Source organism: Prionailurus bengalensis, chromosome D1, assembly GCF_016509475.1.
Source record: "Prionailurus bengalensis isolate Pbe53 chromosome D1, Fcat_Pben_1.1_paternal_pri, whole genome shotgun sequence".
NCBI lineage: Eukaryota > Metazoa > Chordata > Mammalia > Carnivora > Felidae > Prionailurus > Prionailurus bengalensis.
The window spans coordinates 1,355,901-1,427,092 of record NC_057346.1 but is presented as its reverse complement, the minus strand read 5'-3'; the positions used below and the strand labels follow the sequence as shown (position 1 = coordinate 1,427,092).

General features: G+C 45.0%; 2 protein-coding genes across 2 annotated transcripts; both read left to right on the top strand.

Annotated features, from left to right (window-relative positions):
• The first annotated feature begins 30,373 nt into the window (after positions 1-30,373).
• MMP12 (matrix metallopeptidase 12) lies at positions 30,374-43,037 on the top strand. Its single transcript, XM_043578797.1, has 10 exons — positions 30,374-30,506; positions 31,651-31,898; positions 32,529-32,677; positions 32,765-32,890; positions 35,169-35,330; positions 35,847-35,970; positions 39,854-39,987; positions 40,349-40,508; positions 41,469-41,572; positions 42,472-43,037. Exons 1-10 carry the CDS (start codon positions 30,402-30,404, stop codon positions 42,570-42,572), a joined length of 1,413 nt encoding a protein of 470 aa, XP_043434732.1. The 5' UTR covers positions 30,374-30,401; the 3' UTR covers positions 42,573-43,037.
• A 14,941-nt stretch (positions 43,038-57,978) lies between these two features.
• Positions 57,979-66,248, top strand: LOC122482892 (stromelysin-1-like). The gene is made up of 11 exons (XM_043579182.1): positions 57,979-58,233; positions 58,992-59,236; positions 59,329-59,477; positions 59,602-59,727; positions 61,296-61,460; positions 61,647-61,794; positions 62,686-62,819; positions 63,244-63,403; positions 64,478-64,581; positions 65,853-66,007; positions 66,064-66,248. Exons 1-10 carry the CDS (start codon positions 58,129-58,131, stop codon positions 65,951-65,953), a joined length of 1,437 nt encoding a protein of 478 aa, XP_043435117.1. The 5' UTR covers positions 57,979-58,128; the 3' UTR covers positions 65,954-66,007; positions 66,064-66,248.
• The last annotated feature ends 4,944 nt before the right edge of the window (positions 66,249-71,192 follow it).

The following is a 71,192-nucleotide window of genomic DNA, read 5'->3' as shown; positions in this document are numbered from 1 at the left end:
CACCCCACGGAGGCGGGTAGCACGCACCCCCACTCCAGGGCAGGGTTCGTTCACCAAGTCTGTTTGACCTTTCGACCTTCACAAGATTTCCCCTTTCTGGAGAACACTTAGCACACAGCGAGCTGCAAACCAGCCGAGGGTCCGTCCTAAGTCCCGCGTGTCGTCTGACTTTGGTGGTAGTTGTGTTACTAACTAAGCCCCCTTACCGCAGCTGACACAGGTTATAGGCGCGCTGGCCAAGACGGGAGGGAGGACAGGCTACCGACGGCGGCAAGGAAGCAAACGGTCGCGGAAAGGAAGTCTGAAAAGCAAAATGACCCTCAGGTGAATCCCCTCGGTGGCTGGTCCGGTGGACCCCGTGTCCATGGACTAAGGGACGTCCTGGGTTGTGAAAAACACCTGGGCTGTGCGTGGGGCCCTTCTGTAGACAGCAAGTCTCCGTGCACAGACAAGACTGGGTTATTTTGACTCTCGCACATAGAACAGACGGAAACGTTAAGTAAAAGCAACACGTTTTAGACGGATCTGGGGTTCACATGAAGATAAGGCCCTCGGGGGCTGTCTGTCCCTTTGCGGGTCGAAGGTGGTGGAGTCCCGGTCCCAGCCTCGACGCCACCTGGCCGGGCTGGAGGGACTCGGAAGCTGCCTCTCGCCGCGAGACTGTGACTCCTTCCCGGGATGTGACACTGCCGGGCTGGACGTGCCCACCTCAGGGACACCTCGCGTGTCACTCGCGTTCCTAGAAGGCGGGCCTGGGGAGGGGCCAGAGGCATCCGGGCAGAACCAGTCGGAAACGGACAGAATCCAGGTCCTTTGGGAACCCAGGCGACCCTGCCCTGTGCGCTGGCCTTCACAACTAACAGCCGTGGTGTCGCTCCTTGCTGCATCCCCGCGGGGGACAAACCTTCTAAAAATGTCACAGAGAATGGAAAAGAGCGTTATTCGAGCCACGGTAGGGACAGGTGCCTGGGTTACCCGGTTTTCACAACGAAGAGAGGCTCCCGGGAGAGGACATTTGGCACAGGGTTATGTATGGCTCTTACATAAAGACTTACAAACCATCCTCACGAGGGACATTCCAGAAAGTTCCACACTTTACGTTACGTTTTCAATACGTGCAAGTATGTTCAAGTGTAATCTTAGGGGAGCCAGGGAGGTTTTTGGTTTTTCTCACCTTTGTGTTTAGAATGCTGCTTTTTGGTTATTTATTTTTTTTAACAAATAATAATAATAATATTTTTTAAATAATAAAAAAGCAGATCTGCAGTGTGTGCTCGGGGCAGAAACAGAGCCCGTGCTGTGAGGTTTCACGGAATCATTTTGACCTTGGTAAATGTTAAATGTTAACGTAAAAAATTGGAAAATGTCAAATGTTAACGTAGGGCTTCCATGGGAGCCCAGGAGCAGGGCCACAGACATCAAAAGTAGAAAATTTCCGGGGCGCCTGGGTGGCTCAGTCACTTAAGCGTCCGGCCTCGGCTCAGGTCACAATCTCACGGTTTGTGAGTTCGAGCCCCGCATCAGGCTCTGTGCTTGGAGCCTGCTTCAGATTCTGTGTCTCCCTCTCTCCGTGCCCCTCCCCAACTTGTGCTCTGTCTCTCTATGTCTCTCAAAAACTAAATGTACAAAAAATTTTTTTTTAAAAAGTAGAAAATTTCCTTGATCAGGGTTTCCTTCGTGACAGGTTGGCCCACATCTAAAACAGGGGACGATCTGGGGCACCTGGGTGGCGCAGTCGGTTAAGCGTCCGACTTCAGCCAGGTCACGATCTCGCGGTCTGTGAGTTCGAGCCCCGCGTCGGGCTCTGGGCTGATGGCTCAGAGCCTGGAGCCTGTTTCCGATTTTGCGTCTCCCTCTCTCTCTGCCCCTCCCCCATTCATGCTCTGTCTCTCTCTGTCCCAAAAATAAATAAACGTTGAAAAAAAAATTAAAACGGGACGATCTGAGGGAAGGGAGAGGTTCCATGGAAGACCGTGGGTTCCTCCACAGTCTGACTCATCCCTCCCTCGTCCCGACCTGACCCCGCGCTCCGCTTTGACCGTGGGAAAATGAAATCTTCGCTCCTTCCTTTTCGTTTCCTTCGAAAGGCAGCGTGTGTCTCACACGGGGTCCTTACCGGGAATGCAGATTGTAGGTGACACCCCAGGGGCTCGCGTCCAGTGGACACCCACGGGCCTCGCAGCAAGAGGCAACAACTCCTGCAGTGTGAGATGGGGCTTCCTGCCCGGAGGGTGCTTTCCTGGCCGGGCTTCCTTCCTCTGTCCTTCTTTCCTCTGATGACATCGTAATCTCCGATGTCAGGACATGCTGACATCGTCCTGAAGGTAGACCTCACATGTGCACACGTATGCCGGAGGGGTCCCGATCGGCCACAAGTCGGTAGAAACTGTTCCTTCGTGCTCGTCACGTGAATGTCAGGGCTGGGTGTGAATGAGATGGAAGTACCTTCTAGGTTGAAAGAACCTTTCAGAAAAACGGAGAAGGTTTTCCAAGTTTATATAGATTATTCAAAACACACTGGGAAAAAACCCCCCATAAAACGGAATTTTAAAACCTTTTGTTTTCTCAGGCATCGTTTTGCTCAGTTAATTCTACTTAGAACATGATCTAAAGAGGTGAAACTATTGCTTCCTTCTACTTTAAAATGAGGGCCTATCAGTTGCTTTCTTTTATTAATAATTCACAGAAAAGCAAAATTTCAAATCAGCTCCAAGTTAGTCAGGAGTGCAAACACCAGAGGCCAAAGTCAGGCACTAGTCATAGCTTTTGTTCAGGGAGGAGAGGGGAGGGTCCGGGCACTTCCTCCTTCTTGAACGATGTGTCACTCCCTTGCTTAAAACCCACCGGTGGTTCCAGTCGGGACTAGAGGCACACTCACCCACGTGGCTTACAAACGGGGTCTGACCCCGTGCACCTGCCGCCGTCTCTGGCTCCGTGCGCTCCATCCCCTAACGTCCCTCCCCCTTCCCAGCGCCCTCCGTGCTTCTCTGATTCTTGCTTGAGTTTCCTGAAGACTCCACACCTGTCCCCTACTTGCCATTCTTCCTGTCCCGGCTAACTCCCTCTTCAACCTTCAGATCTCACTTTATTCTTTTTTTTGTTAAAAGTTTTTAAATGTTTATTTCTGAGAGAAAGAGAGCAAGTGAGCAAGCATGAGCAGGGGAGGGGCAGAGAGAGAGGGAGACACAGAATCCGAAGCAGGCTCCAGGCTCCGAGCTGTCAGCACAGAGCCCGACGCGGGGCTGGAACCCATGAACCATGAGATCATGACCTGAGCCGAAGTCGGACACTCAACCGACTGAGCCCCCCAGGTGCCCCCGGATCTCACTTTCAATGTCACTTAATCTGGGAAGCCTCGGCTGACCTTAGGTCTGGGTTATGGGTGTGACTCCTTTATTCATTATAATTGCCTGTTTTCTGGTGGGGTTTTTTTGCATTTTTTTAAATTTAATTTTTAAAATTTACATCCAAATTAGTTAGCATATGGTGCAACCATGATTTCAGGAGTAGATTCCTTAATGCCCCTTCCCCATTTAGCCCATCCCCCCTTCCACACCCCCTCCAGTAAGCCTCTGTTCTCCATATTTATGAGTCTCTTATGCTTTGTCCCCCTCCCTGTTTTTATATTATTTTTGTTTCCCTTCCCTTATGTTCTTCTGTGTCTCAAAGTCCTCATATGAGTGAAGTCATATGATATTTGTCTTTCTCTGACTAATTTCATTGAGCATAATACCCTCCAGTTCCATCCACGTAGTTGCAAATGGCAAGATTTCATTCTTTTTGATTGCTTGAGTAATACTCCATTGTATATATACCACACCTTCTTTATCCAGTCATCCATCGATGGACATTTGGGCTCTTTCCGTACTTGGGCTCTTGTCGATAGTGCTGCTATAAACATGGGGGTGCCTGTGCCCCTTCGAAACAGCACACCTGTATCCCTTGGATAAATGCCTAGTAGTGCAATTGCTGGGGCGTAGGTAGTTCTGTTTTAAGTTTTTTGAGGAACCTCCATACTGTTTTCCAGAGTGGCTATACCAGCTTGCATTCCCATATAATTGCCTGTTTTCTATTCCGTATTCTCGGCTAAGATCGTAAACTTGGATTATGGCAGGGAGGTGAGAGCCGTGTATATGCTTACACACACATGTGTGCACACACATATGTGCACAAATTGAACAGGAAAGAGGTAAACTGATTTGTGTCACTTCTCATGATCCGGTGCCCTGTCCTTAGGTCTCTCCGAGTGCTGGGTGCAGGAAAGCCTGGGGTACCCCAGAGAGGGAGTTAGTTCATGGGGAGGTTGCTGTGGGCTGGAGGAGACGGGCACACAGCCAGTGCCACCGTCTGGGCCCCAAACTGGGCCCCATGCTGTCGGGAGTCTTGAATATGGAAACACTGAAATAGAGAAGCTTTCTTTCTACGTGACCTCCCTAGAAGGTGTTTTGAAAGTCTCTTACCCCCTGAGTGAGCCGCATCTTGAAGAGGAACACTCACATGGACGCGGCCCCCGCGTTGGGAGAGGCACAGCTGGGGTGTGGCTGTGTGTATGCGTGTGGTGGGGAGACCCCTCGTCTCTGATGCGTGCATCTCTGCAGGTGGCCCCCAGATAGCTTCTCTCCTTTGCTCCTCTGTTGGTGTCACGTAGTCTGGAAATCTTGAGTCAGTAAAGTGAGGCACTGGGGGGGTGGGGCCCGAAGTGCTCAGCCGCGTGAGCCCCCATCGCAGGTCTGGACAGGGCCCGCGGCTCCCAGGGTCCTGGCCAGAGTCCAGCTTCCATCTTGCCCCAGCAGACGTGCGCCACATTCGTGCCAACAGACCGCTGGCACCTGTGGGGCCACGGCCCGTGAGCCCACCTCTGCCGCGGGCTGTCGGGCGGCGATCAGAGAGGATTTATAACCTCTCAGTATTTAGAGGAGGAGTAGGTGGGCGTCCACTGGATCCTCCCTGGTGCTCCCCCCGCGGGATTTCGCTTCATAGCCCAGGACTCTGTGCTAGTTGGCTCCTTGGAGGTCACTGGGCATCATTACTCCGTGTCACCTGCTGTTCAGGGAGTCACTCGCCTTTGGACATGTGCTTCTGTAGATTCCACTCCCGCCTGAGCCGCTCATGTCCAAGGTCCCTCCGAGGGGATCCTGCCGGTTGGCTGAGCACCCCGCGTCCGGAGCCCCGCTGGGGCAGACCTCCGGTGCCCGTATCTCCAGACCATCTGCCAGCCCACGAGCGTCGTGGCACCTCTGTGGCCACAAGGGCAGGTCAGTTGTCCACAGCAGCGTGGCGGTCTTGGCTGAGAAAACCATGCTGGGTGCTGGCTGCACAGGGGCTGCGAGCTGGGCATTCAGAGCGCCCAGCCCGTACCTGCGGCCTCCCTTCGCCCGCTGAAGGCCCACTTGCTTTAAGTCATGTATGCAGTTATTCTCATCCCCGCCTAAACCACGCCAGCTAAGCAAAGGTGTAAGAGTCTAAATTAGATCATTCGGAGTCTTCTGCAAAAGAGGAAGGAAAAATAAGAACTCTTCAAACTTCAGTACCCGCTGTAGAGCGTTTCAGATTATTTAGGAAGATGTGGTCAGCTATTTCACTGTAAATTCACTCTGTCATCAGCAATGGCTCATGTGTCCGGGAATGGCTTCACTTCCTCCCCGATGGTCACCATAAAATTAAGACAGGGGATAAAAGCCATGTCTATATATAGACAACAGATTAATTCCTTTGCATGACACAATAGTTTGGGACACTTGTAGTGACTATTTTTGTAGAATTCGTACATAATGTGAGTTACAGAGCTTCTGTAATCCGCTCATTAAGCCGCCCACAAACTCGTCTGCCCAGTTTTCAGCCCAGCAGTTTGGTCACAAAGACCTAACCATCCTTCGTAAAGCCGTGGGGCTCGTATCACTGTGAGTCCTGTGCCGTGCTTAAGAGTAAGCCAGTAAGTTGACCTCGGTCTTTCTTCGTGCTTGTCACTGGCTCCTTACTGCCCCCCACCTCCATGGGGGCAGCGGGATCGGGTCATGGGCCCCCCAGGACCCTCCAGGGTCGTGGTTCTTGGCTCCCTGCAGCCACCTCTACAGAGTGTGGATGTGGATGTCACCCGCCTTCCACGGGCGACCTGTCCCCAAGTCTTTGCCTTGTCTTGGGAAAAGAGGCGGAAACAGCTGAGAAGAGATGAAGCTTGAGTCTCCTGTCACTAGAGAATTCAAGTTCTCAGAACCGAGAATTTCAACATGGGATTCTCAACTCTGGTTATTCCCTGGGGCCAACCGCTGTGTTTTAGATGCCCACACTCTAGCACAAACCTGGAGGTTCTGAGGCCAAAGTCAGGGGCGAGGACGGCCGAGTGCTCGTGTTCTCAGATTCTAGTGGTCGTGTTCCGGTTCAGGCAGGGTTGAAGCCAGTGATTCGGATGAGATGCTTATGTTTGCTCTTGTTCCGCACTCCAGCCAGGAGCGCAAACCATGTTTCCCTAGGTCGCAGGTGCACACATTGCTGCCGTTCCCGTCTTGTCGGGGAAGGACCTGGGCTCGGAGAGGCCCGGGCTCCGTCCACCAGAGACAGGCAAGGAAGAGTGTGTGGAGTCAGCAGACAGACTCATTCAGCAAAGTCCACCTGACTTCAGATACGAGTTCCCTCTGAACCCGCTTGTGGCTCAGGAGGGCTTCTGCTGCCCAGGTGTCGCGTTTGCTTTGGGGGGCATCAGTTATCAGTATGTCTTTTGTGCACCAGTACTGCGATGTGAGGGTGCTGAGCCAGAGGCGGGCAGAGTGATGAGCGTCCCAACCTCACCTTTCCTTCTCCTGGGCCCCCACACCTGTGCCCCTTCCTGCCAGTGCTTGGGGTGGAGCCAGACAGAGACCAGCTCCTTGGCGGCCCCCTGAACAGTGTCTAGTCTTTTTCTCCCAAGGGAGGCGCTGGGAGCTGGCACTTTTCTGCTTACCCGCCGTGCCGATCCGGGGAGGGGCGTCCTCTGGGGAGTACCTGCCAATTTTGCCCTCATTGGGATGCAGGAGCCACTCAGCTCCCTTCCGGATTTCTCACGAACGGACCTGGCCCGGGGTGGTGTTGGATCCGTGTCTGCAGGTGGGGAGGGCGAGTGTGGGGGTGCCCCTGCTGCCGTCCGGCTGATATTGCCGCACACGCGGTTTACGTCCTCGTTGTGGTGCTGCTTTGTGTCCATTTTCCAAAATTCACCAAAATACACGTTACCGTATGAAAATTATACATCAGTAAATGAGACGAAAATAAGTTCATAAAAATTTAATGTCACAAAAAATTTGTAAACCAGCAGTATGTTGTAAACTGCTTCTAGAAACCATCCTTCAGCACCAAACAATTTATATATCTGTCATTCAATTCCACTTAGAAAATAGCCTTGCATAGACAAAATTTTCTGATATACAGGCTATGCTTGCTTTTACTGTTCTTTTTTTTTTCTCTTTATTCTCAAAATTGATTCCAGCCATACTCTCTTTTTCAGGACGGTGAGGAAGTCACGTAGGGATCACCATTTCTAAATAAAAAGTGGGTTGCATCCTACATGTACCACTGCTCAGTGCCTAAACAAACGTCTGATACGTAGTGGACATTCGTTAACATTTCTTTGAATGAATGGATGTAGTTTTCTTCTTTGATAATCCACTGTCAAAAGAGTGAAGAGAACCAGACCTTACAGTCAGATCCTTGATTTTGCCAGTTAGGGGCGGTGCGGTCTCAGACGGTCTCAGCCTCGTCTACCCACCCGTGTCAACAGGGATGATAATAATCCAGCAACTCGTAAAGTGAGCTTCAAAAGAGCTAAAGAAAAAAGACAGCTTTCCATCGTCTGAGTGTTGTCACCTGGACAAGAATTCCCATTGGTTCTTCTCACCCGACAATCTTATCTGGCTGATTACGGAGCATTTGTGTCGATTCCAGTCCACATTCGGGATGCTTGAAATGCCGACCAGACTGGTGTTTTCGACACTTTGTCCTTCTCCCCCCAACCTAATTGCATCACTCATTTCTACTGTCCATGGTTTGCTAGAGCCTGGCAGTGCCTAACATGAACTAGATACAAACAGGAACCTTCAATAAATCCCCTGTAATCAGGTGTTTATGGCCCTTGCTTTCCACGTTCGCCAAGCTCTCTCCCTGGCCAACCAGGTACCCGTGCGGCACATGAGAGCGGAGCCCTGGTGGAGGAGCGTCCTGCCATCTGTTCGTATCATACTTTGCTTGTGGCTCAGTTTCCTCATGCTTCTCCAGTGCTTGTACCTCTAGGCGGTGGCTTCTGGTTCCAGCCTCCGCTCTGCAGTCTTGACTTCCTCCTCATGGGTCTCCGTCCCACCACCATCCACCATCCAGTCATGGACCTCGCCTCTGCCACCCGCGATCCACTGTCACAAAAGGCAAACTCCAGTTCATATCCTGCAAACCCAGGCAGTGGTCGTGTTGTTAGATACTCTGAGTTTGTGGTAGTTGCCTCACGCCCTTGTTTTCTTTATTTTTCTAAAAACTAATCTATTATATATTTATATATGATATGTATTATGATGCGTATATTTAACGTATATTGTAATAATTTGTTGCATTCGTTGTTTCTATAATTTTATGTCTACCCTAAATAGTCTATTTATGGTAGAAAGAAAATATTACAGATATCATTGAAGCTCCTCACGTCCCAGGGATCCAGAGTTTTCTGTTTGAACTAGAAGTTGACTCACTGCTCTAGGGTAATGGCATGCCTGACTGAAAATTACTTGGTAACATTTAAGCTCCCGAAGAGTATGGTTTGGAGATCAGCCTAGGATGCTCCTGTTCTCTCTTCCTTTGAGGCTGGCCTAGCAGAAGGCTCACTCTCTGGCTCCTCAATCCTGGGAGGGCTGATACAGCTCAGATTTTGCATGACACCCAGCTCCACGACGCTTTTGGCCCCTCTCAGCAGACCTGGAGACCGACATTGTCACATTAGAAAGGCTGGCACATGACTCAGGGCCATCGGACCCTAAACTTTTGTGACAAGACTGATTTCCTTCTTCATCCTTCCCTCTTTTGGAAAGAAAGATTGTGTTTGTTTTCTAGCATAATACTGTGTCAGTTCTGCCTCGAGAAAAAGTCAGAATTCGCCTGGAAGCATTGGACGCGGCCTGTCACGTTTCCATAGGCTCCGTGACGTTGCCTCTGGCTTCATATTTTCAGTTTTCCTTCCAAAGCTCTGCCTTCCTGCACAGTTTCAGACTGGAGACTGGACTGAATTTTCCAGACCTTCGTGATGCCCCTTCTTATAGCCATGCCAGGTGGAGAGGAGCACTCGTCCCACGATGCTGCAAGGGGTAGTTAATGGGCCGTCTCTTCTTGGGAATGCATGAGCAACAGGTGACTCATGCTGTCCCTCTGTTATAGACCCAGTTACTTACATGAGACCTGCCACGCGGCAAATGCTGTGTCCCTGAAAATACATCTCAGACTTCTCCCTGTCCTCTCTGCTCTTTGTCACTGCTTTGTTTTTCTTCCTGGTATGTAAACGTCAAATACACTATACACTGTATTTTTTAAATTTGAAAAATTCTATTTATTATTCAGCTGTAAGGCATGTTCAGCTTTAATAGATATTACCAATTTTGTTCCCAGAATGGTTGTACCCGTTGACGCAGCTCCCAGGCAAGTAGGAGATTCTGACTATTCCAAGCCATATCCAACCTTTGGAGCTATGAGGTTATTTTCTTTTTCTTCTTTTGAAAATTTTTTTAAAGTGTACTCTTTAATTCCCATCCCTTATTTTCCCCATATGCCTCCCCTCCCACTACCCCTGGTAGTGTGTTGTCTCTCTCTTTTTAAATGTTTATTTATTTGAGAGAGAGCAAGAGCAGAGGAGGGCCAGAGAGAGAGCGAGAGAGAACCCAAGCGAGCTCCACGCGTCAGTGCAGAGCCCAATGCGGGACTCAGTGCCCGAAACCACGAGCTCATGAGCTGAGCCGAAAGCAAGAGTTGAACGCTTAGCTAACTGAGGCACCCAGGCACCCCACCATCAGTGTATTCTCTATAGTTAAGAGTCTATTTTTTGGTTTCTCTCTTCTTTTTTCCCCTTTGCTCATTTGTTTTGTTCCTTAAATTCCACATATGAATGAAATCATATGGTATTTGTCTTTATCTGACTGATTTATTTACTTAGCATTATAGTCTCTAGCTCCTTTCATGTTGTTGCAAATGGCAAGATTACATTCTTTTTGATGGCTGAGTAATATTCCAGTGTGTGTGTGTGTGTGTGTGTGTGTGTGTGTGTGTGTGTATACATACATACCACATCTCCTTTATCCATTCATCAGTCGGTGGACACTGGGCTATTTGCATAATTTGGCTGTTGTTGACAACACTACTATAAACATTGGACTGCATGGAACCCTTTGAATCTATATTTTTGTATCCTTTGGGTAAATACCTAGTAGTGCAGTTGCTGGGTCGCAGGGTAGTTCTCTTTTTAACTTTTTGAGGAACCTCCATCCTGTTTTCCAGAGTGACTGTGCCAGTTCACATTCCCACCAACAATGCAAAAGGGTTCCTCTTTCTCCATATCCTCGTCAACATCTGTAGTTGCCGGAGTTGTTAATGTGAGCCATTCTGACAGGGGTGAGGTGGTACCTCATCGTGGTTTTGATGTGTATTTCCCTGATGATGAGTGATGTGGAGCATCTTTTCATGTGTCTGTTAGGCATCTGGATGTCTTCTTTGGAGAAGTGTCTACTCATGTCTTCTGCCCATTGTTGTAATTGGATTACTTGTTTTTTGGGTATTGAGTTGTATCAGTTCTTTATATATTTTGATACTGACCCTTCATCAGCTATGTCATTTGAAAATATCTTCTCATAGTCCATAGGTTGTCTTTTAGTTTTATTGATTGTTTCCTTCACTGTGCAGAAGCTTTTTATCTTGATGAGGTCTCAATAGTTCGTGTTTGCTTTTGTTTCCCTTGCCTCCAGAGACTTATATAGAAAAACATTGCTACAGCTGATGTTAGAGAAATTACTGCCTGTGTTCTCTTCTAAGATTTTTATGGCCTCAGGTCTCACTTTTAGGTCTTTAATCCATTTTCAGTTTATTTTGGGGTATGGTGTAAGAAAGGGGTCCAGTTTCATTCTTCTGCATGTTGCTGTCCAGTTTTCCCAGCACCATTTGTTGAAGAGACTGTCTTTTTCCCATTGGTAATTCTTTCTTATTCATCAAAGATTAATTGACCATATAGTTATGGGTCCATTTCTGTGTTTCTTTTCCATTCCATTGATCTATGTGTCCGTTTTTTTTTTGTTTTTTTTTTTTTTGTCAGTACTGTGCTGTTTTAATCACTACCACTGCATAATATAACTTGAAATCTGGAACTGTGATGCCTCCAGTTTTCCTTTTTCAGGATTGCTTTGGCTATTTGAGGACTTTTATGATTGCACACAAATTCCATTGTTCTACCTCTGTGAACAGTGCTGGTGGTGCTTTGATGGGGAGTGCTCCAAATCTCTAGCTGGCTTTGGGCAGTGTGTTGAGACATTTTCATCTTAACCATCCTGGTAGCTTGGGTACTTTCACTGTGATCTTAATTTGCATCTCCCGACTGCTAGGTTTTCATATGCTTATTGACCACTTAGATAGTCTCTATTTTATGAAGTGTCCTAGGTTTTTGCCTATTTTTTAAAAAACTGAATTGTCTTACCAATTTCTTATTGATCGGTAGGAGTTTTTTATGTACTTTGTATATGAATTCTTTGTCATTTATGTAACACATGTACACATTTATTATATGTACAAACATACAGATAGATTTATAAGCAACACAGGAAATCTAAAAGCCAAAAGAGAAAAGGTGGACAGATACCATCACACATCCCCCCAAAATTTTTGGTGTTCAGGATGATAAAAGACACCAAGACATCATATTATAGATGATACTATATAGATAGTATGTATAATTGACTATATATAACTGACTGTGTGTATCAATATACCATATGTATAATTGAACCAGCCCAATCCATTCCTGAGTTCAGAGAAATGAGATGAGTTATATGATCACCTATACACATTTAGAAGAATGTCCATACCACCTTTATTCCCCATATCCCCAAACTGGACATAATGATATATCTAGAATAGATTAAAAAACTGATGACATGTTCATAAAATGGGATACCACACAACATAAAGAATAAATTTCAGCTCTGCGCGACAACATGAGTGAAAGAAGTCAGACACAAGATAGTACATATTAGGATTCTATTGATATTGAGGCAAAACAAATATTTACTGATACCAATCAGGTAGTAGTTACCTTGCGGGGGGTCTTTCCCGTGGAGGGAGGGAGAACAGGAAGCCTGGGAGGCTGGGACCATTCTCTCTTGCTGTGGGGGGTGGTTACAGAGGTATATGCATATGTGAATGTTAAGTGAGCCGTGTGCTTGACCGTATATGGTATGAGGTAAGGATTGGTGTGTGTTCTGTTTACTGCTATATTCTCAGTGTCTGGGAAGCACCTGTCACACAGCCCGTGCTCGGTGCAGAACCAACATTGCACAGTGAACGTGCATTCACCCAGTGTCCACACTGAAACAGCACCCCTGGTAACCACAACCCAGATGTTGATGTTTTATCTACTTTTCTTCAAACATGTTGCTCATTAGCTGAGTCATGTTTAGAAAGGGTTAACCTGTAGAAAGAGCCCATGTAGAGATGTATGTGGAACCGAGAACCACACCGGTGTTCTTCGGCCGGACAGCTGTATGGTCCCAGAGCTTCGGGGAAACCAGGCTTGTTTCCAGTGGACATGTCTAGACAGCTGTGAGTAGTGAATCATATGCACACTTACAGGAACCTGAAGAAACTCTGGCCTGTGTCCAAAATGGGGATTTTAGCAAGAGCTTAGGAATTAATCTATAGCAAGATGAAAGTTAAGAAGAGGCAAGCGTACAAGGGAACTTGGTGTAGGACAAAGGTGGCATTTTAATTCTATTGGGGACTTGATGGTTAATTTGAAAAGCAATCCTGGGACAATTGGCTATGAGAAGAAAAACGTTAGGTTCCTATTCATGCTACATATAGAATTAAATTCAGCTTTGGTTAAAGATCCGTATGTAAGAGCTGTATACAAGCAAATATAAAAGATGTTAGAAGAAAGTTTACGAGAATATGCCAGTCACTTTAAGAGTGGAGAAGACGCACTTAAACAATGTAGGAAAACTAAAAGCCAAAAGAGAAAAGATGGGCAGGTATTATCACATAAAAAACCTTCTCCACTGTTTGGAATGCCGTAAGATATTATAAATAGACTCAAAATGGTAACCAGGAGAAAATATTGGCTGTGAATATAGATAGTCATTTCCTTTATAATTATAAAAGAGCTTTTACAGATTTGTAAGATGAAAGAAATTAACTCAGTAAAGAAAGAAAGAAAGAAAGAAAGAAAGAAAGAAAGAAAGAAAGAAAGAAAGAAAGAAAGAAAGAAATGTGAAAACTAACGACCTGAGCAGGAAATGCAAAGGAAAGCATGAGTGTAAAAATGTTGAACCTCTCCAGTAGCCCTCAAATCAAGCCAGGAATAAGATGCCGTTATTTCACTGCTAAGATGGGTGAACACGGGTTCGCTTTCTCATTTCTTTGGTTCTTTGGGTGTATTTTGGACGTTGCCTTCTTAAGTGCTTTTCAAAGTATAATGTGAAATTTATTATTTCCTTTGGAAGGTGGGGGCTACTGGGTGAGAAGGTCAAATGCATAGTGTACGTTGGACACTTGACCGAGAAGGGGACAGCTGCTTAGACACGGGAAGGCAGTGCCAGAGCTGCACCCCACACCCAGCTCCCGGGGACGGCCGGCTCTCCTGGCTCCTACTTTTCAACACTTTGCCTCCCACACAGGCACAAGAACCCATAGGCATTCTCACCTCTTGACATTTTTTGGGAACAAAGCCTTTGTTTTAAAAAATGACAAAACTTGTAACTCGGGCAGAAGACAGCGTGTCCTTTTAGTGTCCTACCAGGGCATCGTGTGACGGGTCCGCCCATGGGTTATTTAATCAGGTAGGAGAATGCAATTTTATTGGACTGTTATTCACTATTGATTAAAATCCAGGCTTAGAGAAGCAACGTGTTAATTTATAATTTTTGCCTCTCAGCACTGTCAGTGGTTTCTGTCCAGTAGGAAAGATAACCCCGATGGTGGTGGTTTCATTGTCCTGTAGGACAATAAACCACGTCATCATTGTCCTCTGGCTAGGACGAAAGAGGACTAAAGCAGAAAAAAAGCATCTATCCAATCACCAAAAAAGAATCTAAGATTGTTTCAAATTGAAGTAAAAAAAAATGATAAAAGCTTTGGTTCACATTAAGGAATGAGCCTTTAAGAGGGAGTATAATTTGTGAGCTAATAGGGTGATCCTCTGGTAAGTATTTAGGGGTTCACCTAGATGGAAAGGAAGCTTTCCCCCCACCCCCAGGAAATCACCCAGTACCGCCACACCCACCACTGGGGACACTCCCATCTCAGGTGGGTACTTCATACCCTTCCTGGGTCATGTGGGAGAAGTCCGCAAAAGAAGGGAGGGGCCAGATCAGAGAGATGTCTTTGTCATACTTTGAATGACCAAGAAATTTGACCTTGGAAAACTGGGCTACAACTCTACCTTTCTCTCATGCATTCTCTACGCAGCCACCAGAAGGACATTTCTGATGAAAATTCAACCCTTTCCTGCCTCTGCTTAAATTCTTCATTTCCTCCTAGTGCCCTTAGGATTGAATTGGAGCCGTTGCATCATCGAGGCCCCTGATTTCCTCTGCAGTCCCATCCCTAGAGATACCTTCCCTCCCCAACACACATGCATGCACACATACACCCACACACATGCACACGCACACATGCACGCATGCATGCACACACTTAACATGCAAGCATGCATACACATGCTTGCACATACATAAGCTCACACTCCCCTCAGCTCCAGCCATTCTCTCTGGCTTTGCACACTCCCTTCCCAGTTCACTTGCCTCAGCCCCTGCTTTCCGTCTATATGCTCGCCTGGTTTAAGACTCCCCTTACACTTCCTCTGGGAAGCCCTCCCTGCCCCTCCTGTGTGTTTCCCAGGCTCCACGACAACATACTCACTGCTTGATCCCCATAGGGCCCCCAGGGCAGTTACCCCAGGACAGCCTCCTTCATTACACCATGAACCCCTTGAGAGCAAGAACTGTGTCCCCAGAACCTAACACCAGGCCTAGCATACACTCAGCAAATATTTATGGAATTAGTGGTTGAAAGAATATTACCTTTAAAAAAAAAAATATGGGGCACCTGGGTGGCTCAGTCAGTTAAGCGTCCGACTTCAGCTCAGGTCATGGTCTCGCAGTTTGTGAGTTCGAGCCCCATGTCAGGCTCTGTGCTGACAGCTCAGGGCCTGGAGCCTGCTTTGGATTCTGTGTGTGTGTCTCTCTCTCTCTGCCCCTCCCCTGCTCATGCTCTGTCTCTCTCTGCCTCAAAAATAAATAAAACATTTTTAAAAAATTAAAAAATACATACTTTGGAATTTTGAAATAAAACTTGTATTCTAGAAAATTTGGAAAGCACAACAATGCCCAAGGCAAGAAGTTCAAATCAGCTGTAATCCCCCCTACTCCGAGATAGCCCCTTTTAGTTGATGCATTAATCTTGAGAAAGGGGACACCACGTAAAAAAGGAGACTGTGGGAACTTTCTGGCAACACCGTGTCTCACACAGAGAATGGAATTAAAAGACCAGTTAGAAGAGGGTCCAGACTCCAGGTATAAAATGACAAGCGTGTGGACCAGATGGGACAAAGGGAGGCCTGAGATGCACGTGGTTACCAGGATGTTTGTGGCCGGGCCTGGAAATTGATTCGGGGCGGTGGTGAGCCAGTGGGAGGACCGTCTGCTGACCTGAGGTTAATACGCAGCTAAATAAATGGAAGATTTTGAGATTGGGTGAATGGAGGTGTCCTGCCCTCATCTCCTCCCTCATCAAATATTTATCAGGCATGTCTTCTGCACCCGGCGCTGGTCTGCTCACTGGGAAAGCGGAAGAACTGCCACCACACGGCCACACGGCTTTGTTTGCCCTTTGCCTTCACCCCTGCACTGGCCACAGTGACCACATTTTAAGCAACTTCTTGAGAAGTTGATGAGAGGACAGACATGCTGATCGTGGACTGGCGGTTGTGGGCTTTCTGGAGGAGGAGCCAGGAGTCATCACCGTGTAACACAGAACAGCTCAGTCCGTTGGCCCCGGTAGGAAATGGTTTTCCTCCAGGTCGTGTAGCTGTGTCTTCCTTTTCCTCACACGTCCCCTTGCTTCCACCCTGCATGTGGGGTCACTGCTTGGGTTTCGATCTGGACCTGTGTCCCCTGAACCGCAGCCCCTCGTCCTCAGGGTAACAGGTGCATCAGTGAACACATCAGCAAAGCCCCCAGCCTTGTCCAGAGTCAGCTCTGGTGGTGGGAATGTGGTGCCTCTGGGAGAGCTCTCAGATTTAGGCCTGGAGAGCCATCGAGGAACGCTAAAATGTCCTTGAAAGGAGCGCCATGGTGGCTCAGTAGGTGAGGCTTCAGACTCTTGGTTTTGGCTCAGGTCATCATCTCGTGATTTCATGAGTTCAAGCCCCATGTGGGGAGGGCTCTGCGCTGATAGTGTGGAGCCTGTTGGGCATTTTCTCTGTCCCTCTCTCTCTGTCCCCTCCCTGCAGATGCTCTCTCTGTCTCTCTCGAAGGAATAAACTTAAAAAAAAGTCCATGAAAGAATGTTCAAAGCACAGACATATTCCTTCAATCCCCCCGAGCATATGCGGTGATGATGGGAGGAATGTGTGTTCAGGGCTGTGACACATGTGGTGAGATGGCATCTTCCTGGCCAGAGACCTAGGAGACACTTGTTTGAGACAGAGGCATAAAAACCCCTGATTGTGCAATGGCTACTTTTTCGTTGGTGCCAGATGTGAACGGGCCAGATTCCTTTGTGAGGAAAATTGGGAATCCGTCTCACTAATAAAAAAGTCCCTTGATAGTCAATAGCTAGAAAATTTAAGAAACGTCAGAAGAAAAAAGCACTATATAAGTTAAATGGCCCCATTAGGGTTACATGAGTGGTACTTTGAGATCAATCATTTGAGATTTAGGATTTGGATACTTTTCTCTGTACATATATTACATAGCAATACAAATTTTATCTAAAAGCAAAATTGCTCTGGATACAGCGTCTTCTAAAAAAAAAAAAAAACAAGAACACAACAAACTGGGAGAATCTGTCTCTGTTTCTCTGATGAGGAGAACGGTTGCAGACTTAGGACAGAACCTTCGAGGCAGCTTTCCAGGCTTCAGACTCTGGGCTCGGTCAATGGGGACACACCACATCCTAATTCCACTTCACTGGCTGGTTGACCGCTGGCACATTATTAAAACTCTCCGAGCTTCGTGGAACCCATCCGCAAAATGGGAATAACATCACTCTCTCGGGGTCATTACGGGCTTGAACGGGATGACGTGTTTACAGTGTCCGGTCGAGGCTTTGCTGCACAGAACCCCCTCATGAATGTTAGGTCCTCACTCGCTCCAACAATGTCCCTCTTTCCCACCTTTGTGGGCTTTCCTCCGTCTGAGCTCCCAGGGAAGCCAAAGGGAGATGCTAAGGGGCAAATATGCCAAGGAGTGGGAGGCAGGAGAGGCCCCGGGAGGAGCCGAGGTCAGCCAGGTGCTGGCACTCATGAACACAAGGAAAATGTGAAGGGATCCCTGTCACTGTCGAAACCCGGCCAGATGTTGCCGCCCGGGTGCCAACGATAACAAGCGAAGCTGAAATTAGAGTATTTGCTCACCGCGCAGATTTTCCCCACAGAAAACTAGGAGGAGTAGGTCAAAAAACGGCAATATGATCTATGAAAATAGTGGATTTTCCCAGGGTATGAGTATAGCAGGGAATCTGGGGTTCCTTTTCGGTACCAGTCTTACAGGAACGTTTGGTTGACTCATTAAAATCCACTCAGTGGCAACTTTCGTGTGTGCCATCTTCTGACATGGGGTTTTGGGGAATTGGGATATCCTGTCGTCAGCAGCCTGTGACATGAACTTGCTTTTCTTAAAATGGTTTCCCCTGAGCTGTCCACTCTCCCTCACGTGGTGCCTAAGGTAACTCGATCAAGGTTCATCTAGCAATAGAATCTGCACGGTCATTAGCTCTAAATCTTCCCCAGGTTCCTCCCTCCCTTCCTTCCCTGGGGACCCTCCTGCCTTCGTCGTGTCTCCTCTTCTGTGCCTTCTTCACGTCAGGTTTACCCCGGCCGTAGGCTGCAGATTGGTGTGCTTGGATGGTGGGTGACCTGAGGGATCCCTTCCTCATCACACATCACCAGTTCAGTGGTCCCCCACTGATACCTCATCTCCTTGGGGTGAGGAGGTCGCTGTTTTCTTGAATACTATGCCACCTTAGACCCCAGTAGGTGGCATTTTTCTCTTTGTGTATTTCTTACGTGGGGGCCAAGGGCAGGCTGCCCCAAAATGTGCCACTTTGGCATATCAGTTATTTGAAATAAGTTACTTAAGAGATAGCCTGTGCAGGAAGGACACCGAGACCCTCCTCTGCCGCCCTGGACACAGGAATACATCTCCAGGTGAAAGTAGCGGTCCTTGTACCAGGACGTAAAGACACATCCTCATCACCAGAGATGGGACGTTCAGAGCCAAGCAGGCTGTGTAAACAACCCTTGTTACTTTTTACTGATGTGCTCCCCCAGTCCAAAGTCTGTTGAGGATTCCTTACTGATTAAAAATCCCACAGTTCAGTTTTCCTTTCTCGGTCAATGCCTCACAGATTTACGGTTTCTTTGTCTCGAAACTACGGCAGCTGTCTGCATCGGTCTCTTCTCTGGGTCTCAATTTCATTATTGGGCCTCCATGTACATGTTATACAACGGGTTTTTTCTATTGTTAATTTGTCTCATGTAAATTTAATTCTTAGTCCAGCTGGAAGACCTTGAAGGTCAGAGGAAGAAATTTTCCTTCCCTTCACTTCATTGTAAAGTAATGATCGAGCCCACCAAACTGTGACTTAGAGGACATTTGTTATTGAAAATTACATAGTGCTTAAATGCAAACGATATTCCAATGGTGATACCACATGTGGATACCAGGGTTCCATCCGTGGCTCAGTGGAACATCTGACCTGGTCTGTCCCTGATGCCCTATGGCCTTGGGCCAGCCTCTACCTTTGAAGAGACACCTGAGGAAGGGGAAACATACAGAAGAGGTGACACATGGAGTCTAGTACTTTGACCTTAGCATCTCCAGTCCATTTGTTGATTGTTACTACAGAAACAGGGGCTGTACTCAGGAAGGCTCTTGGTCTCTCACCCATCAGTGTGTGATACCAGTGCTCTTTTTGTCCTATGGAGATGGGAATGGGGCGGGGGGGGGGGGTGAAGGCAGCTCTTGGCTGGAGTTTGGGATTACGTTTTGCCATTAGAACTCCAGCCAACAGGCAAGCATCAAAGGTGTGGGGAATTCAGATTGTGTGCATCTGTGGGGGAGAAAAATTTTACTTTGCCATTTAAGATTCTTCTAACTAGACTAAGAATCAGATTGACAGGAGACAGATTCACAGGAGAAAATAAAATTTAATCTCGTTTGTGTGGGGAACCCACACAGACATGAGATTCTAAAGGCAGTCAGGCACAGTGAGGTATAAACGTCATCCTGGAAAAGCAGAAGGCAGTAGAGGTAGGGGCCTTCAAAGGGGAGGAATGAATTCACAGGAGGATGAAAAAAGGACATGTTTAGTAACAGAATTTGCTGGGTGATCAGAGTGGGACGCAGAGAAGGCTTTGAACAAACAGGCCTCGCCGGGTCCCTCCCTGTCCACTGTCACTCGTTCATATCGTAACGCGGTTATGTGTGGTGACCGTTCTCTTCCTGGAACAGGTCCTCTCTATCCTTTTAGGCAGTGAGGGGGAAGCTCAAAGTTTCTTCCTGATCGTTTCAGCTCAAAATAATCTGCATGTCAAAGTGACCAGTGTCAGGGGGACCTGTCCTTGTCCCCTACACATCATTGAATGATCTGGGTTTAAGGAGTCATTATGCCCATTGTCGCTATCAGAATGAGAACCGAAACAACATCAACAGTGACAGGTGGCATGACAGTCTGTGAGAATAAAGGGACCCGCAAGTGATAAGAGCTTACTAATCAGGTTGCATGGAAGGCAGCAATCGCCTGCTAGAAGCTTCTAAGCTCACACATGTCGGGATGTGCAGGAACATTTGTCCAATGGCCCGTGAGGTCCCTCGCTCCTTCTACAGAGAAGGGGGTGGGCATCGCCTTCTCAGCTGCCTGCTTGTTCTGTGCTACGAGCCCGTCATCTGCTACAGGCCACCACCACAAGGAAGAGGTCTGGAGATTTAGGGGATGATTAGGACCACAGCAGAATCATCTATGCTGTGCATGATTTTTCTCAATTTCAAGAATTCTTCACCAGGGACCAAGGCCACTAAAATTATAAGTAATTTTAAAAAGATGAGTACATTTTCCTAAGAGGTTTTATCACTTTGCTGAGGTTTTTTTTTTAGTGATTGAATTTTATTTTATTTTATTTTATTTTATTTTATTTTATTTCATTTCATTTCATTTCATTTCATTTATTTTATTTTTATTTATTTTATTTTATTTATTTATTTTTTAATATGATGTATTGTCACATTGGTTTCCATACAACACCCATTGCTCATCCCAACAGGTGCCCTCCTCCATGCCCATCACCCACTTTCCCCTCTCCCCCACCCCCCATCAACCCTCAGTTTGTTCTCAGTATTTAAGAGTCTCTTATGGTTTCCCTCCTTCCCTCTCTGTAATTTTCCCCCCCTTCCCATCCCCCATGGTCTTCTGTTAAGTTTCTCAGGATCCACATGAGTGAAAACATATGATATCTGTCTTTCTCTGCCTTAGTTCACTTAGCATAATACCCTCCAGTTCTATCCATGTTGCTAGAAATGGCCCGATTTCATTCTTTCTCATTGCCAAGTAGTATTCCATTGTATATACAAGCCACATCAGAGGTTTTTGAAGACACTCGTAATCTCCAAGTGTTCTGAGCCACTGCTCCACGAAAGTCACTAGACAGCCATATGGAGAAGAACAGAAATTACTTCCCAAATCTGTGACCCAGAGGGAAGGCAAGTGCTCCGGTACTGTGGATTTAGGATCCCCTTCCCTTCTGTGGAGGGAAGAGCTGGAAACAGAACACACATGTGCCGGTGAGAAAAGCCTTGAAGAGTGCAGTGCACCTAAACTTTGGAGTATAGTAATGGGATGTTTTAAGGGCGGTCTGAATCTATCCTGGAGGCCTTGGAGGTGTTTCTATGTGGCAGTCATTAGTGAGAAAAGCAAGAATCAGAGAAATGTAATATAATTCCATTTCATAGAACAAATCATGACAAACTTCCTTCTCCCTTAGATGTGTGTGTGTTCTGTTAAAAGGCAAACCACAGGCCCACAGTGGCAATGGCATTGCTTACACTAACACCTCACTCAGTAAACTCAGACTTAATACCTAACTTAACTACAGTTTGAAGTGTGCCCGGAGTGTGACCTTAACCAGCCAGCCTGGAATGTCCTGGTCAACACAAGGAGGTAATCTGCCCCTCGACCCCTAGGAAGGTGACCTCGCCTAAAACAACACATCCTTTGCTAATAATTTCCTTTTTCCTACTCCTGAAAACACTTTCCTTTTCTGTAGCTCGACAGAGATCTTCTGTAGAGCTCCCCTCTACATGCTGGATGGGATGCTGCCTGATTCATGAATGGCTTTTTAACGATACAATATGATCAAGAAGGAAAAATATAGAAGTCTGTATCTGGATTGTTAATGAAGAGGAACCAGAGAGCAGGAAGAGGTGAGTTATTCAGTGGAGAGAGAAGAAACGAGGGGCACACGTATGAAACACACTAACAAACAAGTCCCCTGCCCTGAAAAAAGGTGTCCGTAATATAAGTTGCATGCACGGTATGAAGTCTTCTGAATGGACTTAGCTGCATGTGCATTTACGCACGGAGACATGCAAAGCACAGCGACTATAGTAGCAGTGATCTCACGCATGGAACATTGACTGATGTTCTATTCTTCATGTTTCACAAAGTTGAGCCCTATTCTTTTCCTTGTATCTTTTGTAGTTCAAATATTTTATGACTCGCATGCATTATTATATAATCAGAGAAAAACATTTAAATTTCCTTGTGATAAAATGAAAAATATTGGCTTATTTTTATTTCAGGTGGCAGTTCTCATTCTCGGTGTATAATTCCAGTAGCCATTAAATTAATTATGTTCAGGGGGTGCCTGACTCTTGATTTCGGCTCAAGTCGTGATCTCACAGTCCGTGGGATCGCGTCCCACGTCAGGCTCTGCCCTGTCAGCACAGAAATTCTCTACTTGGGATTCTCTCTGTCTCTCTCTCTGCCCCTGCCCCGTGCTTTCTCTCTCTCAAGATAATAACTTAAAAAAAGTATTATGTAAAGAACTTGGACATAGAAAGCACATAAATCCTGATCTCTGTGTCATGTAACTTGTTTGGGCAGATTCAACAAGGAAATGGCATGTCGTTGGCACCAAAGGACTAGATTAAAAGTTGAGATGAAACCCACTAAGTCCACATTAGTGGTGTAGGGGAGGCAGATTCACCTCTATTCACCTTAGGCGTTCAGCCGGAGCTCTTGAACAGTAAGAGAGACTTCCCAAGAGAAAAGCAGCAGCTGTGGACTGCACACAGCAAAAACCTAGAAGAGAAGTAACTCGGGACGCTGGCTTAGGTCCATGTTCCAGCGTACGTCCATGTTCAACAAAGAACAGTATGTTTGCAGAGAAATGACAAGACAGAGAAAAACGGTTTTAGTGTTCCCAGGGTGGCAAGCTGTGGGAAGGTAAATGTGGGGGGAAGTTAATGGAGTGAGGTTTGTGTGTGCGGGCTCCTGACTCCAATAAAAGGAGGATTTGGATCTTGCCCTTAGGCAGAAAAGGGGGAACTCTTTCTGCCTTTGCCGTTGCTTAATCGTCTTCAGCCCAAAACAGTTTTCATGCCAAAGAGACATATTTTGGGGTGACATAATCTGGTTTCCTTCAGTGGAATTAGGCTCCGGGAAAGAAGTCAGAAGGAGGATCATCTGCTCGGTCCCAAATGTGGAAACGAGAAACAGAACGTGCTAGAGGCTTGAGCAGGGCTTGAAGCAAAGGAGTGGGCTTCATAGGTGGTGTGTGACCAGAACATACCTGTGGACAGGCACCGGAAGGCCAGCTTCCCTGGGGCTGATGAACAGCAGGATTGGTCTTTCCAGAAGCAGACAAGAATGTGATTAGATGTATAAGGGACCTTCTTGAACTTCCTTGACGGATGCCTAAATCATGGTTGTTTGGACATTATTGTCACTCACTGTGAGATATTTTCCATTTGTAAAATGAATTCTCAGCATGATTCATGCTTCCTTGCAGGACTTATTAATCATCTGATCGAGTTGGTGTTGGAAAGGAGGAAGTTCCTTGCTGTCTCCACAGAATAGATCTTTTTAGGGCCACCTTGGGTTGGAAATCCCAAGAGCTTTGTTATTCATAGTGAAACTAAGATATGAAAGTTGACTTCATGAATTTCCTTCGTGCTAAGGAAGAGCCTATCTTTCTCTGTGTTTGTCTAAGTTACGTTAGGTAGCCGTCATGCACAGAGAGTGTTCCACACGGAATTTTGTAAAGCCATGCCCAGGTGGCTTCATTCGGTTCCTCCTTGTGTTTGTGTGTGTGTGTGTGTGTGTGTGTGTGTGTGTGTCCCCGTCCTTCTTTTTGCCTTCCCTTCCTTAGGTGCCCTCCTTCCTTTCCTCTGTGTGGGCCCATGTCATTGTCCAGCAGGATCCCATACGGTGCACTTGTGGTCACGACCTTGGCATATCCCAACTTTGGATAATAAGACGGCTTCCAATGGAAGAGTCCTCACTCAGAAACCGTCTCCCTCACAGGCTAGTTGTGCTGATTCCGAATCTTCCAGTAGAGACTGGTTATGACTGCACATTTTTCCAGCGGAGAGTCTTAGGTCAATATTTTGAAGTTCTTTATGTCTTTTAGAGTGCTTTATGGCAATGAAAAGGTCCATGATACTGTAGCTCTTTCAGGGGACCTCGAACAATGTCTGGTAGAAAAGTTTGTTGAAAGGCAGCTGAGAGCAGGAGAGGCTTCCGAGGGCTCTAACTTGTTTGGATGGAAACGGCTCAGGAATTGAGGTGGGCAGGCATCTCAATATTTCATTAAGTTTGCCTGGGATCATCCCTGATTTAAGGACATGCGTAGACGAGAGACTCCTGCTGCGGAAATGTGAGCCCGTGCCTCCTCTAGGTCCAGGCTAGAGGACCCAGAGGACCTGGGCTATGGTGACACCTCCATGTTTCTATTTGAATTCCTCTAAACTCAGATGCCTAGGTATTGACTGTTTAGTAACACTATCCTTTTGTGTTCTTTGAGGGCTAAGACAGGGTCTACAACAATCGCTAGTTTATAAAATATATACACTTTCTGGAAAAGATAGACAAAACATTCAAAAAATTATGCTTAAAGTATGCTGATAGCAGCAACGATGATGATGGTGATGATAGGCCACACCCACTCTGCAGAAAGGATTGTGTTAAGTAGCTGGTACATGTAGCCTGCATGAACCTCAGTCCAGCTGTGCCAGGTACGATGCGTTTTTAAATTTTTAACTTCAGGTCTGAGCTTCCACATCATTGGGCTGGCAGGAAATTCAGTCAGTCATGCGGGCATTCTGCGCCCTCCGTATCGATTCGCCCAGCCCGCGTGCTCTTGACTTCTGCTGCCTGTGGCTCCTGTGGCCACAGGACCCGGACCCCTGAGGGGAGCCAGAGCCTCAGGCCCGGGGTTTCACTTCGTTGCTGCACCTTGCGATGATAGCTTCTGTGGTCCCACCTCATCCCACTGAGCGGGGCCCAGTTCATCATGGTGCCCAGAACCCATAGGCTCCCCAACCACCTCCGGCACTGGCTCGGTGAAGAAAACATCCCTCTCTTCCCAAACGGTAACCATTTCGGGGGATTTCGATTCTTGGGGAAAAGTCAGAATGGGAATATATGTTCAACGCCACAAAGGTTGAGGCAAAAACCACAGAGTTGGCTAGCGGCTTGAGTGGAGCTTGAACGAAAGGAGAGAAACGTAGGAAAGCATCACGTAGTTTAAAAATTACCTTGTCCCACTCTCGGAGGGAACTGTGCGGATTCTCTCTAATCTCTTCCCCTCTCTCTCTCCACTGGTTTGTTTTCCCTCTGCGTTGATCTGGCCCACAAACACAGCCAGTCCATCTTTTCTGCGGATGCAGATACTTTTCAGTGACGCTTCAACAGCTTTGCCTTCTGTGGCCTAAAGAGTCTCTCTGAGATCCAGGCCTCTGGGCTTGATGTGCTCCTCCAGAGACTGCCTAGATCAGCCGTGAGGTGTCGTGTCAGGCCAGGCAGAAGTGGTATCAGAGGTCTGGTACCGACCCGGGAGTGTGGAGTATGTGCCATATAGGACATACATTCTCAGCGGAGCAGTGCACTCCTCAGTGGGTGAAATTGGTCCCTGGGGGCAAAAAAATCTTATTTTTTATGTATAAAGGACAGACATCCATGTGGCATATGAACAGATACAGTTTAAAAATTTTTTTAACATATATTTATTTTTGAGGGACAGAGAATGAGTGGGGGAAGGGCAGAGAGAAAGAGGGAGACACAGAATCCGAAGCAGGCTCCAGGCTCTGACCTGTCAGCACAGAGCCTGACACGGGACTCGAGCCCACAAACCACGAGATCATGACCTGAGCCGAAGTCAGACGCTCAACCGACTGAGCCACCCAGGCGCCCCTGAACAGGGACAGTTTATCTCTGGTGTGAACATTTCATGGGGAAAGGTCTCAACTGTCTGGTTATGGGGGGCCCTGCGTGGGTGGCACAAGAGGTTACGGACAGACCGTTCAGGTGCCGGGAGCAGTGCCCGGCGGTTCCGCGCATCGTCTTATTTCATCCTCCCAACAGTCGTTTATGGATCTGGGAGCTGCATGTTAATAACTTGCCCAAAGCCACACAGTGCGTAGGTCGCGTAGCCGAGGTCGGAGGCCAAGTCTCTTTCCCAAGCTTTGAACCTCCTGTGAAGCCAGGCCTTACAACTGAAGCCACTGGGGAGATATCTGCGTCCTTATCTCCACCCCTGGGTATTTACCGTGTTGTTGGAGAGCAAGAACAGGAAAATAGACAGCTAACAGCACGCGTGTTTATGTTCTCACACTGTGTCTACTCTGTGATGTGCGCGTCAGACATTGGCTTCCTGCTGCAGTTTGTGCCTTGGCTTATGGTCGCTTGAGGGGGAGCCACTTGCAGGGGGGAGGAAAGGGACCATGGAAAGAAACCATGGCGACCTTGACCTTCTGTGTTTCCTCCCTCTGCGCCCCTTCTGTGGGCTGCACCCCGTGGGGCCGGCCCCACTCCCGAACCCAACACGCTCTGGGTTTCTCACCAACACGCCACAACCTTCCACTTGGGGTTGGTGAACTCAGCGGTACGATGCGGGGCCGAGCAGCCATTTGAAGGCAGCAGATTTCTGACCAGTCGCTCTGACATTCTCTGCCTTAGGGCTTAGTAGCAGCTCCAGGTCGGGTCAAGTTCCGGGTCATTCTGGAAGAAGGTGGAGGGGACTCTTCAAGCTGTCTCCCCCACCAACATCCACTCTTCCCCAGGCTGTTTTCGATTCAGTGCTGGATGTACGTGGATAGTCTTGTGGGTGAAAATTGGTCTTTAGGTGAACTCTTCTCCCATGTGGAAAAAGTTAGCGGGTCTAACCCAACCCTAACATGACCAACATTCAGGGACAAGAGGGAAAGGGAAAAGGCGAAGAATGAACATTTTTGAGGTGCTGTCATAGGAAGATAAATGCTTTTCACGCATTATGTCAGTTGTTCTTTACACAACCTTAGTATCGTCCCCACTTTACCCATGAAGGAAACGAAGCAGGGACACGGAGAAGTTAGGTTTAAGTGCACACAACTGGTTGACTCTTCACGTCGCGCTTCTCGGGGGTGCTCTGGGCCAGTTCTTGGGGGGCTCTGGCAGCTAGCCACCTTGGCAGTGGCCACTGCCCGGGCCAGGGCAGGGGGGAGGGGTGCCGAGGTGATTCTCCAGGGATGGACGGGGCCTGCCACCTTGCTGGGCATCCAGATCCCCTGCGGCGTCTCAGGCTGTCTGCTTCCTCCGGGCCCCACAGCAGCCAAGGGGAGAGCGTGGCTTCAACGGAAAGGACTGAGGGCATCGCAGGGACACGCGTAGTGGTTTGTGTAGTAAGATACCCGGGAAGACAGAAATCTGCAGAAAAACCCGTGAGGTGTGACAGAACCACGGCTGTTGTAACAACAAGTGAGGACAGTCAGGAGACCTCCCTGATGCATCCTCAGGCAATTCACTTCCTTTCTCTGGACTCCCAGTTTTTCATCCTTAAAAGGAGAGGATTAACTAGCTGAAGTTTTCTCCCCACAATTGGTGAAAGGGTCAGCTGGGGGATTTTTTTCTGTATTTGGGGAACGTGTCTCCTCCCTGGTCCTCACCGATGACCACACTGCCCTTTGCCTCTAGATCCTTAGGGACGACGCCCCGAATAGTTGAAGGTGATTATATCGGGGACATGCCTCGGAATGTCCTGGTATCTGGCTCAGGAGGGAAACAGTGTAATAGGGAAGCTTTGTGCTATTGGATCTGCTTTTCAATAAGAAGGTCTTTCCAGCAAGTTGTCCCCGTTATGAGGGTCTCCGACCTGGGGTACTTTCTGTACTTGCGTAGACACACTGTTCTTTACAGGGAGCGTTGCCCTTGGTTCTGACCCCCCTCAGTGCATCCCCTGGAAGCCATGTGCCTGCTGGGACCCTCAGCTCCCAGGCTGGGCCTGGATCACAATCTTTTTGTGACCCTAACGTGGGAAGAGGTCTGGACATGCACGTGATTTCCCTTCTCATCCCCAATACCACCCTCTTTTAAGTGTCTCGCCTAAGCGTGCAGTAAAGGAAGCAAGACTTCCTGAAGTCTCACTGAAACCATAAGGTGTGTCAGGCATTAGACTAAGTACTTTTCCCTGTAATTTAAGGTAACAACTCTGCAGGTAGCTGCTATTTTTATTCCAGTTTCACAAACGAAGACATTAAGTCCTAAAGAGATGAGTGATTGCGAAAGATCGTGACATGAGCTCAGATTCTCAAGCTTGTTGACTTGACCCCAGAACCTAAGGTTGCACCCCCTGTAACATTCATTGGCTGCCCAAATGGCCCTTATCGCTCATACTTAACCCATTTGGGGCATTTGATAAGCCAAGACCAGAAACTATTACAATTTGAGTATAGGGTTTTGGTTTTTTTTTTTTAATGTTTGTTTATTTTTGAGAGAGACAGATTGGGAGCAAGTAGGGGAGGGGCAGAGAGAGAGGGAGAGAGAGACAGAGTCCCAAGCAGGCTCCACGCTGTCAGCACAGAGCCTGATGTGGCACTCAAACCCGAAAACCGTGAGATTATGACCTGAGCTAAAGTCGGACACTTAACCTACTGAGCCACGAGCTACCCCAGTTTTTTGTTTTGTTTTTTGCTTTTAAAGACAGCTTCCAGTGAGGACATTTTTCACTTCCTTTGTAGTTGGGCGGCTTTTACCTTGTATTGTACATCCTACGCTTTCTAGACTTCCTGAAAGTCTTCCCCGTACCCGACCCCGTCCTGCTTAGGAATATGACGGGTTCTCGTGTGCTTTCAAGTGAGGTTTAGGGGCACACCTGCTGTGTAACAACGGCTCCCACAAAGACGGTTCACTACTGTTGTTCTGCCGGCCCTATTCTCCAACGAGATTGCTCCATACCTATTTCTTGAGCACCTACTAACCTCAAGGTGGTTTTAGGCACCAGAAATACAGGCTGAACAATGCAGCCAGGCCCTGCCCTCGTGGGGCAACGCTCTGCGGCCAGAGAACCAGCCCCTCCCATGTTTTCTCTAAATCCCATGTTCTGCTGCTTCCTAGCCAGACCATCATGCTTCTCCAATGATGCTTAAGTTCAGTATCTGACAGAACTGCCTTCCAATACTTCTGTTTGATCCTCGTTTTCGTGGGGCATACAGCCTCACCTGGGTGCACCCTAAAGGTGCATGATGCTCTCCTTTTGGGCCAAGAGAAAGGACATGAATATTCGTCTATACCACTGTAGACGGGTAATACAACTATGCGCTGGTATTTATAATACACCGTCTTGTGTAATCATCACAAAAGCATAAGGAGGTGAAGATTATCAGCCTCATTTCGGACGAAACAGCTGAAGATCCTAGAGGTCAAATCAGAGAGCCTGAAAGGGCAGAGTCGGAGGTGGGATGCCGGCTGTAGGGCAGACACATCCCTTGTTTTCCTGGAGCATCAGCCTCAGGGAAGTGCTGGGGACCCACTGGGAGGTGGGTGACAGCACTGGCTGAACCCTAACCCAGTGTCCTGCGACCCCTCCACCACCAGACCGTTCACACAGAATCGGGGGACAGCCCCACCGCTCACGCTTCCACCATCGTGGTTTATTCCTGGATTCTTAGATGGAATCTAATGCTCGTCTTCGAGCATTCCCTACTGACTGAGAGGCAGATGCTGTGCGAACAGAGCAACCACATCAAGGGAAAAGGGGGGAGCTGAGCGGAGAGGGAGATCGATTCCGGGAGCAAACGTTTCCCCCTACACAGTTGACCTTAAGCTGCTGACTCCAGCCAGTTAGGGAGGCACGGGGATCCGCCTCTGGGATCTGTCTCCACAGCCTGCACACAGAACAAAACATCAAAGCCTCGTGATGTTACAGACTTTTCCTTGTTCAACACGATGTCTCCATACATCACAGTTCTCTAGGGAGCTAGACTCAGCTTGGAGAGGATTCTTCCAAGTTAGAAAAAAGGCCTTTATGCATCCAACTTTTTACATGTTTTTTAAAAAGCTTATTTTGCCTATAATAAATATAAGGAAATTATTATAGCAAAAATTCAGACACTGAGCTTTCTAGACCTAAGTTTCTAAGTTACTGTAACATTGTAGTGCTTAGTGGTCCTCATATAATGCCTTATTTCATAGGGCCTCTTTATTTGGAGGAAATATACTCTGAATTGCCTGAGTCATGAGTTCGGTGCTAATTGACCCATTGTTGGTCCTAGAAAAATATCTGTGCTTGTGTTTGCGGGTTTTTGAGATAAGTCAAGGGATGATATCAACTGTGAGTCACTCAGGATTTCATATTCACAGAACAGGGCCTAAGGGCTATATAAGCAGGGACATTTGAGGAACTTTGCACGGAGGAGGAACCGGGTTAGTTGGGGAGAACCCTCCAGAAGTGGAGAATGAAGTTTCCTCTGTTGATGCTGGTCCTACAGGCCACTGCCTCTGGAGCCGTTCCTCTGACTGACTCCACAGGCTCTGAGGAGAATGATGTGCTCTTCGCTGAAGTAAGTACTGACCCCACAGCATTTACGCAGCCTGACTTTTGTCTTCAAAATTGATCTCATTGACCAGTTTTCTCTTGACACGGACTAGCTGCAAACTGGTTTAGGCGGCTCTTTGCTTTGAACGCTGTATTTTTCTTTGCCAAAGACGAATGTAGGAGAAGTACTGGTTTTGAAAGTTTTATAAAATTGGGGGAGGACTTTGTTTCTTTTGCTAAAATGCTGTGGCCAAAGAGTTTTAGTTAAAAAATGATGGGAGTCGTACATCTGGTCCGTGTTTTACAATCATCGTTTAATGTCATTTAACAATCTGAGGTTTAAACAGTGGCTTCATTATTTAACCACTTCAGCCCGCCACGATCGTTCAAGACGACTTGTTACCTTCAGTCATCCTAGCTGTTTCTTCACGAGCTTTTTTTTAAAGACAGGATTTTTGGGGGTCCCTGAGTGGCTCAGTCGGTTAAGCAGCCGACTTCGGCTCAGGTCGTGATTTCACGGTCCGTGAGTTCGGGCTCTGTGCCGACAGCTCAGAGCCTGGAGCCTGTTTCAGATTCTGTGTCTCCCTCTCTCTGACCCTCTCCCATTCATGCTCTGTCTCTCTCTGTCTCAAAAATAAACAAACGTTAAAAAAAATTAAAAATAAAAAACAGGATTTTTTTTTTCCATTTGTCTCTTTCCTCTAATTATGAGTTTGGATGCTCTCCCCGTTTTCCAAGACTCTTTTCACTTTGAACTTGTCGTGGTTGTCCATTGTGTTGAGCTTTGGATTTGTAAGCAGGAAAATTTTATCCCAACTTAAACTAATAATTTGTGCATCCTGACAATGAAGGTCTTGCTCTTTACTTGATGCCGTGATGTGCTAGATGCTGAAATATATTTTTAAAAAATAGAAGCCCGTTCAGAGAGGTAGGGAGACATCAAGGTGTTTTCAGTGGGCTTCCAGCAATCAATATTGCCAATGGTTTATGACTTCACCTTGACGGCACAGAAAATAAAGATTTTTTTCTCATTGTAATTAATTGTCTGATACCTGGTTCAGAAGCATCAGTGTACCGTTGAGTCATATATACAGAGGTGCCTCAGAATCCTTTCCGTGTAGTAGAACGTCTAACTAAAGTAGAGCATCTAACGAAGTACATCTTTCCAGAGGTACCTGAAATCTTTTTACGGTTTTGTCATGGATGAAGTTCCAGTGACAAAAATGAAAGTCGGTCCGAACTTGATGAAGAATAAACTTCAAGAAATGCAGCAGTTCTTGGGGCTGAAAGTGACTGGGAGACTGGACGCCTCTACTCTGGACATGATGCACATGCCCCGATGTGGGGTTCCTGATGTCCACGAGTTCAGGACACTGGCAGGGAGGCCAGTGTGGAGGAAACGCTTTCTCACCTACAGGTAACATCGTGGCGGTTTTCTCCTTTCCCTGAGGTCTGACTTCCAGAAGCCCGAACCATTTAGATATAGCCCCAAGTCTGAGAGTAGGTGAGAAGCCTCTCTCGATTGTCAACGCCATCCCTGTGTTAAAATTCGTTCTTTCTGGAAGGGGGGATTGTTCACTCAAAGAGGGACTGTTTGGCTTGTCCACCCAGAGCAGAGTAGAAAGCCTTCAAATAAAAGGAGAATTAAGCTATATCTATGATAAACAAGAGACAGGAGAGCATTTTATAGGATAGTCAAGATGAATAAATCCAGATGTCTGGGAGTGGGGACAAAAGGCATAGGCTTCTATGAATGTAAGTCCTTCGTAGAGAAAACCCATAAATCATAAATGAGAAGAAATCCAGTTAGATTCTGTTTCAGGAGGAAGCTGTCCAAGGATACATGTTTTAGTAGTTAATGATGTGGGGTTTGGTTATCCAGAGTATCGATTTACGAGGTGATTCTTTCTCCAGCGATGCAGACAGAAGTGAGGTGTCACAATAAGAACTAACACATGGTTCCCATATATTTCTCTCCCTCCCTCTCCCTCTCCCTCTCCCTCTCCCTCTCCCTCTCCCTCTCCCTCTCCCTCTCCCTCTCATGCAGAATCAACAGTTACACTCCTGACATGAAGCCTGCAGATGTTGACTATGCCATCCAAAAAGCTTTTCAAGTATGGAGTGATGTGACTCCCCTGAAATTCAGGAAAATTCACTCAGGAGAGGCTGACATTATGATCGGATTTGCCTCTGGAGGTAAAGGAGGTGGACTTCTTTCATCTGTGTCATTGGCACGACCTGTTGTCTGTAAAGAAGGACTAATTGTCTTTACTCTTTCAAAAGCTCATGGAGACTTCAATCCTTTTGACGGCAGAGGGGGAATCATAGCCCATGCTTTCGGACCCGGACCCGGTATTGGGGGAGACACACATTTCGACGAGGCTGAAACCTGGACTGCGAACTACAGAGGTAGGCAAAAATAAAAGCTCACCCGGAGTGTGAACTCGGGAAGCTGAGAAGCCATAGTTTGGAAAGGTAAAAGCATTTAGGCGGTCAGTTCTTGACGGCACAGTCCGTGAAGTCCAGCAAAAGCAGATGCCAACCCCGGGCATACAGCCATCCTCATGTACGTGGTTATCCACACATGTCATCATATGCTGACGTTTCCTTAGGTTTCTAGTGGCGCAGAAAGATGAAGTTCTATAATAGAAAGTTTAGAAATGCCTGTCGCAAAACACAAGGTTATATGGTCACATAGTCTCCTGAGCTTCCGGGATAGAAATTTCAGGATGCCCGGCTGACCCTTGAACAAAGCAATACCTTGTGTGTATTTACGGAGGAGGCTGTAACTCACCATCCCTCTCAGGCAGTTGGGGAAGAGGAACAACTACTCTCCCCTGTTTGAAGGAATCACTACCCATTGGAAAATTCAAACCATCCTATCACAAGCCTTCCTAATCTCTCTGTGGGAAATTCTGTGCCGTATGACTGATTCACGAGGGAAGTGATTGGAAAGAAGGTCTTCAAGAATGAGCTCCTCTCAGCATCCCCCTCTCTCTGGCCGATACTACATGCATTGGATGGCAATGTTTTTACAGACCAGAAAGGCTGTTTGTTTTAGTCTGATGCATGTCCCAAGGCTTATTAAGTTCTTTATCGAGGAGTTTTGCACTGAGACAAAAAGCACACAATGGGGTGGGAAACAGAGGACAGACAGACACCCAGGATTTTGAGATAAGGACCAGTGGTGGTCTTGTGTGCAACACATTACAGGGACGGAGACTAGGATAAATTTAGGATTTAGGTCAAAATGTAATAGGTTTTGTTTACTTTTCCCGGTTTTAGGCAGAATGCAGAGATGACAGTCTTTGGTTCTTTCTCATTATTGGAGAGAAGTGAGTTAGTTGCTCAGCCCAGTGTTAGAGGGAATGCTTAGGGGGTCTGTGTTCCTGAAGACCCCCCCAGAGATGCTCACTCTTGGGTACTGGCCACACCCTGCAGCTAAATGGCGTGTGACTCTGGGAAAATCTATTTTTCTGAGCTTCAGTTGTGCCGTAGAAAAAGAAAGATAAAAATGAAGGCATGAGAGTAGAACAGAGATTTAAAAAAAAATCGTAACAGTCCGGAGCTAGTCAAATCTTCTGAAAACTGAGAATTGTGAGAGAAAGGACATGCCCCTTCTCTCTTCCCTACAAATGTGCATCTCTCTAGAACATACAGAAAAAATGAACAGGTGAGACTGTAACTTGGTGACGTCACTGTGTCTACATTGTAAGCATAGACTTTGCCTTCATTTTGAGTCATGTATAGTAAAAAAAGGAGCTTTTGAGCCAAGACATTTAGATTTGATTCTTGGTTCAAGCCCTTAATTTGGTCCATTAATCTTGCTGATACTGTGTCCTCGTCCGTAAATAGACTGAGTGCTGGCTTCCTTTTGAGTTTCGCAAGGAACAGACCGGGTATGATACATTCCTTGGTGGCTCAGAGGACCTGGAACTTAATTTGGCCTTTTATTTGGGTTTAGTAAAGGATGGTTAGTAAAGACATTTCCATATCCACTGAAGTCTGATCAAGCGTACCTGCAGAATGGAACGGGAATGTTGTAGAAGTGGTGAGAACCAGTAAACACAGCGACAAGACAACATTCTAGAAGTGTTCACGACAGAACACATGTCATGTGAGCTGCTGCTGTGATCCTTTTTGCCCCCAACGGGAAATTTGATGGTGTGGAGAGACATTTTTGGTTGTCAAAGTGGAGCGAGTATGCTACTTGAATTTAAGTGGCAAACCCGAGGGCGCCTGGGTGGCTCAGTCGGTTAAGCGTCCGACTTTGGCTCAGGTCATGATCTCGTGGTTTGTGGGTTCGAGCTCCACAAGGGGCTCTCTGCTGTCAGCACAGAACCTGCTTCAGATATTCTGTCCCCCTCTCTCTGCCTCTCCCTTGCTCACGCTCTCTATCTCTCTCTCAAAAATGAATAAATGTTAAAAAACAAGAAAGAATTTTAAGTGGCAGACCCAGAGATTTCTAGACATCTGTGATACACAGGACACCCCTAACAACAAGGGATTATCTGGCCTATAAAGTCAATAGTGCTGACATCAAAAAACCTTATGTAAGAGAGAAAGGAAATAAGTAAAGTATTCGCAAATGCGTCCCCTTTCATTGTGTCAGATTTCAGTTGTGTCATTGTCCTCTGGATGCAAATATATTTCACTGCTCTTTTCCCCCCATCTGATTTCCTCTTAGGCACAAACTTGTTCCTAGTTGCTGTTCATGAGATTGGCCATTCCTTGGGTCTTGGCCATTCCAGTGATCCAAAAGCCATAATGTTCCCTACTTACAGTTACGTTGACCCCAACACCTTTCGCCTCTCTTCTGATGACGTACGTGGCATTCAGTCTCTCTATGGTGAGTTGAATTTCTTTACCATTTTGCTTCACAGAGATACTCACTCTCATGAATAGTCTCATAATATCTGCATCTGAAAAAACTTTAACATGGATCTTTTCTCTTGAGCCCCCTGAAAACCCTGTGAGGTAGGTCACCCAGATATTATCTTCATTTTACAGAAAAGTATAGAGACCCGGTGTGCTAATGCCAGTGACAGAGGCAGATTCTGAGTCTTCTGGCCTCAAGCGTGTTCTTTCTGTCCAACATACCATTGTCTTTGACGAAGGCACACAGAGAAATAATCTGACCGGAACAGGAAAACTGGAGTGATCAGATTTTTCTCCTCCCATGATGTTGCAACCACGTGGGAGAAAGATCTTTATTGTATGCTTCCTATGAATATTATAGGAAGCCTAAGTTCCTTTTTATGCATTTCTCATCCCAAAAAGTGAATGTTGTAAAAGAATGATGCTTCCCTTTAGCAGCTAAAATGCAGATTTTTTTCCCTAATGCTTCTTGAAATGTATTTTACAGGAGGTCCAGAAAGGCGCCAACCCCCATCACATCCTGACAGTACAGAATCGGCCACCTGCAACCCCAGTCTGAGTCTTGACGCTGCCACTACTGTGGGAAATAAAATCATTTTCTTTAAAGACAGGTAGAAGAATCCTCCTTACATCTAGCCAATATGGGAGGCTCTGTCCTTGGATTTATATATTTTTTTTGGTCAGAGAATCGTGGAAAATGATGGAGCATGACGTAGATGAAAATGAAGAGGGACTTGGACTGAATTCTGTAGGAAGTAGACAACCTGAAGGTTTTGAAGGAAGAGAATGGTGTGATTGTATTTGTGTTTAATGATAAGATTAGTAAGTAAAAAAAAAAAAAAAAAGGATTTACAGTACGAATCTGGGGTGAGGAAAGACAAGACAGGAAGAAGTGGAAAAAGGCTTTTTTAATCACAGGTAAAAATGGTTAAGTCTGGGACTACAGGTGTGACAGTAACTATTAAAAGTCTTGATTCTTGATTACAGAGAAAGTAATTCCAGGATAACTTAATGGTTTCTGCCTTAGAGCACAGATTGAAGCAGGTATTGGAGGTATGAGGAGTGGAGAAAATTAGTATTTGATGGACGGGACAAATATTCTCCATTTTTTAAATGGAAGAGTAATTGACATACAACATCGTATTAGTTTCAGGTGCTCAACACAGTAATTTGATATTTATGTATATTACCAAAGGTCACCAGAGTAAGTCTAGTTACCATCTGTCACCACTTAAAGTTCTTACAACATTATTGCCTGTATTCCTTATGCTGTACATTACCTGTCTGTGTCTTACTTATTTCATCACTGAAGTTTGTGCCTCTGAATCCCCTCCAGCTATTTTGTCTACCCCTGACTGACTCCCCTCTGGCAACCATCAGTTTGTATCTGTGAGTCTGCTTCTCTCCTGTTTTGTTTGTTCATTTGTTTTTGTTGTTTTGTAGACTCCACATCTGAGTGAAATCACATCAATCTGCATTCCCACCAACGGTGCGTGAGGGCTTCCTTTTCTCCACATCTTCACCACCACCTGTTATTTCTTGTCTTTTTGATGACAGTCATTTCAACAGGAGTAAGGTCATAGCTCATTGTGGTTTTATTTGCATTTCCTGATAGTTAGTGGTGTTGAGCATCTATTCATGTCTCTGTTGGCTATCTGTAGGTCTTCTCTGGAAAAATATCTGTGCCAGGCCTCTTTTTTTTTCTTATCAGATTGATTTCTTTTTTAAATATCAAGTTGTATGAGTTCCTTATATATTTTGGATGTTAACATTTTATTGGATATATCTCTGGCAAGAGTCTCCCATTAAATAGTTTGCCTTTTCCTTTTGTTGATGGTTTCCTTCACTGTACAAAAGGTTTTTAGTTTGATGCAGTCCCACTTGTCTATTTGTGCTTTTGTTGTCCTTGTCTGAGGGGACAGATTAAAAAAAAAAAAGTCTCTAAAGCTAGTGTCAAAGAGCTCACTGCCTATGTTTTCTTCTAGAAGTGTTATGGTTTCAGGTTCTACAGAAAAATCCATTTTGAGTTTTTTTCCGTATGTGGGGTAAGAAAGTGGTCTGGTTTCATTCTTCTGCATGTAGCTGTCCAGTTTTCCTGACACCAATTGTTGAAGAGACTGTCCTTTCCCTGTTGTATGTTCTCAGCTCCTTTGTCATAAATTAATTGACCATATAAGTGTGGGTTTATTTCTGCGCCCTATATTCTGTTTATTGATTTCTGTGACTGTTGTTGTTCTAATACCATACTGGTTTGATTAATTTTGCTGTGTAGAAATCTGGAGCATTTTACCTCCGGCTTTGTTCTTTCTCAAGTTTGCTTTGGCTACTTAGGATCTTTTGTGGTTCCATACAGATTTTAAGAGTCTTTGTTCTAGTTCTGTGAAAAGTGATGTAACTATTTTGATAGAGATCTCAATCTGTAAATTGCTTTGGATAGTATGGATATTTTAGTAATATTTCCTCTTGCAATCCACGAGCATGGAATAGATTTCCATTTATTTGTGTCATCGTCAATTCTTTCATTAGCATCTTAGAAGTTTTCAGAGTACAGGTCTTTCACTTCCTTGGCAAAATTTATTCTGAAGTACTTTATTTTTTTGATACAATTATAAATTGGAATGTACTATTAATTTCTTCTGATAGTTTATTATTAATGTACAGAAACACAACAGATTTCTGTGTATTGGTTTTTTATCCTGAATCTTTACTAGGTTCACTTATTAGTTGTACTGGTTTTTTGGTGGTGTCTGTAGGGTTTTGTATAGGTAGTATTATGTCATCTGCAAATAGTGACAGTCTTACTTCTTCCTTTCCAATTTGGATGGCCCCCTTTTTTTTCTTGCCTAATTTTTGTGACTAGGACTTCCAATAAGAGTGAACTTTATGGTCTTGTTCCTGATGGTAAAGGAAAAGCTTTCTGTTTTCACCATTTAGTATAATTCTAGTTCTGGGTTTGCCATGCATGGCCTTTATTATGTTGACATATATTTTCTCTATAACCATTTTGTTGAGAGTTTTTATCATGAATCACTGTTAAATTTTGTCCAATTATTTTTCTGCAGCTATTGAAACGATCATATGCTTTTTAGCCTTCGTTTTGTTCATGTGATGTATTGCAATGATTTGTGGATATTGAACCATCCTTGCATCCTTGGAATACATTCCACTTGATGGTGGTATATGATCCTTTTGATGTGTTGTTGAATTTGGCTTGCTAATATTTTGTTGAGAATTTTTGTATCTATGTTCATCAGGAATATCGGCCTGTAATTTTCTTTTTTTGTAGTGCGTTTGTTTGATTTTGGTATCAGAGTAATGATGACCTTGTAGAATGAGTTTGGGAGATTCCTTCCCCTTCACTTTTTTTTTTTTTTTTGAATAATTTGAGAAGGGTAGGTATTAAGTCTTCTTTCATTGTTTGGCAGGATTCACCTGTGAAACTGCCTGATCCTGGATTTTTGTTTGTTGAGAGCGTTTGATTACTCAATTTCATTTCTGGTAGCATCTGTTCAAATTTTCTATTTCTTTCTGATTCAGTCTTGGAAGATTGTATGTTTCTGAGAAATTATATCCATTTCTTCTGGTTGTCCAGTTTGTTCACACATAATTGTTAATAGTAGTCTTTTGTGATTGTTTGTATTTCTTTGGAATCCATTGTAACTTCCCTTTCATTTCTGAATGTATTTATGTGAGCCCTCTTTTTTTTTTTCCTCTGGTGAGTCTGGATAAAGGCTTATCAATTTTGTTTATCTTTTGAAAGGCCAAAATCTTACTTTCATTGATCTTGTAAATTTTTTCTCAGTCTTTATTTCATGTATTTCCACTCTGATCTTTATTATTTCCTTCTTTTAACTAGCTTTGGGCTCTCTTTGCTCTTTTTCTACTTCCTTTAGATGTCAAGTTAGATTGTTTATTTGGGATTTCTCTTGGTTTTTTTGAGGTAGGCCTATATCGCTATCAACTTCCCTCTTAGAACTGCTTTTGCTGCTTCCCTAAGAGTTTAGACTGTTATGTTTTCATTTTCATTTGTCTCAAGGCAATTTTTAATTCCTTTTTTGATTTCTTCATTCTTTATTGGTTGTTCAGTAGCATCTTACTCAGTCTCCACATATTTGTGGGGTTTTTTTTTTTTCCAATTTTCTTCTTGTAAATGATTTCCAGTTTCGTTATTCTCCATTCTTGAGATCCCAAAACTGGACATTTAGGTTGAATAACTTCATTTAGATTACAAAACTGGTGAATGAATTGTGGGTGCAGATGAAAACCTAGATCCCTTGAAGTATCAAAGCTTGCATATGGTGGTTTGCCCATTCAGATCATTGTTATTATGAAAGACTTGATTAAGGTCCTTTTCTCGTGCTCCTAGAGAGACATTCATGGAACAGAATGTAAGAATATTGAAAAACAGCATTGTTTTAGGTCATTCCCACTGAACATTTCATGGCTCTTGAGTCTACAGTGATTTTTTAACATGTTTTAAATGTTTTTCATCAGATACTTTGGGTGGAGGAATCCTGAGAGTCCAAAGAGCAATATTAGTTTAATTTCTTCTTTCTGGCCAACCTTACCATCTGGCATTCAAGCTGCTTATGAAATTGGAGACAGAAATCAAGTATTTCTTTTTAAAGGTAACTCTCATGTTTAGTTTGCTATTGAGTGTACTTCAAGGAAGAGAATACATGAAGGAAATACTACTCATTTTTATAAACATAGAAAAAAGTACCCCAGATCTAATTAATGGTGAGTCTGAACTATGAGCCAAAAATAGCTTAAATACCTAGATAATTTGTAAAAATTTCAGGAAAAGTTTGTCAAATATTGACCATAATACTTGTGAAAAATATACAGAACCACTGGAGACAAATCATGTTCAAGAACAAAGAGCAGTATGTTTTAGAACTATAGATAAAGAATGACATTGTAGTGAGTCAGTGTTTCTGTGACTCTTTTTATATGACTCCAGTGTATTCTTTTTCTTTATCTTCACAGATGATAAGTATTGGGTAATTAGCAACTTAAGACTACAACGACTCTATCCCAAGAATGTACGTTCTTTGGGCTTTCCTAACTTTGTGAAAAAAATTGATGCAGCTGTTTTTAATCCACTTCTCTATAAGACCTACTTCTTTGTAGGTAATCAATATTGGAGGTGAGCTTTAATGATTGGTTATTTGACTCCTAAAATTTGTGGAATGGGCAGGGAGTGGGGTTTTCCAGTAGGTAGTTTTTCTATTTAAATTCCTAAGGATCCTTGACTTTCCTAGAAGAGAGATCAAGAGAACATACGTCTGGAATAGTTAATTATCATCCTGGGTCAGTTCTCGTGACTTCTGGATTCTGATTTGTAAGATGGCACACGATGATTTTTTTTTTAAAGGAACACTTTAAATAAAATGTTCCATTATTGGGGCGCCTGGGTGGCGCAGTCGGTTAAGCGTCCGACTTCAGCCAGGCCACGATCTCGCGGTCCGTGAGTTCGAGCCCCACGTCAGGCTCTGGGCTGATGGCTCAGAGCCTGGAGCCTGTTTCCGATTCTGTGTCTCCCTCTCTCTCTGCCCCTCCCCCGTTCATGCTCTGTCTCTCTCTGTCCCAAAAATAAATAAACGTTGAAAAAAAAAAATGTTCCATTATTAATCATAGTGCAGACACATTGGGAAATAGTGGTATAATGTACGAGACCCAGAATTTACAGTCTTTTTAGGGAGTGTGGGTATTTTCAGATTCCTTTTCATAACCTTGGACCCAGGAAGACAAAATGAGGAGACCATCTTCTGAGTGACAGCAAATCCTGCAAGGTCTTCCCTAACAGGAAATTAGACAGTCTGGCTCTGTAACGCAAGACCAGGTCCTGATGCAAGCCTTGCGCAGGAGTGAGGGAAGTTCCTGACGAGACATTGGGACTCCTACGGTCCGAGTCCTGTGGGGACTAGGACTAAATCAGTGAACTGCTTAGGTCTTTGATCTTCTTATCAGCACAGTTTAAGCCTGTTCAGAAAAATCCTTTCAAGAGAGAATAGGTGGGTTTGGTGGTTCATGTCATAAAATATCAAGGTCTACATCATAAAATCCATTTTTCAGTGGAAGTCCTACTGATTGTTTTTTTGCTCAGGTATGACGAGAGGAGACAACTCATGGACCCTGGTTATCCCAAATTCATTACCAAAGCCTTTCCAGGAATTGGGCCTAAAATTGATGCAGTCTACTATAATAACAGTAAGTAGATTATGGGAATCCCTTTTTAAAACACTGAAGTTTATAAAGGCTCCAAGGTCAGAGGATGTGGAATCAAATCAGAAAAGAACAGAACCCTGAATTTCTCCACAGGGCCACGGACAGAAAATTCATAGTCTGCTTAGTTGAGAATCGGTAGGCTTGAAGAATGAGGGAGCTAGAACCAACAGTTTATTTCTAGGGTGGTCTAGCAGGTGGGAGCATATGGTTGTTGCCGCGTCTATGTGTCTGAGTCTCTGGAGTTGCTGTTCCCATCAAGCTTTGCACTTGTGCAAGTGGGCACATGGCAAGTCTCGGGCAAGCTGGACTCACACACTTATTTGTGCCTTGCGTTTTTTTCCCTTCCTGGCAGCCCCCTCCACCCTTTGTGGGTTTTCATGGAGCAGGGCTAAGGGTGGGATAAAAGAAAAAACCGCTGAGCTTGTTTGCGTTTGTGTTGAGGAATATCCTCAGGTAAGGTCAGCCTAAGCAAATTGTTGGCTAGGCCAAGGCGTTTGGCTTCTATGCCAATGCCCCTGTCTGTCTTCCTTTTCCATCAAGGCCTCCGTGTGCCCTGCCTGGGCCCAGTGTCTTCCCTCTCACTCTGAGTTCTCCACCTGGAGTGTGACTTTTCAAAAACTCACCTCTTAATAGTCGGTTTCTAAGACCAAGTAATCTTCTCAATAAAATTACTGAAGATACTTAATGGTGAAATGATGATAAACACATATCCAGGGACAGGATACCCAGTGCCAGGACCCAACGTTTATATTCTCAAATGTCTAATATAAACCATCTATAAGTCTGGTCTAATATAGATATTCTGTAAAAACACAGATGTGTGTTACCTTCTTTTTTAAAAAATGCAAGTGGGGATTTAAGCTATTCAATTTCATTTTCAGGACACTACTATTTCTTCCAAGGATCTCATGTATCGGAATATGATGTCCTATCCCATCGTGTCACCAAAAGGCTGAAACACGATATCAAGTTAGGTTGTTAGGAAGGGTGTAATTAGTGATGTTTGTCAATTCACTTCAGTTAAATAAGAATTTATTGCTTACTTGCTCTGTGGCCAGCGTACCAGTGCATGCTGGTGCGTTTCATAAAATAAGGTAAAGTCTATAGGCCAGAGATAAACGATCGTACACGTAAATGGTCATACAAATTGCATAAGATTTTTCGATTTTGAAAACCCTCACTGTCAATTTTTACTTGATTCAACTATTCAGCTTCAAAACAGACACCTTCAAGGGGCCATAGACTATCTTGGTCCCTGACCATCCCACAACTGAGACATTATCATGATTTCTTTGCCTTAACTAATATTAAGAAATAATTTGTTTCTGTGGCCATTGAAGGTTTCAACAAGTACATTTTTTTAATTATTTTGGAGTAAAAACAGAATATACCAGGAAATGACAATTAATGTAAGTAATATATAAGTAAATTATATAATTATGGTGATAATGTTATTTTATTCTGTTGTCAGTGTTGACTTTTCTAAATCGTATCTGAAGTATACATATATATATTTTTTTTTCTTTTGGTCAAATAAAAACTTTGAAAGAAAGTATTTGGTTTCTGGGAATTTTTTCATGAAAAACTGTATTTTGAAAATAGTTTTGGACCTACTCCTAAATAAAGAGTCTCTACATGAGTGAGGTGTGAATGGGAGTATGGCAAATAGGAGAGGTCATATTTGCCGTGGCCACCTATCTAAGGCTACCTAAATCCCTGGTCTTAAGGCAGGAAATCATTCTCTGGACTGCGTGTGACCCCGAGGGGCACGCCCAGTGTACGACCATGCGCCTGGAGAGAAAAGATGTAATGGGAACTTCCTGGTCTCCTGTGATTCCCACTGTGGCTCGAGTCTCCCCATGTGGGCCTTGTAATTACTGTGTCACCTTGACAAGGCATTAAATCTAAGCTTCCCCAAATTTAGTAAAAAGTATTAGAAAGTGTTACCTTCTTTCAAGGTTTTTATTCATTGAGAAAACAAGATACATGATGAGCACGTCACGCTGGTAGCTTGTTCTGCCTAGTGTCGATTTTGTTCGCTGCCTTGACCCACACTTTCCCTATTTCTGGATTGCATATACACATGTTAAAGTTCCAGTTCGTATGATACGGGTTTGTGGAATGCTTGTAGCTTTCCATTTATTTGCACACCATCACTGCTGATGGCAAGATCCAAGCAATAGTGAATTCCATTTAAGCTCAGATGATCCCTTTTGATTAGTGGGAGGAACTGAGGTCAGAAAATATGAGGAGCAGATCGATTCTAGATGGGGATGGAGTTCTCTGTCCTTCGGGGCTTAGATCCATTCTCTAGTAAGTGCTTTTTCAGTATAATAATCCTGGCATTGTCTTTGCAAGGCACAGGGTCAAGCCATTCTGAGAAGGAATGTTATTTCCCCACAGCAAACTACACGCTGGACATCCTTCAACAGAAGAAATTTCCCCAAGGGATTAACATCAAAAGAAAACAGTGGTATCTGGGTTGGATTGTCTTTGGCCTTAGGTAATTCAGGGGCAGCCATTTCCCTTAACAGATGAGTGTGTTCAAGTAAAAGCCAAGAGCGTGCCCTTCTCAGTCTCAGCGGCACTCGTGCCAAATGCCTCCACAGATTTACAGGTGGACCCTTCCTCCCTCTACCTCTGTTTGTGCTGCATCTTTAAATTTTGTTTAACAAATCCTTAGAATGGGAACCGTGTGCCAGGCACTGTTCTAAGTGATGCATGCGCGCGCGCGCACACACACACACACACACACACACACACACACCTCACTGCTTTCATCCCAAGCTCCAGGCAAATTCTGTCTTTCTCTTTTGTTTCAAATGAAAAAAACCCAAGGCACCGAGAGGTAAACCCAACTCGCCCGAGGCTACACAGTCTTGGAGCTGAAATTCAAAGCCAGTCAGTTTGACTCCAGAATCTGTGTTATTAACCACCACAAAACCCTGCCTTTTAAAATCATTGCGTGGAGAAAAATCAAAGTACCCACTCTGTACCACTTTGTACCTCCACTTGACCTCTCAGTTACAGGGTCTTTAATACGTCATAAGGATTCTTTGTCCAGTCCACGGAGTATCATTTTGCTTTGGGAAATGTAGTAGTGTTATCTTGCGAATGACAGCAAATACCCAAGACTTGGAAATGACGATTGTCTTTACGATACAGTGACTCACATTGTCTAGCAGATCCTCTGGAGGACAGCTGATTTTACGAGGGTGAGCACCTCTGACTTGGCATCGACTAGGCTATCCATAAACCTGTAGAGATAGAAATAGTATAAAAATGGCAATAATGCAAATTGTTCCTTTCTGTAGCAATGCAAATAAATGTTACCTCTTAGAAATTTAATTGAGGGGCTCCTGGGTGGTTCAGTCAGTTGAGCTTCTGACTCTTGATTTCAGCTCAGGTCATGATTCTGGGGTTGTTGGATCGAGCTCCATGTCAGGAATTCATTCTCTCTCTCCCTCTCTCTCTCTCTCTCTCTCTCTCCTTCTCCCCCTTCCCTGCTCGTACTCTCTCTCACTTTCTAAAATAAAAAAGTAAATATAATTGATTTCTGCCTTGTAGAAAAGACAACCCCAAACATTACATTTCATAACCCTATAAGATAAATTCATTATAGGGTCGTCTGGGGGGCTTAGTCGGTTAAGTGTCTGACTCTTGACTTCGGCTCAAGTCATCATCTCATTGTTAGTGGGTTTGAGCCCTGTGTCAGATTATGCTGACAGCCTGGAGCCTGCTTGGGATTCTCTCTCTCCCTCTCTGTCTGCCCCTCCCCTGCGCTCTCGCGCGCTCTCTCTCTCTCTCTCTCTCTCAAAAGTAAACTTTAAGAAAAGAAAATTCATTTCAGCGTATCTTACTGCATACGTATTTTTCAAATCTTTCTTAAAACCAATTCCCTCGCTAGTTAGTGAGTTGGATAATATCTCCAACGTGTTCATCTTTTATGTACACAAAAGACACTTTTAACTTTTTTGAAAATTATGCTTCGGCGCTAGTTAGCCAACAGGAAGGAGCAGAGGCTGCCCACCATTGGGGCCACCAGGTAGAGAAGCCCCCATGCCACTAAAGCAAATCCTCAACCCAGACAGAACCAGAAGCCAGTCTTCCTGATCCTGTCTCCCTCCTGCCCTCTAATGTAGCGAAGGACGTCACCGCTGCAGAAGAGAAGGGAAAAGCGTGCCACTTCTGGGTGGCAGTCAGTTTGCCCATTCACTTGTGTTGCCTTCGTTCATTCACTGAAGAATATTTATCATCTGCTGGATTCTCGACCCCGTGATGGGTATGAGGAGCCCAGAGAGAACTGGGAGAGTCTCTGCCCCCAAAGGCACAAAAGATGACAGACATTCTAAAGACAGATTGCCATGTTGTCAAGTGGGTAGAGTAAATGAAGTTTGTTTATTTTTTTAATTTTTTTTAACATTTATTTATTTTTGAGACAGAGACAGAACATGAATGGGGGAGGGGCAGAGAGAGAGGGAGACACAGAATCGGAAGCAGGCTCCAGGCTCTGAGCCATCAGCCCAGAGCCTGACGCGGGGCTCGAACGCACGGACCGCGAGATCGTGACCTGAGCTGAAGTCGGACGCTCAACCGACTGAGCCACCCAGGCGCCCCTAGTAAATGAAGTTTAAGCACAAGATGGAAAACTCCATCAGTCTCTGCCCAGAAATTCAGGGACACAGAGTGCCTGCTGTGGAAAACAGTATCGGAGCTGTGCTTTGAAATATGACAGAATGTTGTCAGGCAGCAGAGTGTTCGGCTGAGGGGACTGAGAGCAGTGGCAGAAGCCTCTTCAGAGGCCCCCGATGCACAAAGAGTAGCTTTTACAAAATTCGAGCGTGAAATATGAAGGAAGGAATGACAAGAGTTGAGACACCAGACCATGAAGGACCTTTCCTGCCATGAGTTTGACCTTTGTCTCGTAAATGACATGGCCTTTATTGGAGGGGTTTAAAATGGAAATGAGCAAATTGCATACAGAAGATCTTTTTTATACATTTTTTTAAATGTTTTTTATTTTTATTTTTGAGACAAAGAGAGAGCATGAGCAGGGGAGGAGCAGAGAGAGAGGGAGACACAGAATCCGAAGCAGGCTCCGGGCTCCGAGCTGTCAGCCCAGAGCCCGACGCGGGGCTCGAACTCACGGACTGTGAGATCATGACTGAGCTGAAGTCGGATGCTTAACCGACTGAGCCACCCACACGCCCCTAGAAGATCTTTTGTGATGGAAGTTTCAAAAGTAGATCCGAAAGAATTAGGGCTAGATGCAAAGGAGAACAACTTCTCTGCTATCACCACTAGACCATGCGAGAGAAGTGAAGTCATGGGGAGGGTGGAAGTGACGTTCAAGAGGGGATATTATAACAGCTACAAGAGAGAATTAATAGAGTCTGGTGACTGCTTTGCATGTGGGTTATGGCTGAAAAGGATTAATAGAGGATGACTTTAAGGATCTGGTTTAAGAAATTATCTTGAATAGGGAATAGACCAGGAAAAGCGGGTCGTGGAGAGGGTAGTGATGTGGTTGGTACAGTGGAGATCATTGGATATGTTGAGTCTGGGAGCCTCAGGACATTCAGAAGAGGATGTCCGATAGACAATGGTATGGCATCCAGGCACAGTAAAAAGGTCTGGATATTATGTGTACATAAATATGACTTGCAAGGAGCATTTTTGTTTCTGGCCATATTGGAGTAATTCTTTTTTTCTTTTTTTCTTAAGAATAGTGGTTATTGTGTCTATTAGGAAGCAAGAGGATTTTTCTTGGGTCTCTTTCTAGGATTTGTGGCTGGGGCTTTTAGATGCAGAATCTCTACCTTGCAAATTGCTCAGGATTTAGTACCCTCAAGGTCCTTCTGACATAAGCATTTGACCGTGGAGAATTTCCCTTTCCCACCCCCCATTTGTTCTGGCTAGCTGCTCACCCGTGCTTTCATCCTTAATTTAGCTTCAGCTCACTGTGTGCGAGCATGTGCGTGTGTGTAGCAGGGCTGGGGGAGCCCTAGAGATTTCTGGTATCTCCTTCAAGCCCAAGAAAGCATAGAAATGTAAGCTTTAATAAGTGTGAGGTTGTCTTACAGTGAAAGGACCGTTTGGAGTACATCATCTGCTAGGTTGTAGGAAGTAAAAGTATGGCTTTTCTCTTGACCAGCTGCGAAAATCTTGGAAAGTAGAGATGTCAGCAGTGAATTGTTGTATGAAGTCCTTAATATTGATAAGTTAGGAAGTTTGCGCCGTGATTCACTGTCTGATCTGAAACAAAGGTAATTGACCTCTTTGAGTCTCCAGGATAACCGTAGATGTCTCGTAGGTCTGTTCTGAGGGATACTGTAGGCGAAGTTCCTGACACTCCGTAGCTCCTCACCTGAAGCTTGTTTCCTCCCATCTCAACTCCCCCGACCCAGAATCTCCCAGATTTACTGCTCCTCTCCCCCATAGGCATGCTCACACCCAAGAACCTCTCTTTCAGGAAAGGCAGGGAGCTCACCGGGCCCCTCTTCCATTTTCTCCATCTTTCCTTCATCCCCAATTACTAAAGACCATTCAAAGTTAGAAAGAGTCACCTAATTTTGTTGTTATCACTCTAGATCTCCATTTCTTAATGAATAATAATGTTTATTATATGCCTAGAAGTTTATATGTATCTTCTGTCACATATCAAGCTCACAGGACAGATTTTTATTGCCATTTCTAGAATGAAAATGAAAAGGCATAGAGAAGACAGCAGTCTGCTTGGTGTCACAGGGCTAGTAGGTGCCAGACTAAGACTGGAACGGAGGGCCGTTCAGCCCCAAACTCATGCTCTTTTTAGTTTGGCACTCTCCTTCTCTTGGCTGATAATCTTTCAACTAACAAGGAGCATGATCTGATATTGTTTGGTCCCATCGCTAATGGCAAGATAAAATAGTCAATAAGTTATCATCCAAACCAAAAATTCTAGTCCTCTTTTGTGCTTTTTTGGAGCAGCCAAGTTAGCAATAAAGTATCTTAAGGGAGATGTGAAAATAAGGTTCGAAGAGAAGTTTTTCCACTTAAGCTCTGAATTCATGACTTAGAACAGCATGTTCCCCTCTCATCGCTGAATAACATACAATTTTGAAAAGAAACAAGGATTGTGAAATGTGTTTTGGGACGCAAAGGTATCACACTGGGTGTTTATGCTCAGAACCTTAGAGTTGGATTTTTTGACAAGCACTCAGGAATTCATGGCCAGCAGGATTTTGCTAATTTTTTCAGGAATTGGAACGTTGACTAACCTTGGTGAATAAGGAGGCTTTGTGGATTTCTGCATCTTAGTGATGCATAGTGACTGCTCACAGATATGTGTCCTAACTGGGTCACATCTGGGCAGCATGAGTGAAGGAAACGAGCAGGAAAGGCTGGACTTGAGAAGGGAAAACAGAAGTCAGGGGTCTAAAATCGATGAGAGCTAGCTGCCCCCCAAACTGAAGCCTGATTATCAGACAGACACCAGGTTAAGAAACACATAGAGGATTCAGTTTTCAAGAATGTGAAAGCTCGAGAGATAACATTTGTGGGACAGTTAAGTCCAGGCTCAGAAGGGTTTACTAACAGACGAGAGGCCGAAATTAGTCTGCAGACACTGCAAACTCGTGTTCCTGTTTGTTTGGGTTTTGATTCGATGACATTTGCATTATCTCTGCCACTTAGTTTGCTTATGGACTTGAGCAAGTGTTTTAACTTTCCTGAGCGTCAAGGTTTTCACCTGTGAAACGAGGGTACTGATCTTGACCTGCAGTGCGGGTGTAATGCCAAGACATACTCCGTGTAACACATGGGATGCATAATAGATGATCGATATGCAGTTTCTTCCTTCCTTAAAGAATGGTTCTGAATAGACATCTGTTTGTATTACACGTGCTGGAAGACCCAGAGACATTTATTACCTAAAACTATATAAAATAATGGAAGTTCAGGGTCCTTGATTCCATCTTTGCCGCGGTATAGTTTTAATGGAGAATAAACTGGAACAATGCCACCAGTGAGGCTGTGAGTCTGCCATGCCTTGGTAGCTATCCAACCTTCCTTCTAGCTATGACTACAATACAAAACTTCATTTTGTCATTCTTACATAATGTGACCCCTCCAAAGAAGTGTCAACATTAACAACTCATGACTCAGAAGAAAGTGAGGCGTCTCAGAGCTGTGGCGAAGCAGTGCCTGGGACCGCAGGTCCACAGATTTGTCAGGGCAGTGGGCATTACTGGTTTCAGGTATTTGAGAAAAATGTGAAGAGACATACTCCCCAGAGTAAAGCACTTATGAATTCTAGGGTTCAAGCAAAGATATGTGGATAGCAAAAGAAGAAGCCATTCAGCCAAGGATGCATTCCCAAGACTTTGATCTCTTACAGAGCCACATAAGCCATAGGTTGGAAACAACTTTTCCAGTGAGAGTCTGAATATAATATAACATGGACAATGGCCAGATCCTATATAAAAATAGAACTTTGACCCACAATCCACACCAACCTGCCAAGGAAACCCATTCTCTTATCTACAATAAACAACTCAGAAGCCAGCCCACTCATCAAATTTGCAGGAAGCCCAATTGTTATCTCTAGTAATAATCCAAGAATCTAAACAGTCACTTCTGTGACAATCAGTCCACAATGGCCAGGACTTAACTGACAACTGATAGCTTCTCTAATTCTTTCCCTGTTTCCAAGTCCAGACCAGTCAGAAAAAGCCAAATATGAGCTCCAAACACACAGCACGGGAGCCCGGCTTCTAGTTAGCTCACCTCCAGCCTCCTCATGCCAACAGCGCTGATCAAGGTGTATGTGAAGTCTTTTCTCTTTCCACAATAACATTTCCTACTCTTCTGTCTGCCGTTGCGTGTCTGCCAAAATGCAAGTGATGGTGGCTGACTCCCTTGTTACCGCCAGCTCTGAACAAATAACCATTTCTTATTCTCATTTGGTCGGTCTTCATTTATTTCCACACCAGGCAAAAGTGTGCCAAGTCCCAAAGAGAGAACTCACCCTTAACTGCAGACCAGCTGGATTCCATATTTCTCAATTGACAAGACTCAGTGCCATGCCCTGCTTTTTCCCTCCTGCCTGTCCTTTCTCTATGTACCAGCCCTTTCCTTTCTCAGTTCTTTTCACTTGTGTCTGTAGTCCTTCAGGTGCTCCTTCTAGTTTGCTGGGATGATTGTAATGGCCCGTAACCCCATCGACCTCACTTTCCTCACATTCTGATCTACCTCAACCACTGCTACCAGATAAATCTTCTAGAACATAGTTCTGGTGCTGTCACATACCTAGCCAGGAACTCTAACTGGCGAAGTGCTCAGTCTAGGAAGACGAGTGATCTGGATCAAAATCCCAGCAAGTTATTGTATAGACATTAACAATTGCATTCTAAAGTCTATATGGAGAGGAAAAAGACCCAGAATAGCCAGCACAATATTTAAGGAGAAAAACAAAGTTGGAGCTGATACTACCTGATTTCAAGACTTACTTGAAAGCAAGTCAGTGTGGTATAAGAGAAAGAGAAGATACATAGATCAATGGAACAGAACAGAACAGAAAGCCCAGAATAGACGCACATAAACATGGTCAACTGATCTCTGGGAAAGGAGGGAAGGCAGTGCAATGGGGCAAAGATAACACTTTGAGCAAGGGGCACTGGAACAATGGAGGTCCACACACAAAAAAAGTGAATCTAGGCACAGGTCTTACACCCTTCACAAAAATGAATGGATCACAGACCTAAGTGGGAAACATAAAGTATAAAACTCCCGAAAGAAATCACAGGAGGACACCCAGATGACCTTGGGTGTAAAATGACATTTTAGATACAACAATCAGAGGCACGATCCATGAAAGAAAGAATTGTTAGGTTCGATTTCGTTGAAACTAAACATTTCTGCTGAGTGCGAGACAGTGTCAAGAGAGCAGGAAGACAAGCCACGGACTGGGAGAGAATATGTGCAAAAGACACACCCGATGAAAGGACTATTATCCAAAAGATATAAAGAACTCTTCAAACTCAACAATAAGAAAACAATCCCAATGTAAAAAGCCTTTAAAAAGCCAAAGGCCTTAACAGACATCTTATCAAAGGGAATACAGAGATGACAAGCGTACGAGAAGATGTCCCACGTCACGTGACGTCAGGGAGATGCAGATTAAAAATGATGAGACTCCACCACCCACCTATTGGAATTGGCCAAAATCCAGAACACTGCCAATACCAAATGCTGACAACGATGTGGAGCGATAGCAACTCTCATTTATTGCTGGTGGGAATGCAAAAGGGTATCATTTGGAAAACAGGCAGTTTCTAACAAAACTACACATGCTCTTACCATATGATCCAGCAATCATGATCCTCGATCCTTACCCAGAGGTGTTGAAAACTTACATCCCTGCAAAAACCTGCACGTGGATGTTTCTAGCAGCTTTATTCATAACTTTCAAAACTTGGAGGCAACCCAGATGTCTTTCCATAGGCGATGGAACTGTGGTCCATCCAGACAGTGGGTATTATTCAGCACTAAAAAGGAATGAGCTGTCAAAACGTCACAAGACAGAGACTCGCATGCATATTTCTAAGTGAAAGAAGCCAGTCTGAAGGCTATATACTCTATGTTCCCAACCACATGACATTCTGGAAAAGGCAAAACTATGGGAACAGTAAAAGGATCAGTGGTTGCCAAGGGTGTGGAAGTGAGGGGAGGAATGAATACAGCACAGAGGACTTTTAGGGCGGTGGAAATGCTCTCTGTATGATACCATAATGACAGATGCATGTTATACGTTTGTCCAAACAGCAAGAGGAACCACATGTAAACTGTGGACTTCAGGCGACCACGACGTGTCAGGGCAGGTTTATCGGTGATGACCAGTGTACCGCTCTGGTGGGAGATGTTTACAACTGGGGAGACTGTGCATGTTTGGAGGCAGGGAGTATGTGGAGAATGTCTGTACCTTCCCTCAATTTTGCTATGAAACCAAAACTTCTCTGAAATAATAAAGTCCTTTTTAAAAAGTTAGTGTGAGTGGGTCCCTGGGATCTCAGTCGGTTGAGCATCCGACTTCTGCTCAGGTCATGATCTCACGGTTCGTGGGTTTGAGCCCTGTGTCGGGCTCTGTGCTGACAGTTCAGAGCCTGGAGCCTGCCTCGGATTCTGTGTCTTCCTCTCCCTCTGCCCCTCCCCTGCTCATACTCTGTCTCTCTCTGTCTTAAAAATAAATAAAACATTAAAAAAAATTTTTTTAATAAAAAAAAAGTTAATGTGAGAAAATGAAGTGGTCCTTCTCTAAAACCCTAATATTCCATGGATAGGATCTATTGAAGGGAAGCAGCCCATATAGATGTTAATTTACTCTCCAAGATAGAAAGAAATTTGAAACTTACTTGTCTCTATATTTATATCTATCCTTACAAGAAGCATTTCTTAAAAAAAACAAAAAACAAAAAAAAACAATAAAAAAACAGGTGACCCTGGCTAGGAGTCACTGAAGGAACCCTTCCCAGACTTGCACACAAAATGAAAAGAAACAAAAGCTGTGACATTGAAAACAAAGTTGCCTCTTTAAATGAATTGTTCAGCTGCTTCTAGAGGCTGTGAAGTTATGTTGGAATAAAGGCCCATCTTTGTCTTTGGAAACCTCGGGAACTCTGGTAATTGGAAGGAACTAGAAAGGTATTTTTTGTTCCTCACATGTGCACTCGGGCACAGGACACTTACTTCTATCACTCTCTTCTCACTAGACAACATGAAGCTATGTCTCTACTGGATGAGTGTTGACTTGGAAAGAGAGAAAAAATTGTGTCCCATTTCATAACCATCCCAGGCACCTCCTGTAGGAGAGCTTAATGAAAGAGGCTCTCAGACATGGTGAAATCAGCAAATTTCACTCTTGAACCACCCTTGGAAAAAAAATTACATACAGGCATAAATTGGGGTCAATTGGCTCAAAATGAACATTTCCAGAATGTATAGGTCAGGCTCTAGGAAGTGTAACAGAGCTTTCTTTCCACAGTTAGTTTGGCAAAGCCCGTTTTCTTGTCTTATTTTTTTTTTTATGTTTATTTATTTTTGAGAGACAGAGCACCAGCAGGGGAATGTCAGAGAGAGAGGGAGACACAGAATCCGAAGCAGGCTCCAGGCTGTGAGCTGTCAGCACAGAGCCCGACATAGGGCTCAAACCCACAAACTGTGACATCGTGACCTGAGCCGAATTTGGACGGATGCTTAACCAGCTGAACCACCCAGGCGCCCCAGCAAGTATGTTTTCTAACAGAAAAATGGCCGTGCCCCCACCGTGCTGTCGCCCCCGGGACCATCACATCAGAAAACGTGCTTCTCAGGCGTCTTTTCCATCGGTCGGAATATGCTGCCTGTCGGAGTACCACTCAAAACTTCCGTTCATGTTATTCTGTTTGCATAACTGGAATATTTATGCCAAGAACATTACAAAACACTCTCCTTCTTTCCATAATATCAGAGTTGCCCGGAGCCACATAAAGGCCGTTGCCACCACCCAGGAATGTCAGTGATGGATTTCGACATTTTTACCACTCACATTGGGTGATCTGAGTCATTATGCTCTCAGAAATGAAGAAAGACTGAGCCATCCACGTGCCCATGTTATCTGTTCCTAATTCCATTTTCTGTTCTGGCTCATCTTCCAACTAAAATGTTTGTAAGTTTCTGGGGCAAAATACTTGTGAAAATTAGCATATGTGGTCAGATTTCAACTATGAAAAACATACATTAAAAAAACCCTGTTAGCAACATGCTTTATCCTATAATTCAAAGGAGATATATTGCCTTATAAGTACTCCTTTCTGACTGGTGAGATTCACAATTGTGGAAAAAAATGGATACAATTTTCTAAATTCCCCCTGATCATCATGATGTAAAAAACTAAAACTTAGAAGGAAGTACAGTAAAGCGTTCACTGTGTTTTTCTCTTTGTGGTATGACTATTTATGATTTCTTTTCTACTTTTAACTTTTTCTATATTCTGTATTTTCCTATAACAAAAATGTGAGATTTTATTGAAAGACATAAAACTTTATTTTAAACACTTTGTAGAAACATGGCTTCCCATCACCAGCAGAATAAACTGACGTCTCAGCTGGAGACTAACGGGTTTCCACGAATGAGCTCCAACCTGCCTGCCCACAACTTCGTTTTTCACTTTTCGTTACTACCCTTCACACACTTTTTATTTCAGTAAAAATTAATTCTGTCTTTTCCCAAACAGACGTTCAAATTTCTTTACTCTGCATAGTTGTTTCTTCTGTTTCCGGACTTTCCTCCGTGTCTGCTCCTCCATGGCTTTCTTTCAGTGGGCTTTTCCTGGAGGAAACATCTTCCCTTATGCATAATTCCCACACACCTCTTCTCTTTATTCCGTGCAGAGCTAATTATGCAGGAATCACCTCAGCTAGATGGCACCCTCCCTGTCTTTCTTTCTTCATTCCTTCATTTCATCTCCCCCTTCCTTGTTTCCTCTTTTTAAATAGATAATTCGCTCACGTTTTCTCTGAATTTCTCTTTTGCTTATTACCTCCAAATGTACACTCTTAGTTTGGGAGTCCTGAAACATTCAAGACGGAGCCTCGGACACATGATAAATGAGTTTGGAGCCAAAGGGATGATTGTATCAGCTGGCCGCAGCAAGCCTCATGTATTATCTTGTCTCATTAGTCATGGAGAAGCGTGGTGAGTGGGAAGACAGAAGGGAGAAGTTATCGGGAGGAATGAGGCTTGCACTGGCTGCCAGCTTTTGAACCCAAGTTTGGATCAGATCGAATTTAAGTTTGCTGCCAGGCCCGATCCCTTCAGGCTAGCTTTCCGCAACCTGCCGTCGTGTGACCCTTGGATGTGTTCAGCCCTGTGATAAATGGTCATCCGGCGAATGGCCGTTCTCACTGCTGTGCTGGAAAAGCCAGTGTTTTTCTCCTAGTGTTCACAGATTCCCCTCCACCTTTGGGGTATTTATTCTCTGTCTCTTCCTTCTTTCTTCCACCCAGTTGCCTCATAACCTACCTATCTTCCTCATTAACGCATTGCCTTTTAAAATTTAATCTCCAAAATGCAAATTGACTCTCACCCATTGTCAGAAAATCCCTTGACGCTGCTATCTTGAGTATTTTACAGACAAAGGAACGAGGGATATGAGTACACAAGCCTTCGATTTATTCTTTACTAGAGAGACTCAAGATGATTGCCTGATTCTTTTCCGAAGACAGTGAAGCAAAAGAATTCAGTTAATAGGGTATTCGGTAAATATGACATGTAGGTTCTGGGGATTTAGAAACATCTGCATGATTTGTGAGTATTTTTTTTTTTTTAACTTTTCCTTCACCTCTTTGCTTTTTCTTGTGAGCCCTTCATTCATAACTAAAACATTAATGAATTCTGTCAGCAGTTCTGGGGTATCTGCTTTTCACCAGACACTATGCTCACCACTAGGAGCTCAGAGATGAACGAGGAGCCCCGGCGATGGAGGGGAGGCAGACAGGTCAACAGTCCAGCAGGAAAAATCCGCAAGAGACGTGGGTGCCAGGCACCACTAAGAAACCAAAAACGAACTCTTCTGGAGGCTCGAGACTTCCCGAGACCTCTCAGACGCCGTTTTATAAGAGGACAAACTCTGGACGAGCAGACCCTTGCGTTTATTTCAAGAACAACAGCGTGGCCCGTTGTGCCAATCCTGTTTGGACATCTGGGAAAATAAACATGATGTCTGTAAGGTTTCCCCGTAACCTTGAAATGTGTTTTCTGAGTTATGACACCAGAGAAAATGTAGAAAAAACCCTTGATCCAGAAGGAATTGAGACCTGTGCTTCACGTCCCGCCCCCCCCCACCTCCCCTGCCCACCCACCCGCTTCCCCAGTCCCAGCCCCCTCAGCTATGCTGACGTCAGTGAGGACCAGCGTTCCCCCTGATTTCGGTCAAGACGAGGTCCAAATTCTCTCCTCTGAAGGAATGAGGTGTCTTTCGACAGAATCGAGTCCGAACGCCAGTGTTCACACTCGATGCCCAGCCCCTGCCCGGTGGCCATCGGTCACCTGGGCGCCTCCATCCAGGGTCTTACCACATCTCTGATGCACGTTCGATGAGCTACCCCTGGTGTTTATTCAGAAACAGACAAAAGGTAAAGCCAGTAAGGCATCGAGAGCAGCACTTGCCCTTACTGAATGTTCTGGACACAGACAGCACGTGGGTCATTTCACAGGTTCGCACTGGCCGGCCGTCTGTCGCGTGGCCAGCGGATAGGCAAGCAGACAAAGGAAAACCAAAGTGTGGTGACGGATAAAATGTGCCCTCAGCCAACGTTTAGCAACTGAGAATTTCGCCCTCTAGGGTTTGCACTTCTCTCGCTGTTTTATTTTCCTAAGGGTAAGGGAGGTGGGTGGGTCGGGGAGAGGGGGCCGGAGGATTGAAGACGTTCAACCAGGTCTCCCCCTGGGGATGTCTCCTGTCTTCCAGACGGGCACCTGTTACACAGCCCGCGTGAGCAGCACTCCGCAGGTCACAGAAGAGGAGAGAGAGGAAGGCAGGGGAGGGGAAGGGAGAGAAAGGGAAGAAGAGAGAGAAAACAGGTGAGCACCCTGGGGAGACCATTCAGGGTGGCTTTTGTTTTTGAAGTTCAAACTATCTACGAATTTGAATGGAAGGTGGAGGGAAAGGATTGGAAGAGAGTAAGAAATGTGTAGGAGATACTGACAGAGAATTCCAGTCCTGCGCAAAGTAAATCATTGGATGCTGCCACTGTTTTCACAGAGCCCCTGTTCCAGGAAGGCCACCTGCCAATAAACCCGGCACAGACCCGCACAGACCAGAAGAGAAGGATACACTCCCTTCTTCGAGATCTTTGTTCTCTCCTCCCCTTGAGCTTTCTCTCCTCAAAAACTAAGGAACCCAAGGAGATACCAACAGCACATATTTCAAATCAAAGACTCAAAAACTGAACTCTCCCTTCCAGCTTTATTCTAGATCATGCTTCTTCCGTTTTGACAGAAACTAACAAGACTCTAGCTACGGATGCACAGCTTTTCATTTACTCACATCTCGTTACATTTGATTTTAAGTACGTTTTTCTTAAAATGAGACCGCATCTAGAAGTCCTACTCAATTCTGACTTTTTACCGAGTCAGCCTATTTCTCCTCTCAAACACTGCAAACAGAAATTGTCTAGTAAATTCCAGTCACTTTTTCTTTCCAGAATAAAAAAAAAAAAACCCTAGTTTTCATCTTACGAAGACAGGAAGCATTTCCTGGAGCTTAATCACTGTTTTGATTTGCAAAATTGGAAAGGTTGAGAGAAATTAGTAAAGTAGGTTGTATCATCCTACTTTGGATTTGGAATTTTTGGACAGGGTCCTGCTGCCATTCGGATGAAAGCAGTCATGAGTCAAGCTGTGGGTGACCTAAACCAACACTGTCGCCCTATAAAAGTCAGGGCTCCATTCGGCGGACCCAGGAGAAGGTAGGCGGAGAGGAAAGCACTAAGACGACAAAGAGCCAAGGAGAGCCAGTGGAAATGCAGAATCTTCCGGCTCTACTGCTGCTCTGTGTGGCCGTGTGCTCAGCCTATCCAGTGGACAGAGCCGCAGAGGACAAGGACAGCAACATGGACCTCCTTCAGGTAATTGATGGACGCATCTCCCACAGGCATTGGCAGGGCCGAGTGGGAACACCACCCCTGCTTTCCATTCATAAACACACGGGATGCTTCGGGCTCACTGTGGAGAAGTTCAGGGACAGGAGGTTATGAAGTGTGGGATGTGGAGGGGTCTCCCCAGCCTACTGTGTCTCCTTTCATGCAGGAGCAAACAGAGGCCAGAAACCTTAGGTGTTTGCCTAAGATCTTGACCCCCTGGGAGCAGCAACACTGGGGCTCGAGGGGCAGGAGTACAAGAGGAGGGTGTAATTAAATGCATCTTGTGATGGAACTTCTTTAGGTATTTTAACCCAGGGGAAGTTAAGCTAGGTATTTACATGGCTAGTGTCGTGTTCAGACCCAGAGATCTGTCCAACTTTCTTTCGTAAGTCAGGTCCCCGGGAGAAGCACAAAGTAGAAAGTTGAAGGGCTTGAATAAGTGTAACTGAAACACAAATATGCCCAAAGAAGCCTTTTGGCTTTGTGTTTCTGCCTTAAGTTCATTAGATATTGGTCTCAGCTTCCACGCCATTGTCATTGCTTGGGGAGTAGACTAAGCTCCAGACGTTAGTTGGTTACAGAGACAAAACAGACGCAAGGAGAATCTGTAATTGAAGAATGGAATGGAATATGACACTTATTCTGATTTTAGCCACTGGAGGAATACCGGAACTAGATGAGGGCTGCAGCTGCAATTTAGCACGAAAGGCTAAAAATCATGACTATACTTACTACCCCACTAGCAATACCTGGAGAACTACTACGACCTCGCAAAGGATGTGAAACAGTTCGTCAGAAGAAGGGACAGCGGACCTGTCGTTAAAAAAATCCGAGAAATGCAGAAGTTCCTCGGGTTGGAGGTGACAGGGAAGCTGGACCCTGACACTCTGGCGATGATACGCAAGCCCCGGTGCGGCGTTCCCGACGTGGGCCAGTTCACCACCTTCCCTGGCCTGCCGAAGTGGAGGAAAACTCACCTCACCTACAGGTAACGAGTCCAAAGAGGTGTTCACATCACAATGCGATTTTACCAAGTACCATCACAGGAGAAAATAATCTCTTCAATTTTTTTTCTTAAAGGATTGTGAATTATACACTGGATTTGCCGAGAGAGGCTGTTGACTCTGCCTTTGAGAAGGCTCTGAAAGCCTGGGAGGAGGTGACACCACTTACTTTCTCCAAGATTTACGAAGGAGAGGCTGACATAATGATCTTTTTTGCAGTTAGAGGTAAAAACCAAAAACAATATGAAATGCATCCATTTATTTAGTGCTGTTGTGGGGGGTGGGGGGAGGAAGACTCCAAAGGTATTTTAATTACCTGTCTTTCAAATAAAAACACTTTCTCCGTCAGATCATGGAGACTTTATCCCTTTTGATGGACCTGGAAATATTTTGGGTCATGCCTACGCGCCGGGGCCCGGCATTAATGGAGACGCTCACTTTGACGATGATGAGCAGTGGACAAAGGATACATCAGGTGAGTCGCACATCTCTCAGAATGATTTGGGTGGGTTATTTTTGTTGTTTTTTTTAGATTTAGAAAATTCTGAGAGGCTACAAATCTTCGAGAAGTGGTGTGTTCTAGGTTTCCCAAATGGCTCAAGAAATAGAATGTATTTTTGTTTTGATCATTATTGAAAACACTTTCAGATGTCCAAAAAGTTTATTCTCTGTCTTGGTAAGCACGCTATGGAGGCATCGTTAAAGTACTTCTTTGAGGACGATGCTTCTAGTATGACCTTAGGACCATCCTTAAGAGTATTTTCTCATTGCGTTGAATTGCAGATATCCAAGGGACCACGTGTTGCCTTGCCTCTGTGCTAACATGGGCCCTCGATAGTGCTTATATCCAAATTGGGGAAATGTCTTCTATACTCTTCAAAATGGAGATGGGAGTTAAATTCCAGAAACTGAGGTCCCCGTTTAGGTTTTTCTGGTAAATCAGCCTTTTACTCTCTCTAGGTTAAGAGGAGTTTTTAGGGACTTGTTCTAAAGGGAGACACTGGCCCCCAAATACAATGCCCAATTTTTTTAGGTAGGACGGTATTTCTCAGTTCATAGCTGTATACTTTGAGGACTGACTTCCAACGTTTTCAAACAACTGGCTAAAACAAATAATACTAACCTCCGAAAGTTTCTGGGATTTATAATCAAAATGCAAACAGAATATCTATAGGGAGTACAAATGTGAGGTTAGTGCCGGATAAATTTCTTTGGTTTGATCGAATTAACAACTTCTTCCTGCAAAGTCACAAATGAGGACTTTAGTAGGATCACAAGTTACACAGATAATGCTCGCAAAAGTAAACTTCGCGTGTCAAACGTAATTACCCAACGATTTCCAATGTCAGCATCCTGGGTTTTTTTTTTTAATAATACGCGGAAAAAGAAAATATGAATGCAGCTAGTGTTCGCGTGGTCAAAGTCTCTTTTGTGACAAATGCTGGGCATGATTAGGCATGCTATGTTTTAGACCAATCTTAACAAGCCCTATGACAATTATCATTACTAATATTTCCAGACCCAATGTGTACTTAATAATGATCCTGGGGTTGAAAAATTATGCAGGCAACAGTCTGCATACAAAAGTATGATTGTTTAGGGTTTCAGATTTGAGTTGAATAAATTGTGATTCCTTTAACTGAGACTATAACTGGCAAACATTAATACGTTGAGACAGTGTTTAGCTTTTCATTGACAAATGAAGAGAAATATTTATGAATGTGCTAAACAAGTGGGTCGGTTCCCTTCCGGAGTACGAGAAAGAGGACCTTGTTTTCATGAAGTAAATAGGCTTCTGAGGTGGGAGAGGGCAGTAGGTGGACACACTGGATGTTTTGTCTCGAAGACTGATTTCAAGAATGAGAAGCATTAAAAAATGCTAGGCTTTCCGTTAAGTGCGTTATCAATCGATCAGTCAACCAAAAAACAAGGCAAAGAAGGCCCTCTGTGCTTCCAGTAAGTAAGCCAATAAAATACAGCTGACTTGTGTGATGTACATGTGCTTAAGGGATTAGGAACTATTATTTATGATTTCTTAAATAGGGACCAACTTATTCCTCGTTGCTGCTCATGAACTCGGCCATTCCCTGGGTCTCTATCACTCGGCCGACCCCACAGCTTTGATGTATCCTGTCTACAACCCACGCACAGACCTGACCCGCTTCCACCTTGCCCAAGATGATGTGAACGGCATCCAGTCCCTGTATGGTGAGTGATGCTGGAAAAAGGAGGCATTGGAGCTTTGCAGCCATGGTCTTCGGGAAAGCTTTAAAATGCTGCATAAAGCATTTGCAATTCGTCCCAACGCACTCAGAGAGTGTTTGGAAAGCATAGAAATTGACGGAAGCATCCCATTTCGCCTCCTGTTTGATCCCCCACATCTGTTTCCTTTAGGACCTCCCCCTATGTCATCCCCTGATGGCCCCGCGGGGCCCACGGAATCTGTGCCTCCAGAACCTGGGACACCAGCCACGTGCGATCCTGCTTTGTCCTTCGATGCCGTCAGCTCTCTGAGGGGAGAAATCCTGTTCTTTAAAGACAGGTCAGACCAGAAGATTCTATTTCCCTATCTATTCTTTTGATGTACATTCTTGTCCTCTCCTTGTTCCTGTAAGTCACGCTTGCTTTTCAAAAGTCCAACTTCAGAATCGCAACTTTATCTTCACCTCCTTTAAAAATGGAGTCAGGAGAGTGTTACATTGAATCAATAATTTCCTGTCTGCCGGATACACATGCACTTAAGAGAACATTCAAGCTGCACAAACAGGCAGAAAGTAGAAAGCACGTCTCCCTCACCACACTAATCTGGGTTCCCTAGGGTATCCCTGTACTCAAGGACCCCTGTACATCCTTCCAGAAGGTTTCCATGCATACACCAAAAAATACTTACAGACACAGATACGCACATGCACACACCGGTCTGTCTTTTCAGAAATGTAGACCACGGGGCGCCTGGATGGCTCAGTTGGTTAAGTGTCTGGCTTTGGTTCAGGTCGTGATCTTACGGTTCGTGGGTTCGAGCCCCAAGTCAGGCTCTGTGATGACAGCTCAGAGCCTGGAGCCTGCTTCGGAGTCTGTGTCTCTCTCTCTCTCTCTCTCTCAAAAATACATAAACATTAAAAATAAAAGAAAAAAGAAAATGTAAGCCATGTTGTCGCACACACAGCAGTGTGCGTGAATTGTAGGTATTTAGAGGTTACACTTGGCTAATTAATTTCGCCGCAGGATCACTTTTCTTTGCCAGGAGGTCTGGTGCAGGCTTCCCGGGAGAAAGAAAACATATTTTCCCATTGGAAGTACACCTAATTTCTGCCTGTCATCCAGCCAGAGGATGAGAGAATGCGGGAAGATGGGTGAGGCAGGTCAGCGAGAAAAATGTGCTACAGGCGAAGGTCTGGGTTTCAGTTTTCATTTCTTTTTTTTCATATTGCAGACATTTTTGGCGCAAATCCCTCAGGACGCCTGAACCTGGGTTTTATTTGATCTCCTCGTTTTGGCCATCTCTACCTTCGGGCTTGGATGCCGCATACGAAGAGACTAGCAAGGATATCGTTTTCACTTTCAAAGGTAGTTATTATACGAGAATTTCTCTAACTTGTTGAAATAAACCCTTTCACAGGAAAATTGAATAGGACTCTGATTTTCTCTACTATCACAAATTGTGTCTCCATTGTTGCTCTCAGGTAATGAAGAAGGGAAGGGATGTTATTTTCTTTATGTTTTACAAATGATAGAAATGAACATAGCAACATACGCGGCTCAGAGTTGTAAATTCCCTTCTTTGATTTGTGTTCATTCATTCCATCCACACATTGTTGTTCAATGCCCACTTTGAGCCGGGGATTACATTTTTACTACGAAAACCAAAGGCGCTAACAAGTATTTCTAAAACTCAAAGGCTTAACTTTTACAAATTCAATGCGTTTATAAGTAATTTAGGTAAATAATGTAGAAATAATGAAGTAATTCCGTGAGTTATTTTTCTTAACAGGAAATCAGTTCTGGGCCATCAGAGGAACCGAGGTACAAGCAGGTTATCCGAAAGGCATCCACACCCTGGGTTTTCCTCGGAGTGTAACGAAAATAGATGCTGCTCTTTTTGATAAGGAAAAGGAGAAAACGTACTTCTTTGTAGAGGACAAATACTGGCGGTAAGACGCGGTTGGAATGACTCTGTATGGAGCCTGATTAGGGACATTAGGTTCTTTCCCTGAGGGACCCCCACCTCACTCTCAGCCCTGCTTCCGTCTCACCGAGGAGGACGGATACACGCCTACTTTCCAACGCAGCAGCGCCTGGTAATCGGCATTTCTTAAGCGCTCCTGCCTTGAGCCCTTGTGCCGCAGGCTGGACCTTCCCTCTGCTGTTGCCCCACCTGCCTGGACGGCCTCTTCTCTCCTTCGCCCCTCCCCCCAGCCCACTCACCCTAAAGTCCTGGCTCGAGTCCCCGCCCCCCCCCCCCACGGACCTTTCCTGCCGGACTCCAAACCCACATGGGTTTGGAAGAAGCCTCAAGAACCCAGGCCACAGTTTAGCATTCCTTTCCTGTGGACTCATTGCCTCCCTGGGTGTTTGTCTCATCTTCCCAAATTTACCCTATGATTGTGAAGGGCTTCCCTGAAGCTCCACCCCTCATTAGTGCTGCCTGTTTAAGTTTTATGGATAGAACCCAGGACTCACACAGAGGCTGATTCCTGGGCCGACCGCCCACACAACTGGGCAGCCCAACCAAGGTCCAGCCACTGAGTCCAAAACACATTCACTGTGATTTCCTTCTCGCCACTCTGCCTTTTCCTAACAGGCTGCCGTAGGAAATCCAGATGTGCAGGGTGGGGAGGACGTATAGGAGTCAAGCATGCTGGAGAACTTGAGATGTGTATTTGAGATAAATGAGCCAATTCGCTGTATGTACCTGTTCGTACATACCTTTGTGTCTTTGTGGTTGAAAGACGATTAAGGTTCTTTCTGTCCAGGCTTAAGAAATACGGTAACAAACATCTTCCAGATCAGGCTGTTGACTCTGGTCCTGGTGGAGATACAGCTCTAAGAACTAAGTGTGCAGTTCCATTCAAGTCCCATATTTCTGTAGTGCTAAACACGTTTGACATTTATTTTCAGTACTTAGAAAGTTTACTAGAATTCCGCATGAAACCAAACATGACTTAAGAATGTGGGTAACGTGGCCTCCGTGCAATGCTGAGCTATGTTTCTTTGACTGGATGCAGATTTGATGAGAAGATACAGTCCATGGAGCCAGACTTTCCCAAGAAAATAGCAGACGACTTTCCAGGGGTTGACTTGAAGGTTGATGCTGCTTTTGAAGCATTTGGTAAGAGGGTACTTGTTCCGTTGACAACGGGCCACTCGGTGTCAGAGGGAAGAAGGCAGCTGGATTGATTTGTGATGATGGGTTTCCTTTAACCAGTTTCCACCTCCCTCCCCTAGATTTCAATTAGCAGTTCTGTACCACTTCTATGACGACTTTATATAGTACGTTGATTTGAATCAGAACAATAATCAACACAAATCCCTATATTTTGTCCGTGTGGATAAAACCAAAGTGCTTGAGGGTCACTTCCTCACCTCTAGAGCTGTTGTCTTTCAGATTCCCATGTCGTTATAAAACCCCTCGGGAGTGTGGCCAAGTTTCTTAACTGGCTGGCTTTCTCCTCCCCTCCATCCTGTTGGGAGATTTTCCTGAGTAGTCATCAGCCATTGCCCACAGGGCTCACTTGCAAATATAGTAAAACCTTGGATTGTGAGTAACTTGTTCTGTGCGTATTCCGCAAGAGAAGCAAACATTTCTAGTACATTTTAACCTGATACACGAGTGATGTCTTGCAATACGAGTAGTGCATGATGCCGAATGTCATATGATCACAACTGAGCCAATGGTCCTTGCGGTTCGGTTTGATGTACGACTGCTTTGGATTACAAGCACGATTCTGGAACAAATTATGCTCACAAACCAAGGCATTACTGTCATTGCTTTGGCGTGTGCACAAAGTTTTTTAAAAAGATACATTTTTTTCCCCTAATCAAAGAGAGATGGCTGGTGGCTGGTGATCCTTCTCGAAAGGTAACCCAAGCACCATGATGGAAGAGCCGTAAAGGGTCCTGTGGTGTTTGGAAAGAGTTTCTGTGCTTCTCTGGGGCCACACGTGACCCTCAGGCTATGAAGCGAGGAAAGGGGAGGAGGGCTGTCAGGAAAAACAAAAGTAAAGAGATCACAGTTTCCACAGAAGCAGAGAGTTTTGTCTGATCAGAGCAGAATAACCTGATGACCTGAACCTGGCTTTACTGCCAGACTGCGCTGGAATGGAGTGCCGTCTCCAACCCACCCAGGGGTGACCTCGGGCAAGCAGACTGTGAGCCTTCACCTGCTCATCTATAGAATGGACTTAGATACACTTCCCTCATAGGATTGTTGCAGAAATCAATGAAAAAACGATCATCTAAAATGCTTATCATCGTCCCTGACACATATTGAAACTCCATAAACGCTCTGTAATTTTCATCATCTACTATTCTGAGTTCTGCATGTTGCCAACTTCTGTTTTTGAACAGATATCCCCTTATCTCCCTTGTCCGCATTTCCAGGGTTTTACTATTTCTTCAGTGGCTCTTCGCAGTTGGAGTTTGACCCCAACGCAAAGAAAGTGACACACGTGTTGAAGACCAACAGCTGGTTGAACTGTTGACGTGTCTAGAAGCACCACATGGGCATTTGAAGCGAAGCTGATGATTCTTCACCTGAGTCTTTGCGAACCGAAATGGTTCGCTTCCTGCTGCACACGCACTGACAGAGCACGAGTATAAGCTGCGTGTCTGGCCGGTCAGCCTCACCTATGACGGGCCCTTCGAGCAGGCTGCTCGGCGCGCACTCGGGTCACACGGAGCAGCTTCCCCAGGGGAAGGGAGAGCACTCGTGTGCGAGACGACTGACTGTATATAGACTATTTGCTTGTTATTTAATAAAGACGATCAGCCAGTTGCTTTATTGTTTCGTTTGCTTCGAGAATGAGTCATCCCCCCAATCTTGGATGGGGTAGGGGCGAAACAGAAGGCAGCCTGAGATCTTTGGCCAGTGGTGTCAGTACTAGGGTCTCCATGGCGGCAGCCTCACCATGAGCCCATCCTGAACTGAAGACAATGTGCCTCTTGTCCTCCCCTGGTGTCGGACGAAGAGGTGTCCCTATGTCCACCCCCCAGACGTCGTATGTGTTCCTGCTATACCCCAGGAGAAGGATCTAGGGAAGTGATCTTGCAGGGAAGGCTCTAGAGAAAATTGTGAAGCGGGATCCTATGGTTAGCACAAGTCACCTCGTTCGTGCACTTTATTTTTCAGGTGGAGAAAATCCAACACACCCGCTCTTCATCTTTTCCTTTGACGTATCTGTTCCCTCCGTGGAGCCCCTTTGCCTGACCTCGTGGTCTGCTCATGTCCACCCACACATGAAAGTATCCTCTTGTACTCATTTTGTGGCTGTCTGTGCGAGAAGTCCACGGGCAAATGCTTATCCTGAGGTAGATTTATTGCCCCTAAGTGGCATGTCTGGGCAACCACACAGTACAAGCGTACTCACACTTTAACTTGCTCATTGGGGAATAATTTGCCGATCATATTCCGTGTGCCAGGCACTGTGCTGGGTTGTAGGCATCGGGATCTCAGAAAATGGACACGGCCCTGCCCTCATCAAGATTATAATCCGGCAAGAAAAAATATAGGCAGATAGCCACAAATGTACATGCAACCATCAATGTAATAAAAGTCATAAAGGAAAACCATCGGTGTCTTTGACAGAATAATAGGGAGATCTACTCTGCTTGGGGCTGCTTTGAACGTTTGAGGGAATGGCACTGGGGAGGTTTTGAGGGAGGTGTGAAACCGGGTGAGGGGATCGTGGCTGGGACTGAAGCGGTCACACTGCAGGGTCAGAGAAGAATACGGAAGAGAGCAGGACTTCACGATGGGGCTGAGAAGAGAAGTAATTCCCAGATGGCCTCCTAGAGCCTAAGGACAAATGTCACAGATGGTGGCAGCTTTGCTGAGGTGGGGGACGACTTGGAGACGCACAGCTTTGTGAGGAAAAGGTAAGAATTGGGAAGAGTTGCTTAGGTTTTCCAAGTTTTGAAATGTCTGTGAGATACCCAGGTAGGCCATGACATAAGGAGTCTACATTGGAAAGAGGAGGCACAGTGACTGTGGGAGGTGATGGGTGTGGACCACACCCACGGTGGTGACCATTTTGTAACATGGACATGTATGGAGTCTTCACCTCACGCACCTAAAATGAGTACAATGTTGTATGTCGATTGTATCTCAAATTAAAAATAAATCTACCCTATGACCCAGCAAGAGCACTGCTAGGAATTGACCCAAGGGATACAAGAGTGCTGATGCACAGGGCACTTGTACCCAGTGTTTATAGCAGCACTTTAAGCAATGGCCAAATTATGGAAAGAGACTAAATGTCCATCAACTGACGAATGGATAAAAAAGATGTGGTTTATATATACAATGGAATACTACTTGGCAATGCGAAAGAATGAAATCTACCCATTTGTAGCAACATGGATGGAACTGGGCAGTGTTATGCTAAGTGAAATAAGTCATGCAGAGAAAGATACCATATGTTTTCACTCTTCTGTGGATCCTGAGAAACTTGACAGAAGGCCATGGGGGAGGGGAAGGGGGAAAAAAGTTACAGAGAGGGAAGGAGGCAAACCATAAGAGACTCATAAAAGCTGAGAATAAACCGAGGGTTGATGGGGGGGGGGGTGGGGGAGAGGGGAAAGTGGGTGATGGGCACTGAGGAGGGCACCTGTTGGGATGAGCACTGGGTGTCGTATGGAAACCAATGTGACAATAAATTTCATGTTAAAAAAAAGGGGGGGAGGTATAAATATACGGATTGTCAGCATTTAGATCCTCCTTAAAACCATGAATACAAAAGAGACTACATGTGAGATTGCATTTTGCTAGGAATTGAGCATTTCTTTATCTCAAAATCACCTGAATTTACTAAGTTTTTTTCTTTTTTCTTTTCTTTTCCTTTTTTTTTTTTTTTTGCAGGGTCCTATGTGGTCACAACACAATTCCAAAAGGTAGAAAACTGCAGAGTTAACCTTTCTCACACCCATCACCGACAGTTAGTGCATTTTCTCAGAGGCCACCATGGAGAGCTATTCTGACCCGGCCCCTGCCCTCATCGAGATTATAGTCCAGCAAGAAAGAGCACATGCAAATAACCACAGGCACGTACACGCAGCTTTCAGAGCTGTTTTGTAGAGACGCAAACATCAACACTGTCTCTTGAAACTAAAATGGTGGCGTGCAAATTCGCACTGCTGTTTGCTATTTTCACTTAACGCGTCTTGGCAACCATTCCACACAAGTACATGCTTCATCCTCTTGCTGGCCGCCGTCTATGACATAAACACGTAATTTGTGTATTCAGTCCCCTCTCGGTGACTAAATCAATACTTCAATAAATGCATACATCGAAGAAATGAAATTTAAAAATACAACGTCATCAAAAGTAAAGAAAATAAGTATAGCTGACATAAATAGAAATATTCTATCAGGAAAATAATTTAATGATATATAAAATATACATTTGAAAAATATACTTGAATATAATTTGTTTGAAATCAAAAATAGAAAATGCATCAAATAAAATTATGCAGACTCGTAGATTATTTTCGGCTGGCGACGTATCAGTAGGTTATTTTCAATATTTGACTGTCCTTCCCATACACGTACTTGTGCATCTGGTGAAAAAGTCAGCCTCCAAAGCCTGCGCAGAGAAGGAGGAGCAGGGGGCCTGGTGGGGGGGGGTCTCCACCCTGCAGGTCGCTGCACCCCATCTACTCCAGCAGTGCGGGTGCAGCGATGAAGCAGAATGCTGGCTGAAAGGGCACAAACATTGGCAGGTTGGGATGCCTTGGGTTACAGGCAGCAGTAACTGCCGACTGGCTTAAAAATAAGAGAGTTTATCAAAAAGACAAAAGAAAAGTGTTGGTGAGGGTGTGAAGAAAGGGAATCCATTGTGCAGCATTGGTGGGGGTGCAAACGGGTGCAGCCGCTGCGGAAAACAGTGTGGAGGCTCCTCAAGAAGTTCAAAATAGAACTACCTTACCATCTCTACTATGCTACCACACTACAGTGCAGCAAATCCACTTCTGGGTGTGTATCTCGAGGAATGAAATCAATATTTCAAAGAGATACCTGAATTCCCACCGTCCTTGCAGCATGAGTCACGATGGCCAGCACAGAAATAGCCTAGGTGTCCTCTGATGGATGATTGGATAAAGAAAATGTCGTATGTATACACAATGGGATACTATTTTTTTTTTAGTTTCTATTTTGTTTGAGAGAAAGAGAGAGAGCATGCGCACAAGTCGGGGAGAGGGGCAGAGGGAGAGGGAAAGAGGGCGGGTTCAGCATGGAGCCCAACGCGAGGCTCAATCTCACAACCCTGGGATCATGACCTGAGCTGAAATCAGAGTCAAAGTGCAAAAATCAACGAACTGAGTTGCTGCTCAACTGACTGAGCCACCCAGGCACCCACACAATGGAATATTATTAAGCCCTAAAAAAAAAAAAAGGAGATTCTGCCATTTACGACAACACAGATGAAACTCAAGGACATTATGCTAAATGAAATCCGCCGGACAGAAAAACACAAACACCGCATAATCTTACTTAGATGTGAAATCAGAAAAAAAAAAAATTGTCAACCTCATAAAAGCAGAGAGAAGAATGGTGATTGCCAGGGACCAAGGGGGTGGAGGAAATAGGGAGATTTTGGTGATGGGATAGAAATTTTCGGTTATGTGAGACGAATAGGTTCCGGAGAGATGAGGTACCACGTGGTGACCACGGCTACTAACTCTGTATTGTAGACTTGAAATTTGCTGAAGGTAGATCCTCACTGTTCTCACCACACAAACCCACAATAAAAGGTGACTGTGTGAGGTGGTGGATGTGTTAATTAGCTTGACCGTAGTGATCCTTTCACGATGTGTACAAATGTGCAAGCACCGTGCGATATATATTCCTTAAATATACATCGTTTTTATTTGTCAATCATACCTCACTACAACTCGGGAAAAATGTTAAGAAGTAAAACAATGAAAGTAAAAATAAAAGAGCTCGAGGACTCACATTACTTAAAAGCACAGCGGTCGTGGAGATGATGGCTTCGCTGCGATTGTGGCCCCAGCTCCCTCCCTGCACTCTGGTCCCCCTGCTGGCTGGCGGGTGAGCCGCACCTTCACCCTGGTGCTCCTCAGGGTGGGGGGTGACGCCTGTGATAGCTCCCCGGGCGTCAGACCTCCCGCCATTAAGCAAGCTGACCACAAACCACACTGCTGAGCCGCCCCTGTTTGGATCTTTTGTAATGGTGGGGTCATCCTGTAACGGTCACCGTGGTGAAGAAGAGCCATCTCACCCAGCCACGGTGCCACAGGAGTGGGGTCGGGGGAGACACTGAGGCAGAAATCTGTGTCCATCCACCACAAAGAGGCTTGCACAGGTGAGAAAGTGGAAGCACTACGTATAGATAATGCTTCGAAGTTGGGCTGGGAGGGAGGGAAACAATATACATGTTCCTTGTCCTACCAGACCCGATTCACATCCTTCTGCGTATCTTTGCTGGTTTGGGGAACTGGAACCAAGCAACTGTTCGTTTGCCGAACGCCTGGATTTTCCAGGCACTGCCCAGGGCTTGATGTGAAGCGTCCATTTAGTCTTTGTAAGGACCGTTGGGTCGGGGCTGTGTTTCCATCGTGCAGAAACCCAAGTTGAGAGCGGCTCAGGGACTCTGCCACGGTCACAGAGCAAGTAGCAGAGTCAGGACCTGATTTCCTTTCTTCCTGGTCCAAAGATCATGTTCTTATTTTGTTTAGAGTAACCGACAATAACCCAGCCCAGAT

Coding starts and splice junctions, on each gene's coding strand:
- MMP12 (XM_043578797.1), top strand. CDS start 30,402: ATGAAGTTTCCTCTGTTGATGCTGGTCCTACAGGCCACTGCCTCTGGA. Junction 30,507..31,650: donor ATGATGTGCTCTTCGCTGAA/GTAAGTACTGAC, acceptor ACATCTTTCCAG/AGGTACCTGAAATCTTTTTA. Junction 35,331..35,846: donor TGGCATTCAGTCTCTCTATG/GTGAGTTGAATT, acceptor TGTATTTTACAG/GAGGTCCAGAAAGGCGCCAA.
- LOC122482892 (XM_043579182.1), top strand. CDS start 58,129: ATGCAGAATCTTCCGGCTCTACTGCTGCTCTGTGTGGCCGTGTGCTCA. Junction 58,234..58,991: donor GCAACATGGACCTCCTTCAG/GTAATTGATGGA, acceptor CTACCCCACTAG/CAATACCTGGAGAACTACTA. Junction 61,795..62,685: donor ATCCTGTTCTTTAAAGACAG/GTCAGACCAGAA, acceptor TTCATATTGCAG/ACATTTTTGGCGCAAATCCC.